A 72089-nucleotide genomic window follows, 5' to 3' on the forward strand; every position below is an offset into this window, starting at 1 on the left:
TAGGCCATACAACTTTAGAAGAGAAAGCCAACCCCTCATTCAAGCCTTAAGGTTGGTAGCCCCTTTTCCAGGCCCCCAGGCCATATAACCTTGAGGGACATTTCCAGGGGTCCTCCCTTCACCCAAAGTGGGCACCAAGTGAAAACCATTTGTTACTCCCCTTCCACCTCCCCCATTTCAGCCACCACCATCATACATTCCTTACTCCAACAGCAACGATATGGAGTAGGCATGAATACCCGTACTCTTTTATTTTTTTATTAAGGGGAAAAATCCTACTCAGCCCCTAAAGTAGCTTCAGCTGGGGTTGGGGGGGTGGGTAGTCTTATCTCAGCCTCAAAGATGCTACAAGATTTATTTGCATAGTCATTTCTGAAGCTTATGTAGATAGGTTCTCTCATCTGAGATTTCAAATTATGATTCTAATTTGAGTTTATGTTTTCATGCTATGGTGATGGGTTGTAGAAAAATATTCGAGGGTAAAGATGATCCATCCAAGACAAAGCAGCATTCTGCATTGCGACTGATGGATAGCAGTGCTCATTTAATCATTTTTTAAAATTATAGTCTTTATAGTGTTGATGATGTGATGAAAAAGGCACATTGAAATGGAAAACCAGTCTATAGAATAAAAAGTGTTTCCTATAGTCGGAACACCACAGCTGGGCACTTCATTATTATATAATAACAAAGGGTTTGCCATTATGACTGTCCATATTTCATCAAAACTAGGACTGTGTGCAGCTGTCATTGCTATAGCACTGGGATTTTGGAGAAGTTCCCTATGATCACATTGTCAGTGTCTCTGATAAGCAAAGGGGAAATGACACCATGCTTCAGACTTTTAGTATAAGAGCTGACTCTGCCCTTATCAAACTTGAACCTTACTGCAGTGGCTGGGTAATGTTCTCAAATAGTAAAATCACAATTCTCCATAGGAATAAAAGAGTTTTATTTTATTTTATCTATATCTCAACCTCCTCCCAATATGAGACCCAAGTAGCTCACAATATTAGTTTTAAAAAGAGCATAAATGAACCAAGACATACAATAGGAGTATAAAACAATTAAAAATTATATTACAAAATTAATTTGCAACACTTTAAGAGCAGATAAAGCATAATGATAAAAACAAAGTTCTTCCCAGTTAACAGCTTTTCTACAATGGCCCATTAACAATCTGAAGCGTGAGTAAACAGGAAGTTCTTTTTCAAAGGACAATCCATTCAGTGAAAAGAAGACACTGCATCTCCTGGGCCGAGTCTTTGCAGCTGGCACACTGGTTGAAAGGGTTCCAGGTCACACGTGGTCACCCACTGAACCATATATGGCTCTTAACTGACTGCAGTGTAGTTTACAGGCTTCCTTCTTCTTCTCCAACAAAATTATGGCCTTTTAAAATCCTGGTGAGCTACTATGTATGAGAAGGAGCTAAAGAGTATGCCAACTCTGCAGTCCTCAATTGCCTGCAGTCAAAATCAGAAGGGAAGAAGGAAGGTGAGTGGGATATGACATCCCATTATGTGTTTTCATCCTGGCACTGTTCCAATGTATGTCTGTATTCATGTCATGTTTGTCAGAAGGAATGAATGAGAAAAGACTGTGTGACCACAAGCCCCAGGTGCATCTCCTACATGCATGCAGCCCCTGACCCAAAGCTCTAAGCATTGACCCACATATGTTTAATACATGGAAAAGAGAGTCATATTGCACTGCTTCCAGTGGTTCCATGCTTTGCTGGGCCCATCTGAACATATACAAAGAGGTGCTTATAATACATGCAGTTATAGACAGGTAAATGCTCCATGCCAGGCAGAACCCTAACTTTTTTTTTTTCGTATCAGGAGCAACCTGAGTCACTTCTGGAGTGAGAGAATTGGCCGTCTGCAAGGACGTTGCCCAGGGGACACCCGGATGTGTTTGTTATTTTTACCATCCTTGTGGGAGGCTTCTCTCATGTTCCCGCATGGAGCTGGAGCTGATAGAGGGAGCTCATCCTTGCTCTCCCCGGGTGGGATTCAAACCTGGCAGCCTTCAGGTCAGCAACCCAACCTTCACGTCACAAGGCTTTAATCCACTATGCTACCGGGGGCTCCAGAACCCTAACTGATTGAGAATTACATATTTGATAGGCATATAGATGCACCTTTGCAAGTATCCTTCCTAATACATGAATTTTGGAAATATTGCCAACAAGGGCATAGCTGTACCAAGAGGAATAGCCAATGGGGTGCTGTCATACTTCCTCTCTGTATTTCACATATTCTGTAGGGAATATATGAAGACGCCTTAATAGGCTCTTTCCTGTACATTTTCTGGTGGTGAGGTGGTCTGAGAAGTGACAAATTCAGACTTTCTTTAATATTCTTGACCTCTTCAGGGTCAATGTGGTAATTTTAAAATATTCCTTGGAATAAGTGACAAAAATGTCCAGCTATAAAGGAAAATACACCGTCCAAATTTGATTAGGGGCCCTTCTTAGAGAGTATGCCGACTCAATTAATACTGAGGTGACAGAATAGGGAAAAGATAGTCATTAAATTCAGAAATGGAAATCCAATGGACAAAGTACTCAAATGCACCGAAAAGATATAGTTCAATTCTGAATACTATTAGCTGCACAAGTTTTAAAGCAGAAGCTTCTAATCATGCACTTAATTGGTATGCTATTAGTTGTATTTTCAAATACGTGCTTAGTCTGATAGCTCTCTTTTAATCTTTTGTAATAAGATGCTCCTGCTTTGTTCTCTCTGTTCCATGCAGCAAGCCATGGACAAACATTAAATATAAAATTGGGTCTAGAGAGGATTTTTTTCTACACTTTTTTAAAAACAACATAAAATGCAACAAAGAGGTGATTTTAGAGACTGAACTGAGAGCAGCTATTTCTCCTAGAGGTACTCAGGCCATGTTTTTAATGTCTTACAAACACATATTAAGTCAGTTTTTCAGCCCCCTTGTGGTCCATGTGTCAGAAGGATGCAAAGAAAATGGGATATGCAGGTATTCCATATAGTAAATACAGCTACATACAGGCAGTCCCCGAGTTACAAACATCGAACTTACAAATGACTCATAGTTAAGAATGGGGATGAGACAACAGGAAGTGGGGGAAATCTACCCCTCGGAAGGGAAATTCACTCCTGGAAGAGTTGTCATGGGGAAAAAGTGTCTCTACTGAAGTTTTCTCACCAATCCTTGTTTCTACATTTTTCAAAATCCAATTATGACAGGGATTATGACGTGAAATCTCACACAGATCTGTGTATCCCGCACAGGCCTGTGAGTCCAGGGCTGTCTTCCTCCACCATCCCCACAGTTCTTTTTTTGTCTCGGAATAAAATGGAGGGCAGACAGGGAGCATCCACCGGAAGTTCTTTTTTAATGCTTTGTTATGTGCTGATCTTTATAAAATATGAAGAGATTCCCATGTGCTTACTATGAGGATCAACGCATAATGGAGGAATTTTTAAAAATTTCCCCTGGATTTCTCTTTTTCCTCAATTGTGTTTTCAGACTCTGTTAAAGTTTAGAAATTTTAAAATAAAGATTTTTAAAGAGTTCCAATGGCTCTCCTTTCTGTTCTGTTTAAACCATGTGGAAATCAGTTGTGTCTCTGTGACAGCCTGAGGGGGGGGGGGGGGGTCTCACAAAAATGTGCATTTCCCAACCAGAACTGGGATGAAAGAAGACTTCTGTATTCTGTGTTTTGGCTGCATGCTCCCATTCAGAGCAGATTTACCAGTAACGTCATCTAGCCACCCACCCCCATTTTGATCCATTCTCTCCCGTTTCTTTTGTGCCATGTGGAGGGGTTCCTTGGTCTCCAAATCAAAGCACAAAAGGACACTGAATTTTATTCATTCATCAAAATATTTATATCTTGCACTATACTTAAAGATCTTTGGCATACAATAAAATCAATGTAACCTGTTTAAAACAATGTATAGTAATGGAAATACAGTGTTCCCTCGCTACTTCACTACTTCGCGGTTCACTTTTTGTGGATTCGCTGTTTCGCGGTTTTCAATCTATTTATAAATCATAAAAAATACAATTTACAGCCTAAGGAAGGGAGGAAGGAGAAGCCAAAGGGAGAGAAAAGGAGCACAAGCGGCAACAGGAGGAGGAGGAGGAGATTTATCAACACATGATTGGTTGATAAAGACTTAAAATAGTGTATAACTACTAAAATAATGTATAAATATTAAAATAAATATAATGTTCCTACTTCGTGGATTTTCACTTATTGCGGGTGGTCCTGGAACCTAACTCCAGCGATAAGTGAGGGAACACTGTAACATCTATTGGTGGGTCACAGAAGAGAGATCCTACAGTAGAGCTCAATCTCAGGAAACACACATAGGGGGAAATGCTTCCTCATGTCTCAAGGATTCAAGCTATTTAGAAGTTTGAATTGAGATCAGAACTGCATTGATTCCATCTAACTGAATCTTATTCAAGACTGAAGTGTTCTCCAGTATATTGAGGATACAACAGGCTAGTTAAAGGGGTACAGGACAGACAGCATTGCACCAGCAGCTCAGTCCGGCATCTGATGCCTTAGGCAGCTGCCTCATAATCCCTAAAATTATAGTCACTCTAGTGATAACCATGTTTGGAAGCCTCCTTCAATCATTTGTACCTATGCATTATCTGAAGGAAAAAGCAGGCTATCTCATTCTATGTGAAGAAAGGAGTCATATTGTGCTTGGGATGAGAACCATGGCTCATTGATGTTTTCCCACCCATGTTAGACTGGATGTACTGAACATGTTGCAGGTGTTGTTCTTCTAAATGGAGTTAACATTTAAGAATTCACTGGGAGAGCAATGAGGGGGAAAATACAGGGGGATGCATAGAAGATTGATGACAAAATTCAAAGACCGCTTCTTGCAAATGACAAAATTACTAACAATTATTACATCACAGGAAATCTTTTAAGTATATCCACTGACTATTTTTGTTCAGGACTGGAACTAGGAATCCAGATTTCCAGAGGAATATATCACATATAATTGAATTAAAGTGGAGTAATATCTTTCTTTTCATTCCTCAATGAGAGTGGTAAACAGTTATCTATTTTACTTTTTACTGTTACATTTACTTAATAGAAGTCCCATTCAAAAGTCTGGGTAAAGCAAAGAGTAGGTCACCAAAGGATTACCCCCCTCCCACATCAGTTAAGGCAGTGTGACCCACCAAAAACACCCCAAAATTCCTGGACCCACCCTCATTTAATAATTGAGCAAAAATGCTCCCCAACAATATCAAGAGTAGCAGTTTCCTTATAAACACGTGTACAAACCCAGCCAAAATCAGCTGAAAACAAAATACAAAAAGAACTTCAAAAATGAAAAACAGATATCAAATTGTGGCTACTTTCCAAGGAACATTTTTGGTTGAAAGCATAATCATGACACCAATACCTGGGACTGCCAGGTGCTTGCTCCAGCTTTAGATGCTTCCTTTCTACCTTGCCATTTTTCAGGATATTTTCATAATGTAATATATTAAATGCAATTATCATATGCTATATTTTAGAATGAATACATACTGGTCATATATGGAAAGAATCTCCTATTTGTGCTTCATTTTAATGCCTGTGTAAGACAGTTACACGGCTCTGTAAAAACTCCCCCCAAAGCCCCATATCCTGAAGAGATGAACTGCAGCCGTTAGCAACTACTAATGGAGATTAGAGTCCAATTCTCACAGCTACTTTCTGACAGGAAATCGAGAGTGAAATGGACCCAGACTAGGAGGGCAGTTTGGCAGAAAAGATTACTGTAAATTTGAAAAGATGGAGGAAGCCACTGAGCATTTACACAATCAGCAAGGCACTGGAAGAAATACGCTAATTATTCTCTCCTTGGAAACAGCTGCTATTCCTTTACACTGTATGGTGCTTAAGTTAAAATGTTTGAGCCCAGAGAGATGTCCCAATGTTAACAGAACAATTTTGGCAAGATCATGTGGGGCAAGCCTGCAGTCATAGCCCGATATTAGCAGTACTATGGCATCTTAAAGAAAATGTTCTACTTACCTATCATCCAAAACGAAAACTGCATTATCATGATAATCATAGTGTTGTTATATACAGTAGAGTCTCACTTATCCAAGCTAAACAGGCCGGCAGAAGCTTGGATAAGTAAATATCTTGGATAATAAGGAGGGATTAAGGAAAAGCCTATTAAACATTAAATTAAGTTATGATTTTACAAATTAAGCACCAAAACATCATGTTATACAACAAATTTGACAGAAAAAGTAGTTCAATACGCAGTAATGTTATGTTGTAATTACTGTATTTATAAATTTAGCACCAAAATATCACGATATATTGAAAACATTGACTACAAAAATGGCTTGGATAATCCAGAACCTTGGATAAGCGAGGCTTGTATAAGTGAGACTCTACTGTAACTTCAAGTTGATTCCAGCTTATGACAATCCTATCCAAGGGTATTCTTTGCAAGATTTCTTTAGAGGAGAGTGTTGCCTTCATTTAAGAGTGAGAGAGCATGACTTGCCCAAAGTCCCCAGGGACTCTTATTGGGAATTTGAATCCTGGCGTCTCAGAGTCTTAGTTCAATATTTAAACCAATATTTAATATTTCAATATTTAAACCAGTGGTTCTCAGCCTGTATGTCCCCAGGTGTTTTGGCCTACAACTCCCAGAAATCCCAGCCAGTTGTTAAGATTTATGGGAGTTGAAGGCCACATTTGGGGACACACAAGTTGAGAACCACTGCTCTAAGGGCTCATCTGCACGTACACTCCACTGGTTGCCAATTAGTTTCTGGGCAAATTATAAGGTGTTGGTATTGACCTTTAAAGACCTACATGGTTTGGGTCCAAGTTACCTACAGGATCACTTTCTCCCACACAATCCTCCCTGAATACTTAGGTTTTCTGTGGGGAGGCATCTGGTCCAGCCTGCCAAAACCTGACTGGCAACCATCATCCAGAGGACCTTTTCATCAGCCATCCCACAACTGTGGGATGACCTACCGGTAGAGCTCTGACAGCTAAATCAGCTGTGGGAATTTAAGACACGAGTGAAGATCTATCTCTTCCGGCTGGCCCACCCAGTTTTAATGATGAATTTTAAACTTCCACTCTATGTCTAATTTTTGTTTTGTGTATTTTAATATGTATTTTATGGAAATATGTTTTAATATGTGCATTCTACTGGGTGTTTTACAATGATTATGTATTTTGATTATTTTAGCAGTGTTGTAACTCACCTCAAGTTATGAGGAGAGGCAGGTAAGTAATACAATTATTAATAATAATAATAATAATAATAATAATAATAATAATAATAATAATAAATTCAAAGATAGTCCAGAATAGCAATACTCTGGACTAGCCTCAGGGGTGACTATACTGCCTATCTCCATCTCAAGACAGGGCAAAGTCCAGACCATCTAGCAGAGCTAAAACCAGTTTGGCCCCACTGGATGGCCACCTTATCTTAGATGTCCACATCACTGTAGTCAGATAGTTATGAAACCAATTTAGCCTCTCTGGACTGTCACCTGATCTTAGGTATATATAGTGTTCCCTCACTACTTCGCGGTTCACTTTTCATGGATTTGCTGTTTCACAGTTTTTCAATAAATTCTAAAAGAATATTATAAATCATAAAAATTTACAATTTACAGCCTAAGGAAGGGAGGAAGGAGAAGCTGAAGGGAGAGAAAAGGAGCCCAAGCAGCAACAGGAGGAGAAGGAGGCAATTTATCAACACATGATTGGTTGATAAAGACTTAAAATAGTGTATAACTACTAAAATAATGTATAAATATTAAAACAAATAAATAAATAAAAACAGGGAGCTCTGGCATGGACTGGTCCATGAGGTCACAAAGAGTCAGAATCAACTGGGCGACTGAGCAGCAGCATTAAAATAAATATAGTGTCCCTACTTTGCGGATTTTCACTTATTGCGGGTGGTCCTCGAACCTAAGTCCTGCGATAAGTGAGGGAACACTGTACATCACTGCTGCTGGACAGCCATGGAGCTCTGGGAATGCTATTAACCATCACTGGGTGTCTTTACTGACATCAACAAAGGCACCCATATGACCAGGGAGAAAAAGGGAGGAAGAGCCAGTTCAGCTATTCATACTCACCACGAAGTGTTGGACTGTCCAGAGTTTCAGGGAAACTCTAGCATATTCCCCAACTTTCCATTGCACTGGATTAAATTGGGTAAACACATTTTACCCTGAGTTACAGACCAGAAGTCCCTGGACATAATTTAGACATCCGGGAGTGACTTCTGGCCTGGTGCAGGGTCAGTGTAGACAAGCCCTAAGAAAAAACTTACAGTACTAGTTTCTTCATATATTGCTGCAATCCTATACCCACTTCTCTACAGTTGCCTAAAGTGCACAACATGATTTATTTCTGAATAGATGCTTATGATTACAGTGTGTATTATAGTCTAGATATGGCTGGTGAGCCTACCCAGCTTCTACATGTGGTTCTTTCCATTCAGCATTGCAGGAAGATACAATTTTAATTGTCTTGCAGCATTGTTGGCTTTCTATCTTCACACTGTTGAGTCATTGCTGTTATTCTGTAAATGAATAGATGAAAGAAGAATTTCAGTCAATTCCCAAATCATTATCCCAAATACATCCCCTTAAATATGTGTCCATCTGCTATACTAAATCTGCATAACATCACTCACAATGGATGTGAGAACCAATTTTTTAATTTTCTTGTTAGGTATGATACACTGAGCTCTAACCATCAATTATGTACCCAATTTATGTACCCCCTTGTAACTTTTTTCACAACACCTTATCCCCAGCTGCACAATAGCAGATGAACAAGCCAATAAGCAGCTCCACCCTCAAACTAAATGACTACTGGTTAGCTGTAAGGAGGTGCATTCCTGCCTTCTGGCTTCCATTTTGCAGAAGAAAAGAAAAAGCATTCTTCTTCCTGTTGATCTGGAGTGTAACTAAAATAGCACATCTTTATTTTATCCCAGCACCTATTAAAACCTTAGCTCACAGATTCTGAGTGAGAGTCAAACTAGAGCCTGTTGCAGACTTTGTATCTCAGTCACTCTATACTGTGATTAGAAAGAGGGTTTGACCATCGCAGATTACTAGGGTAGAGGAAATGGCCAACCTATAAAGAAATTTTAAATTTACCAACTAACACCAGGGACCCCCCACAGCTAAAAGAATTGGATGAAATCCAATCAATTAACAAAAACGTATCTTGGTATCAATACTTCCAAATTAAGGAAACCTATAAAGATGACAAATCTGAAGGGTTTGAGTTAGTACAGGGCTTTTGGGATAAAATCTGCCAGGTGAACAAGAAAACCATATCCATATTATAGAGCAAATTATTAGAATGGGAAATAGAATCAGGGGGTACCACAAATGCTATGATTCGATGGGAAAAAAACATTGGCCGTTTAATTTATATACATGAATGGGAGTCAATTTGGAGAAAGAAAAGAAAATATACATATTCCACAGATATGAAAGAAAATTGGTTGAAAGTCCTACATAGGTGGTACTTAACGCCAAAAAAAAATTGGTCTAATGTATAAAAATGCCAACAATAAATGTTGGAGGTGCAAAACACAAATTGGATCTTATCATCACATGTGGTGGAACTGTAGGAAACTAGAGAAATTCTGGACAACTGTCTTAGAGGAAAGCAACAAAATTTTAAAAACAAATTTCACAAAAACGCCAGAACTTCTCCTGCTGGGGTTGTATGATCAATCAGCTATTGTAGACAAAAATACAGATAAATTATTTACCTTCTTTATTACTGCAGCTAGAATGGCGATCGCAAAACAGTGGAAAAGCGAAAGGGTGCCAACTAAAGAATCGTGGTTGGAAAAATTGATTGACATAAAGGACATGGACAAATTAACTTATTTGATGAGAAAGAGCAACGGAAGAATGCAGAAGACCACAAATTGGTCGTTTGAGGACTACCTTAAGAATGTAATTTCCAAGAAGTGATAATGTAATATGTAAAGGAAAAGGATAAAGACCGGAAGTAAACCCCTCCCTTATGTGTTTTTTCCTCACAACCTTTGACCCACTACACCCCCTTTTTCTCCCTATCCCCTCCCCTTACATCAATCCTTACCCCTCCCCCCCTTCCCAAATGTAAATGTGTTTGTGTTTATTGTTATTACTGTGAATATTTGTAAACCTTCAATAAAAATATTTTTAAAAAAGAAAAAAAAGAAAGAGGGTTTGAATGTTCACATACATATATAAAATATACAAATAATTATTATAATTAAACTATAATTCTGAAAATAAAATATTTGAGGTGAGGAATATTCTCCAATCCCACTTCTAGATAGTTTTGCTGCCAGTAGTGCAGTTTGATCTCTATTCATTCTTAATGAGACCTTGTACAGTTAGCATTCAGCCAGACCAGACTGCTATATAGTCATGGAAACTATATACTAAAATATTGATCTTGCTTTATGAAACTCCCATTGATCATGTGAAACAATAATCTTTTTAGGCAACTGCAACTTGGCACTGAAAGAATGGAAGAAGAAACTATGGCTGTTGGGAATACTGAAGTCTTAGCCAATTTATAATTGTGCAGTTTATAATTGCAGCATCACACAATGGTTGTATTCCTAAGAAGGGAGCATTATCAGAGCTACTTCATCAAGACAGAATTAACAACATGATCAATATCAGAATAGCCAATGGTTCCCAATGCAGTCACAGTTCACAATCCAGATTGGAGCTCAGTGAAATGTCATAGTATCTTGTGGCCAGCCAGAAAAATGTGGTGCTCACTTGTGTGGTGAGACTTCTCGCTGTATTATGGAACATTTTATGTATCTTGAACCTGTGTTTTTCAATAGGATATCTTACTTAGTTCCTCATTGTGCCACAATAGAATTCTTTAACCTGGCTGCACATTGTGTCAGCAACAAGGCTCTTATCAACATGGTTACATCTTGTAGTCTGCAATAGAGAATGCTGGCCTGTGCTTTGGATATTGGAGTTACATGCTTTGCAGGAGCAAATGCTTGTGATAAGTACACATGACCAATATTATAAACCAGATGAGAACTCTTGAGAAATGGGTGAGTGTTTCTAAAATAGTATCCAAGGAAGCTCGCAGATGTCAAACCAGTTCAAAAATAACCACAAAGAGTTTGTCTGTCATTAGTTATTTTTGCTGTAATATTTCAAGCTGATTCAGTGCTTGTCCACATTGAGTGTTTAAGAACATCACATTTGCACAAATGAGTTTTTCCCCTTTATTATATTTTTCCACTTGAAGTTGGTATTTCAGGAAACTATTTTTTTTTCAAGTACCAAAAAAACTTTTCTTAAAATCCTCCATAAATCTGTACAAGTGTTCAGCTGAGCCCACACAGAATGAGATTGAGTCCTGAATCACACTCCTTTTCAGAAGGAAGGTCATAGTGACATCTGGTGGCCTAATAAATTTGTCCCAGCCAATTGCGCTAGGAAGCAAATTAAGAGACAATGACAATCCCATCCAAGCAGAAAAGTTATCCTTTCATTCATGTTTTCTTATATGTTCAGTAAGGATTAATCAAAGAAGTCAGTAATGAATATGCTATCCCAAAGTCTTGCTGAAATAGTGTAGCTTAATTAGCCATCATGTTAATGCATACTGTTGCTGACATAAGATGCACAGCTCAGAAGGATTTTTTAATTCACAAGCTTTCATAAATAGCAATTAACGTTGATCCAGCTGGCAGGGTAATTGCACCATTACCAAGGGAGAGAGCATGCACATGCCTGAGTTAAAAGTGTCAATGGGGAATTGCTTTAAAGACGTCATCTGGGATGGTATCATCCCATTGAGCAATGGGGAAAGGTGCACTTATTTGCCCAGAATGGAGGGCCATCCTGTAGTCAATGTGAGATTCACCCAAATATAAAATGACCCCCTCCCCTTGGGAAAAAATCTGACTTTGTTCAGTTAACAAAAGGCTAATGAATGCATGTAAAGGTTTATATGGGAAGGGGCGTAATTTAAACCATATGGGCTTCTTAAAAGCACCTCCATATAAATAATAAAATATATAAATCAATTTTATTTGTATATCGCTCTATCTCCCCGAAGGGACTCGGGGAGGTTTCCAACGTAAGTAAAACATTCAGTTACCAGCATAGAACATACAACATAGCCATACTAAAAACATCAACATATTACTAATAAAAACAATAAACCAAACATGTTTAAAATTCAGTTCCAGTACTACTCCATTGGGTGAAATTCAACTACCAATGGTGAGAATTTCACGGTGGGCCCAAGCAACTATTTGAAGTAGCATAGGGCCGGGAAGTGGGTAAAGTGCAAACTGGTGGCCAGGATAGGGTCAGGGCTACTCAATTCCAAGGACTACTGAGCATTTATAGGAGAACTAGGGTAGTATGTATGTTGTCTCATAAAGATGGGGAAGGCAGTAAAATGTAAAGCAGGGTCCTATCTGGTGGCCAGGGCAAGGTCTGAGATTAATCATTTTCAAAGGCAGGTTGAAACCCTATGTTTTAAGGTCCCTGCAGAAGGAGGATGGTGATGGGACCTGTCTTATCTCTCTGGGGAGTGTGTTCCAAAGGCGGGGGGGGGGCACCATTAAGGCCCTCTCTCTCGTCCCCACCAACCATGTTTGAGATGGAGGTGGGAGCAAGAGAAGGGCCTCTAAGGTAGATCTAAGAGTCCATGCCGGATTGTAAGGGGAAGATGCAACCTTCATTAACTGGGTTTGGAAATAAAAAGGTAGCCAATGTAATTCTTTCAGGATTGCGGTAATACAGCTTCATTAACTAGCCAGAATGCAAGCTATCAGATTCTGCTATAACAGAAGCTCCTGGACTCTGGTATCCATCATCCATCTTGTCAAGATTCAGTTTCAGTTTCTTAGTCTTCATTCAGCCCATTAATCCAAATAGCATGAGTTACAACAGTGCATGGATATACAAAACCATTCCAGATACAACCAACTTTTTGAATCAAGTTTTTGGATTAGACCAAAGATGTGTTTAGGTTTAAACAAACAAACCTCGCTTTTGTGGAGTTTTATACTGTAATGTATTTAAAACTTTTTAATTTTATAGATTGCTACATTGTTTTATAACACATCAGTCCTTTGGTAACTCTAGGATTTGTTTATAGACCCCCGTGATATCAAAATTTGTAAATACTGTAGTTCGATCATATGCAATGATGTAGTAAAATGATATCACTTATATTAAATGGCTAAGAAATAAAAAAAAGTAACAGAGAGAGCTTGTGAAATGGCAGGAGGATACAGCAAGGTAAGATTAAACATGACTGTAGTACTTAGCATGTTGAAAAATCAAGGTTTGCTTTCTGGGGGTTTTTCCCCAAAATATTTTCAAGTTGGTTGAATCTATGAATGCAGAATCTCTGGATATGAAGGGCCCACTGTAACTTTAATGTGTCTGATTTTTTTGCATTTTTGATATCTGCATTATTGTGAATGCCTTGAAAGATGCTTTGAGTTAGGATACAGATAAATAAAATCAAATAAATAAATCTCTCATACATAATCTTATTTTCCCCACCCCATCCTTCATTTATTATTCCTCAACCCCCGAATTCACTTTTGAATGTGCTCTGAATAAATCCTGTTGATGAAGAATGGCACAGAGAATGACTTTCTTAATCCCAGAAGAGAAAAGCAAAGCAAAGCAAACTCAGAAGTCTACAGATTTAGCATTCCGGTGGGTATGTCAAAGAAAATCCCACTTATCATGCACATTGAAAGAAAGCCTTTTCTATTTAGTTTGTGTTTATTTATGAGTAAAAATCTGCATAAAAGGCCTCACATAACCAGTCTGGAGACATAGATCTGTCTATCTTGTGGGGTTTTAAAAGTGTAAAATAAAACATATGATAATTATTAAGTGAAGGAATTGTCAGCGGGGATGATGGGTAGCAGAGTGAAATCCAAAAATTCACCATCCCGGTTCACCTCCTTCTCTCCAGACTGTTTCCCCGTGTGGAAAACAGCACTGGACAAACTCACTCCAGCAGACGAAGTCCAACTGTTGATTATCTTTATTTACATGATCTATTTACAGAACAGAGCAAATTCAGTCCTTTCCTCCATGAGTGCTTGCCGAAAGCACCATGCACACACACACAGCTCATCTCTCATCGCTGTTCTCCGCTCGACACAGGAAAACTAACTCCCTTGCATTCCACAGGAACTAGATAGTAAGTCCCGGTCAATACACACTTGACCCCATTGGTCCTGTGATACATCAATCATAGCAGACTCTCATTAACTCCATAATTGCTGAATCCAGATTGATTTTAACATTTCACAATACACAATACCCTGACAATTCCCCTCCGAAATGTTCAAATCAATTCTCTACATATACTTTAACACTCTACACACTTGATCAATCTTTCTAGAACTTCCACAAGATAATACATGTATACATACAGTCTTTTTCAATCACATGTAAATTGTTTTGATCACAATACATCAACTCTCTTCTTGAATCTTTATGAACACAATTGATGCCAGAACCATAACTTAATACACTGATGCTTCACTTCATTAATCAATAGTTTTCCCAACCTCTGAAAACTTAATTCATTGTGCCACATAGATTAATTTGATGCTGCCAGACTATATTACAACTCACTGCTGGCTTAACCATGGATTTCAAATTTCTCTTAAAATCCAATTTCTTAAAACCAATTCATTACATAATCATACTTTTCCATCACAATTATTCACAAAAATGATTTAACTCTCTCTGAACATATATACATATTTCAATTTTCCATTCAGACTAATAAACAGGCACAATGTTTTTGCATCTCTGGCGCTTTGGCAACACCTGTGCCAATTGACAAGTTGGAGACCACTGATCAACTGATTCAATCTCGGTCTCAAGAAGAGATATATCTTCACTTTTTTCTGTCACCTGCTCTTCACTCTCAAGCTTAGGTGATTTTTTCCCTTTACCCCCTCTCTTCTGACTCTTCTGGGGAGTCTGTACTTCCCCATGTTTCACTGGAGCAACCATCTCCTCCTTAATGGTTCGTTGCATATCCTTTTCAACAACAGAACCCCCTCCACCTGAAGCTTTCTGTACCTCCGCTTCCTTGGTGGAATTGTTATGAAACAACATCTCTTTGTTCAAATGCAACCTGTCCCAGCCTTCATCCCTCTCAAAGTATGCCCTCTTTGAGAAAATAAGCCTCCCAAGACCACTGTGAAATTTAAGCTTGTCTTGGTAGTAGCCTAAGAATTGCATTCTTCTCCACTTAGGCTCTCCCTTTTTTCTCTGATTGGTTGGAACTTGTACCTGGGCGAATTGACCATAAATTCTCAGGTGTTTTAATTGTGGACATCTTTTATACATTCTCCGAAATGGGATGTCATCCAATTCCTCATCCCATAACCTGTTAAAAATATAATTACTTGTGTGTGAACACTCTGGCCAATTCTTAGTTGAGCTTTTGGAATCTCTAATTAAACACTCATTCATGTGAAGAATTTGCTTCATCCTATTTTGAGCCACGCCTTCTTCATGTGACTTATTTGATTTTACATTTTTAAAACCTATATTCCTTTCACTCAACATTTTCTTCATCTCTTTATTACACACATTAATTCCTTTGTCAAAAACTATTTGACCTACTTCTGTTCATAGACCCTTTGAATCATGTTTATCCAATTAGACACCTTTACAACAGCTTCTTTCAAATCCTTAAGGAAGTAAATATAACCAAATCTCATGTGTCTATCTACTAACAGCAAAGTAAATTGAGAACCTCCCTGGCTTTTTACATCAGATTCTGTTACATATAGTCTGTTACATATAGATGGACCATTTCAAACATTTCCTGGGTCTTAATTCCAGATCTTTTAGGATGCTCTTTTGATTCAATTCCCATCTCTGAACAAACTGCACAGTCTAATAAATTTTCACATTTCTCACACTCAAAATCTGTGCATATTTCTAAAGTTTTTCTGAGCACCTCTACACGTGCATGACCCATTGCTCTGTGAAGATGATGGATACACCTGTCATGCATAATCTTCTGTTTCACACAATAACTTGTGCCCAATCTGGAAAGTTATTTTTGTCAAACATCATATACATTTTGTTTCTTTTTACACCTTTTCCCACTACTCGTCCATCTTTTTGAATATAGCAATAGATTCTGCTAAAAATTACTCTATATCCGTTCTCTGTTAAGGTAGCCACACTTAACAAATTAGAACTTAATTCTGGGATGTAGAGTACATTTTCCCAATCCACATTCAAGCAAGGGATGAACACAGTGCCACATTTGTTGAACTTCCTCTCAGTTCCATCAGCCAAAGTCACTGCTGTTCCAGACACATCCCTTCTGGTTTTCAAAAGTTTAAGATTTGTAACAACATGGTGTGTACAACCTGAGTCCAAATACCACTTGTTCTTTTCGGTGATCCTTCCATTCACCGCAGCCATAAACACTTGGGGCTTAGTTGTTGTTGACAAATTCCTTGCCCCTCTGTTCCCACGAGAACTTCTAGCCTTGTTGTTTGGGCAACTCCTGGCAAAATGCCCCGGCCTGTTGCAGACAAAACAACGGCGTGTTTTGACCTGATGTACTGCAACTTCCTCACGATTCCCAGGAACACCATCTGGACCAAAGCCAGCCACTTGCACCCCCTCCTGGTCGCACTGCGCCATCGTCTGCTTCTGGGCATGTTCAAATGCCCTCCGGTCCACTTCTTGTTGGATTCTCCCACACACTGAATCCAAAGTTAAATCCTGGACTCTCACATTCTGGAAAGAATGTACCAGAAAGTCCCAGTCCTCGGACAAGCTGCACAGCACCAGATAACACTTCTGTGCTTCAGAATATTGTAGGCCTCTTTCCTCAGCTCCAATCAATAATTGCTTTAGATTGTCCAAATGCATTCTGACATCTTGGCCCTGAACAAGCTTTGCTGAAAACAGCCTCTTGGTCCAAATCATCTGAGACATGCAAGTCTCCCATTGGTGGACATCTCTTAAAGCTTGCCATATCTCCTCAGGAGTGTCCTTATTTCTCACATGGACAAGTTGGTTTGGTTGAAGGCACAGTATCAAATATGCTTTGGCTTTCCTCCTGTGCTCAGCATTTTGATCTGTTCCATCAAGTGTATTATGCAAGTCCTGTGCTTCGAGTAAAGACCGCATCATTACTGACCACGATGCATAATTTTCGTCAGATAGCTTTTCCATGCTGGAAATGAAGCTTTTTCCAGCCATCTCAGCCATCAAGATTCAACACCCCAAGCTCCCGGTGAATCAGCTGTCTCCGTGACCCTCGGTCCCCGAGATTAAGCCGTACTGCCACTTACTCAAGTGCAGACTCAGGTGGTCACAATCTTCTCCTGCAGCTTCACTGGAGCTCTCTTTCGGGTCCCCTCCGTCTCTGGAATCCCTCTCACGGCCGCACAGTTGCTGAAAGCTCACCAGCCATCAGCATCCCCATCCACTGCGCAGCGGAAGCGTGGAGGCCTGGGCCCATAACCCACTGTCAGCGGGGATGATGGGTAGCAGAGTGAAATCCAAAAATTCACCATCCCCGTTCACCTCCTTCTCTCCAGACTGTTTCCCCGTGTGGAAAACAGCACTGGACAAACTCACTCCAGCAGACGAAGTCCAACTGTTGATTATCTTTATTTACATGATCTATTTACAGAACAGAGCAAATTCAGTCCTTTCCTCCATGAGTGCTTGCCGAAAGCACCATGCACACACACACACAGCTCATCTCTCATCGCTGTTCTCCGCTCGACACAGGAAAACTAACTCCCTCGCATTCCACAGGAACTAGATAGTAAGTACCGGTCAATACACACTTGACCCCATTGATCCTGTGATACATCAATCATAGCAGACTCTCATTAACTCCATAATTGCTGAATCCAGATTGATTTTAACATTTCACAATACACAATACCCTGACAGGAATGCCTAACAGAGCAAAAGAAATGTCTTAGGAAATTAAGCACAAGTCACAAAAATGGAATTCTGAGTGATATTTATTTATTTATTTATTTATTTATTTATTTATTTCCATCATTTATATGCCGCCCTTCTCACCTGAAGGGACTCAGGGTGGCTATTTATGCATCAAATTCTGACTCCACTATCTATTTTTGTAATGAGGTATCTTTTTTTTGTGTATCAGGAGCGACTTGAGAAACTAGAAGTCGCTTCTGTGTGAGAGAATTGGTCATCTGCAAGGACATTATCCAGGGGATGCCCGGATGCTTTTGATGTTTTTACTATCCTTGTGGGAGGCTTCTCTCATGTCCCCATAGAGCTGGAGCTGATAGAGAAAGCTCATCTGTGCTTTCCCCGGGTTGGATTCAAACCAGCAACCTTCAGGTCAGCAACCCAACCTTCAAGTCATCAGTCCTGCTGGCACAAGGATTTAATCCACTGTGCCACTGGGAGCTCCATCACAAACTGAAGGATTTCATAAAATTAGTTCCTTAATATTCTACGGCTTGGATCCTAATTATCCTTATCTTACAAATATGTAGAAGATGAGCAGGAGGTGTATGATTCTAGATGGACCTTGCTGAAAAATTGTGTTTATGTCTTCTGCATACTCAAGTCTTATTTCACGGAGAAACACATTTATGCTCTTCTTCTTCATCAAAGAAGGTACAGAAGGCAACTCATATTTAAAATATAAATCACTGTGAAACCATAGATGAGCAACAACAATAAAATAAAAGTAGTATCAAACTATATCTGTTTACAAAAACAGATCACAATCTTCAAGCTGCTCCTATTTGTTATTGCCACCCACCACACTTTGGAAAGATGTGGTGCAGTGAACAAGACTTCTAACAGAAACACTAAAGGTTGTGGGCTCATATGGGATCAAACACGCCTTCAGGTTTTCCTTGTCTCATGCCATTTATTTATTTATTTCATATATTTTTATCTCATCCTTCTCACCCTTAAAAAAGGGACTCAGGGCAGCCGTACAGCAGGCAGCAATTTGGTGCCGATACATATAAATATAAAATAAACAGATACAATTAAAACCATGCGATTAAACATTAATTAAAACATCAGTTAAAATTACGCATTTGAGCTGTAAAAAGTTATGAAAAGAGGTAATTTGCATGATGCCCATAAAAATAGTAACAAATATCCTATATACTATATTTCATTGATTTAAAAACACCATTGATTTTAAGATGCACACTAATTTCAGTATCACCAACAGAAAATAGACAGACAAATAGAGATATAGGCATACATGATTACAAAATACACCCCATTTTTCAAGATGTTTATATGGAGGGAAAGTGTGTCTTAGAACTGATGAAATACAATATATTGTATATGCACAAAATCTTCTATGTGTTTTGAGTATGTGTGTGTCAGGGAGCCACCTAAACTAATGTTTTATATCAATTGCAGGTTTGGTTAATTACCCATTCCATCCAATTGCTGAATCAGCATTTCTGTGGTGCTTCCTGATCCAGAATGAAAGATGATTTAAAGTTTTGTGTCATTAGAGCACTGGTGATATTTGGCACTAAATCTTCCAGAGGTTTTATATAGATTTTAAATGAAAATAAAGGAAAATTGATCCCAGAAGAACTATATAGCAAAAATAATTTGAGAAAGAGCAGTATTCTACCACAACATCTTCTAGAGCAGTGGTTCTCAACCTGGGGTCTCCAGTTGTTTTTGCCCTACCACTCCCAGAAATCCCAGCCAGTTTACCAGCTGTTAGGGTTTCTGGGAGTTGAAAGCCAAAAACACCTGGGGATCCCAGGTTAAGAACCACTGTTCTAGAGCCATCCAATCAGACAGCACCTAAAGCATGGCACCCTCAATTCCAATCTTGTAATATCAAAAATTGCTGAGGAAATTATGAAAATACAAGAAGAGGGGCACATTCCCTCTCTCAGTGTGTTGGTAAAGATTTTACCTATAGATAATTAAAATGTTTGGGTTTTTTTTTTCAATTTGACAACTATGGATTTCATCACAAAGGTCCTTGGATTCACCACACATTGTGGCAAATCCATGGGGTCCTGGTAGGGGGTGTGGATAACATGTCACTCCATGCCCCACATTACATTACTTACCTGAAACCCATCATCCAGCTTCCTCCCATTGTCCTGAAGGCAACATAGGAAGCCTCCCATGTTGCCGAAAATGGCAGCATGTGACGCTTGCTCTCCCCTTTCTCGACAGAGCCCGGCCAGACGTACATGTGCATCGTGTAATGGCCTCCACCAGGAAAGGGGAGAGTAAGCAGTGTACAATGGGGAAAGGAGCCCATCTGATGAGATAGTAGGTGTAAAATCACACTGAAAGTGGTATGTATAATCTATTTGTTGGACCAGTCAACACCAGCTCAAACACTTTACCTAAAATGGTATTCTGGACACCATAGTTTCACAATCATTCAGCTTCACAAACTGAGGTCATGGCTGAGGTCAGGTTCTTTCATCCAAGCAGACAATGCCATCTCTTCTTTCCAGAAAACCTGAACTAACTTTTGCATCCATAGCCATATTATTTTCATGCTGCCCATTCCTGATAACATGAAGCTTGGAAGGCAAAGGCTGAACCACAGAATGTGTTGCTGAAAGAGCTTCTAATACCCTAAATGCATCCTTAGGCTATAATAACTGAAAACCATCCAAGTAGTACTGATAGGTCCATTTCCAGAATACATTTTGCATCTCTACTGCTTATGTCAGGACATATGAGAGTGACCTTATCTAAAAAATGCATTATGAGCAATTTACAGCAGGCTTCTGATAACAAACATTGATACATGGACATACATTTTCACTCTTGACAGTAAAATACAGTTATAGAATCAAACTATTCCAAAGTTTTTTTAAAAAAAGAAATGGCTGAATTCTACTGAAATGCTTCTAAATGGTCCAGTAACTGAAGTGGCACAGTGCGTTAAAGCGCTGAGCTGCTGAACTTGCGGACCAAAAGGTGCCAGGTTCAAATCCCAGGAGCGGAATGAGCACCCACTGTTAGCCCCAGCTCTTGCCAACCTAGCAGTTCGAAAACATGCAAATGTGAGTAGATCAATAGGTATCGCTCCGGCGGGAAGGTAACGGTGCTCCATGCAGTCATGCCGGCCACATGACCTTAAAGGTGTCTATGGACAACGCCGGCTCTTCGGCTTAGAAATGGAGATGAGCACCAACCCCCAGAGTCGGTCACGACTGGACTTTACGTCAGGGGAAAACCTTTACCTTTTACTAACTGAAGTTCATATATTTTTCAGCAATGATCACTAAATAATTGATTTTTCTCACTTTTCGGGGATTCAGATGGTGTTCAGAGGTCTTGTTCCTCTACCAACCAGCCCAACAAGACTGTGTTCAGTTAGAAGTAGGCAGTCTTTCTATGTCCACAATTGTCAAAGACAGTATATGTTCTTGAATAGATTGAATCTGCTATAAACTGTGACTTTAACAAACACGCTCCAATAAATTATGAGATTTTAACATTCAGTAAGGCCTTTCACATTGTCCCCAGCTCAAGATGTCCATATGAGATTCCCATATGTGGCAGAGAGCACTTACATAATGCAATTCATTTCTTTCTCAACATTACTAATGTAATAAACAGGTTTCAGTTTATGTCTTCAGGCTCTGTATTGTGAGACAGCTGGATAATTCCCCCTGGTTAAATACTTTTTTGTTTGTTTGGCTATGTTTAAAAATTGATAGTATTATCTTTCATTTCGAGCACTGACACATCAAAATAACACTGAAGTTAATGAATCATACAACAATAAAGGAGCGTCCTTTTATTTTCTAAGTGTAGGTTATAGTAAAAATTGTGGCCACCATAAGCAATTGTTACAACAATTATTTAAAGGCCATACCCTGTTCCTTGTGCACTAAATCTGACAGGCCTAGTACAGTGTCTACCGTCTAGTGAAACTTGACATCCAAAAATGACACATATTTGTTCTTGTTGTTCTGTGCTGTCAAGTCAGCTTCAGCTTATGGTGACCTTATAAATGAGAGGTGTCCAAGATCTCCAGCTGCCAACTGCACTGTTCATTCCTTGCAAACTCGAGGCTGTGGCTTCCTTGATTAAGTCAATCCATCTTTAGTGTGGTCTTCCTCTTTTCCTATTGCCTTACATTTTACAATGTATTTTATTATATCTTTATTTGTATTTTTAGCAGTCCATAGTATCGGTAAAACTCAGCACAACATATAACAGGTCAATTTTCTACCTGTCAGTGCTCTTTGCTGTACAGCGTTGACAACCAAGATCGATATATATGGTAGGGGTGTGCACAACTCTCCCAAACTGTACCATTTTCAGTTCCATTTTTAGTTCCCTTCCCCCCATTCTGTTTTCCAGGAAATTCCCGAAATCATGCCGGTGAAATTCCGTTCCAGTTAAGACTTCAACTGGGTTCTGTCTGGCCCATTTTTGGTGATCTGGCTGCTGAATTGCAGAATTTCCCCAAATCCCGAATCACCAAACAGAATTCTGCACACCTCTAATCTATACTCCACAAGAGTGACCCTTCAGATTATAACTTCACAAAAGACTGTATATTTCCATCCACAATGCTAATCTTCAATACTTATTTGTTTAGTGGTCACCCAATAAATGAGCGAGCGAGTGAGGCTTCCCTCCATTTCAACCCTTTGGCAAACTGGTTTAAAGAGCCCCATAGCAAGAGCAACCAACCACTCCAGGACGCCCTTTGCAAACGCTTGCAACTCGGTTTAAGAGCCCCAACAAAAAACATACGAAGCCATTCAAAAAATTGGCTATTGCGGTTTGATATCGCGGGATACACACGACGGGGTAACCCACTTCGAAACACAATTCAAAAGTGACAAAACAAACAAATTAGATTCGACATTAGAAGAATTCAACTTTTTTTCCCTACTCTAATATCTATCTGTTTGCTCCCTTGCTGGTTTTGGAGTGTGTTGCATTAAAAATATTTTAAACCTTTCAGAATGTTTGTTGTTGTTTCCAACTGAAGTTCAGCTGAGACTTTACTGCAGGTTTCTAGTGTAAAGGGGATTTGTTTTAAAATCGCAGCTGGAAGGAGGAGTGTTCCCCAAAGAAATCAAATCTTTATAGTTTTTATTCTAAGAAGTTTACTTTCAATTTACATTGAAAACCAGCAGGGCTTCTGGCATGGAAAAATTATGTAGATATAAAATGCATTGATTTTCCTAATGCTCCAGATACCTTTGAATTTAATGCCAGCATTAATAATTTACACTGATACTATAACATATACATATATTGCAACCAACGGGCTGATATATTATTTAACAAGTAGATAGCATTCTATCAAAGTCAAAGGAATTGGTAATCTACCCTCACCACTGCATTTACAGAAGGTCAAGGTGGGCTTTTAAATTGGCTTAAAAATATAAATAGCCAGGGGAGGTTACTCCTAACTTCTTGTTTCAACAAATTCTATCATAAAAATATTTTTACTGAGTCATTTTCTCTGAAGGGAAAAATCCCCATTTTCCAATTCTTCTAGTAAAATGTTACCATCATACTATGTTTTTCCTGTTCCAGATTCCTGTAACTTAATTCTTATTAGCTCACTAGTGTTTAGATTTATCCAGTGCCCTTTAACATTGCCAAAATGGATGTGACCCAAGTGCCTTGAAATTATGTTGCTATAAACATAACACACTAAAGGCCTTCAATCCTGTTTTGATTTTGGAAGCTAAGCAAGATAGTACTTGGATGGCAGGTTGACAATAAATACCAGGAACTAGTCGAACTACCTCTGAGTATTCCGTCCCTAGGAACACCCTATGAAATTCATGGGACCAGCATAAATCAATTGATACCTTTATGTAGGGATGGTTGGAAATACTCAAGGAATCGCTGACCATACTAAGATTTTTGATTCCCGTTTCTTGGCCCCAAAATGATGGAGGGTGGCAAAAATTCTAAAATTGAGTTCTTTCAATCCAAGAACAGCTTGCTCACAACCATTTATTGAATGCATTTTCATTTTAAAAAGGTAAAGGTTTCCCCTGACGTTAAGTCCAGTCATGTCTGACTCTGGGGGTTGGTGCTCATCTCCATTTCTAAGCCGAAGAGCCGGCATTGTCCGTAGACACCTCCAAGGTCATGTGGCCGGCATGACTGCATGGAGCGCCATTACCTTCCCGCCGAAGTGGTACCTATTGATCTACTCACATTGGCATATTTTCGAACTGCTAGGTTGGCAGAAGCTGGAGCTAACAGCGGCTGCTCACGCCGCTCCCGGGGTTTGAACGTGGGACCTTTCGATCTGCAAGTTCAGCAGCTCAGTGCTTTAACACACTTCGCCACCGGGGCTCCTTCATTTTACTCACTGGTAAAATCTATTTAAAAATGAATAATGTTTTGAGATATAAAAATAACAAGAACCTGGTAGAGTAGGTTTCTAGGTAGCCAGGCTTCAAAACTTGATCAGCCATGGAAACCCACTAGGCAATCTGAAGCTAGTCTCATCCTCAGAGGAAGGCAAAGACTGTTTCAGAGGAAGGCAAAGAAAAACCTACTCTAACTAAATCTTACCAAGAAAACCCTAAATTGGAGCCACCTTGAGGGCACAATGCAATGAAACAATGATTGAGGAAGTTGAATACAAAATACACACAGAGAGACACTCTGAAGAGTCTTCAAATAATTTGTATATAGATTTTCTTGCACTCTGCCAGAAAGGATGTCATCCAGAGTAGTAACTCTCACTGATTTTAGTACATTGGAGCTTAGAACTGCAGTCCAAATTTCCACACGCACATTTCACTGGAGGTCACATTATACAGTAATGTATACACAACCAAAACTATAGATTGCATGCACAGTTTATAACAATATTTCATAATTATATACTGGTTTGGATCCCATGATCTTTTCCAGGCAAATGGCAGAGTATCTGGAAAAGTATGACCGGGTGCACAGGGGAACAACTGAAAATATATTTTAGTTTATTTATTTTCTTCTCTGCCTTTCTTTCAAATGGAAGCCAAACTAGGAAAACTGTCTAATACCTATTCTATTAGCAAAAGGGCGTGAGAAATTGTGATGTAGTAGATGGGGATGAAACTTCTATCAGCCCTAGACAACATAGCCCAGAGTGTCAGCTCATGGAAGTTGCAAATCCAACAACATAGGGAGGCCTACAACTTGTCTACATCTGCATTCCAAAGAACATTTTCTGGCTCTGAGATCCTTCCATCTGTGTATTAATGACTGTGAGTTGGATCAAAAGACCACCTTCTTTCTGTGAACCAAAGGAGTCCTTTTGATCCAACTCACTGTCATTAATTTGTCATTCGTCTACACCTGCCCTCTTTTGTCATTCTAAAGATTTTGAGATTCCCTTTAAGTTTTAATATATGAATTTCTTGTCTGAGGCAGCAAAAGGACAAGAAACTGTAAGGAGCTCAGTATTGTCCTTCAGCTTTCATTTTATTCTTTTGAAAAAGTTCTTACCTCCTTGTTGCCAAGAAAATCTTGAAAGCAAGTCTCCAGCATAAACGAAGGGCCCTGGGAATCAAAAGTAAAACAATAGCCAACATGCAGAAACCGGGATCTGTCTTGTTTTTTGTTAAATGTGTGAAGCTCATAATTCTACTTATCTTTATTTCCATACATATGTCTGTATTTACTGAACTGTTTTCCTACTTGACGGCATAATCCAGTATCTGGCATAGAACTTACAATTTAAGACTTTTATCCCTTTTCTCTTTCTCTTTCTACAAACAAGTTTTCAATCCCTAATGTTTGAAAAAAGGTTGGCTCTGCCTTTTCTCAGAAGCTCAAAAACATACAGGTAACAGTTCCTCCATATTTTCAGGAATTTCTTCTTTCATCTTCCATTCCCTACAAAGAGACATCCATGAAACAGCCTATCCTTTGTTTAATATTTGAGGAAGGAGACAGGGGAGCTGCAGTCAGGATCTGAAGAAGTCTGCTTTTTCAAATATAGATCCAACCCAATGTGTATACCTAAAATTGTGAAATGTATATGTGCAGGCATTGTGGAAATATCACGAACCAGGATAACTGAATGACAGCAGCTGTTTCTTTAGTATATAGTTGGTGGTAATCTTATCTTTGTCTCAGAATAAAGACTGAAAAGATCCTGAGTGTCTGTAAGATCAGCTGCAGGTCATCTGAAGAATAAAGCCTCTTCTCTGGGATTCAGGGATTGATAGATCTTCTTGCAGTGATTCTCAACCTGTGGGACCCCAGATGCTTTGGCCTTCACCTCCCAAAAGCCCAAACACCTGGTAAACTGGCTGGGATTTCTGGGAGTTGTAGGCCAAAAAACCTTGAGACCCACAGGTTGATAACCACTACGGTATTGGATTATATTTTAACACCTTATTTTGAGAAAATGTAACATTTCTTAAATTTCTTAATTAATTTGGCAAACATTTAGAAATCTGTTAATCAGTTTAAAAGTGTTAAACTGATAGTTAATGAGGCCAGTAAAAGCAGCTATCATCAATGTTTTCTTGACGTTGATCCTTTTTGCCTATTTTAAAAATGCACGATAACTATTTAGAAGGAAATGTTGCAGATTTTGAATCCAATGCAGACTCACAAATTGAAATATGAAAAAAGAAATCCTTGCTATTGTCTCAATTTATACCAACGACCTCATTTGGGGGGGGGGGGGGGGTTGAAAATGTGTAAAATGAAAACAATTAACAATTTCAACCCCACCTTTTGACCATTTCTAAAGAAATCATCTATGTTTTGAGCTATCACATAGGCAAGTATAATCCCGACCCATTCTGCATTCTTTCTTTTTGAAAAAAAAGAAAAGAAACTTTGCACTTGTGGAAGTCTGAAAACTCACAGTACTGGCCATAATGTTAAATAATGTATTGCTCTACTCATGTCTACACATAACATTATAATATTTAAAGTACAGTGTTCCCTCACTACTTCGCCGTTCACTTTTTGCGAATTCGCTGTTTTGAGGTTTTTCAATAAGCTCTAAAAGACTTTATAAATCCTAAAAAATTACAATTTACAGCCTAAGGAAGGGAGGAAGGAGAAGCTAAAGGGAAAGAAAAGGAGCCCAAGCAGCAACGGGAGGAGGAGGCGATTTATCAACACACGATTGGTTGATAAAGACTTAAAATAGTGTATAACTACTAAAATAATATATAAATATTAAAATAAATATTGCATCCCTACTTCGCGGATTTTCACTTATTGCGGGTGGTCCTGGAACCTAACCTTAGCGATAAGTGAGGGAACACTGTATATTATTACCATGACAATTCATTATTCTACTGTCAATCCTACAATTCTGATCTTTGCCAGAAATCTGATATTAAAGTTAAAGTTAAAGCAGGACAACATACTTAAAACTTTTACTAAATCTTTCTGGAAGACCACCACTAGTATTTGCAGTTATTTGTAATATAAAAGGGAAATAAAATGATTAGCATGTCATATCGAAATTTGTAAATCCAAGATTTTAAGGAAGGAGAAAATATAGCAACAACTAAGTGATGCTAGATCAAAATTGTGCAATTGCTGAAGAAAAATTACTAAAATAACAATTATCATGCAAGAATCATGGAAGATGATAACAAGTGAGAAAAGAAGCATCAATGTTTATTTGGAGACCGGCCACAGGAACACCCACTCTTCAACATCTTTAAAGTGATTTAATATGGGCGAATCTGACAGATCCCATCACATATTTAAGTAAGTGCATTCAGCCGTTTCTGTGAGAATTTGGGGCTCTTAACACAATTGATCCCTGACTCCAAAATCCTCCATTTCGACACACTTCTGACACAGTTTACAGATAGATTCCCAAGGATGCCAGGTGGAAGTCGTTTTACTTCATACGATGGGCTCCATGGGGCTATCTGCAAATAGTGTCAGAAGTGTGTAGAAATTGGAGGGGGGGGGGAGAGAGATCCCACATCTTATGAGGTCCTGTATCAACACTACTCATCAATGATCCAATGACCCCGAGAAAAACTCTTTTCTTTCAGGCACTGAGTATTATTTTTTCTGCAAAACATCTCTGAGTAAAACAAATGTAATTTCCTTTTGCAAAACAAAGTACAGACAGTCCCCGAGTTACAAACATCCGACTTACCAATGACTCATCATTAAGAATGGGATGAGACAATAGGAAGGGAGAGAAATCTACCCCTAGGAAGGGAAATTCACATCTGAAAGAGTTATCATGGGGAACAGGGACCTCCACTGAAGCTTTATCACCATTCCTTGTTTTCACAACAAGCCAATTTTTTCAAAATCCAATTCTCACAGGGACAGAAAGTGAGGTGAAATCTTCTGAACAGGGGCACAGACAGCAAAACAAAAACACTTCCCTATGCTATCCAAATATATGCTGGAGTTACACTTAAATAATGTAACTATTCTAACCTATATACAAATTCATCTTATGAACAAACCTAAAGAACTTATCTTGTTCATAACATGGTTTATGTAATAGCCTGTATTACATAAACCAAGCACAAAAGGACAAAATGGCTTCTCACAAAGACACAAACTAGTCTTCTAGTATTACATTTTCTCATAATCCATGCAAACTTTTCACTTTTCTCTTTTTCCAATTTTACAGCCTGGAAATGGGGCAGAGTAAAATGTTGCCTTCATTGACTGGGGGAAGGAGGGGGAAGGGAGAGAAATTGGTGCATTGCTTCATCCAATAAGTGTGAATGAATGAACCAAATCAAGATATACAATATGATCCCATATCCAAAACAGGGAATAATAGCAAACCCTCTTGAACTGGCCCAAGAATATTATAGAGTTGTACTGGATGGCCTAGAAAATACCCAGAGAGGTCAAATTTATCTGATTTTGTCTGATGTGGATAAATGAAACAGTAGATACCAATCATGTGAAAGGGGCCGGGGGGCATTTTGTGCATCCTTACTTTCAATCAAAGGCTTTCCCCAACTCCAGGGACACAAACTAATTCCTTGCAAAGCCAATACACCAATCACCCCATTCTCCTCTCTGATCTAATAAGTAAATAGTTAAAAGTATTACAACAACAAGAATCAACACAAAGCTTTCCGATCCTCTGGGGAAGGAAGAGGCTTGGTGCCTAGCATATTTAGAAAACCTCAATGTAACAACCTGTTAAGCAAGAGAGAGGAAGATTTTGAATGATACTAACCTTATCTATTTCAAGCAGTTTTAGACAGTAATTGCTTCCTCTGTGCCATTTTCTGAGTCACTCAAAATCTGTTCTTCGAAATAGAAAGATTTTGGTGTAAACTTGTGCAAGGTTAATTTTTAAAAAAAGAGCTCCATTTGCATAAGGCAAAATTGGTATCCAAATATTCTAATGCTGGTCGTCATAATCTATAGGCCCTTTCATACTACTCCAAAGAACCAGAAAGGTTTGTGTTTAATGCTATGCTTCCACTTAATTACTATTGTTGCATCCAATGCAATCTTGGGGTTCATAATTTGAAGTTCTTTGACAAAGAATATTTTCCCCAATTATGAATACCATATAGAACTTGCACTGTAAGCTTAAAGAATATGTAGCTCTTCAGATGTTACACAGTTCCCATCATCCCTGAGCATACTAACAGGAGCTGATGAGACCTGAGGCTGAATAAGCTTGTACTATTTTCATTTTCATACCTCGGCTTTTAAATATTAAACAATATATATTAATGAAATTTTTCCAATAAGTAGACTGGAGTATGGACAATGAACAAAGAACACCAACGGGGGGATCCTATTAAATATGGTGCCAAAGGCAAGTTCTGTGCATACAGTGGTCCGCAAACAAAGACAAAGGGGGGAGTAAACTCTCCCTAGAAGCCGAAATGAGCACTTGGAACATATCATGAAAAAGCACAACTCTCTGGATAATATTTGATACAGTGAAAGGTTATAAAAAAGAGGAAGGCCATTTTACAGATGGATTGAGTCCATCAAGAAAGCCACAACCCTGAGTTGACAAGAAATCAGCAGGGATGTTCATGGCCAAGTTTATGAAGGTCTGTTGCTCATAAGTTGAAGCAGACATGATGACACATGAGAATAACAGCAAAGACTCCACTGCATTAACATGCAGTTTGACCAATTTTAATTCATACAGTAGAACCCCTGTATCCACAGTTTCATTTATCCAAGTCCAATGAAATATGTCCTCTCTAGGTCCTCCGGCACAACTCTATGTAATTCCTGTGCCAGAAGGCCTTCATTTCATTTGCATGTATCCACATGAAGTCTATCAAGGTATCCTCCATGGATACTGGGGATCATAAGGGTACAGGTTACTGAAATGTTTCTGACCTTCTCTTGCCTGTATAAGGCTCTGACAGTCTTCAGCACCAGTTTAATGTATCAGTGCTTTCTTTACTCCATCAATGGTATTTTGCCTCCTTGCACTGCTTTCCTCAACAACTAAAATAATAATTGTCTTATTAAATTAAAGTGTCCTTCCAGACTGGGTACTCTTGCCCTTTTCTTTACATGTTGCTCTTTTAAGAAGACTGTCTTCAGAATGCTTTCTTTTGCAGTAGAGTGTGAGCTCTTGATCACATGTTGACAAAAAGCCCTATTGAAAGATGAACTAATGAATCACTAACAAGCATTCTTGGAGTTACAAGTGAAAAAAAAGTAAGGTATTTTAGCTTTCCGGAAGTGTAGGGTAGCATTCAAGTCTGGATAATTACTGTCTTCAATATAACCAGTCTTTTTCTTGGAAACTAAGGAAGTCTGGCATCTTAGAACAATTCATATTGTTCCAGGGTTTGTGATTGTTCAACAAAGACTGTAATAAAGCAACTTACCAGAAAAACAAAATGGGTTTTGGTGTATAGTCAGAGTTACCATAGCAATTCTCATTAGCTATGCCATGCTTAAACTCATAGTGCTATGAGTGACTTTGAAACGGGAACAAGTGAGAGATCTTGTCCTAATTCTGTCACCACAAAGATGATGCACTTCTGAATTGCGTCTAATGTTTGTAGGTAAAAGTTGCCAGCCACAAAATTTCTTCAAAATTAGGCATTCACAGCTAGCTAGCCCTGTCTTTAGGTAGAGTGGGAAGGCTATTTCAGGTGACAGATTTTCAATATCTTGAAACAGCAGCAAATAGCAAGCTATTTATTATTGTTGTGTTTCTATTGTCAAAGAAGTGGAAAGGCAGTCATGGGAATTTCTGTCTCAGAAAGCAAAATAATTTGATCAACCTCGGGTACTATGTAGGTTTAGTTTCCAAGAGGTGCATATCAGTTAATACTTTGCCTCATGCAGGAAAATATCCCGGGTTGACCTCAAATTACAAAGTCCAGAAAGGCAACAATACTGATCAGAGAGTCTCAGCAAACAGGTTTTCAAGTGCTGCTAAGTCAGGAAATACTAGCAATATTTCATAGAAATGAAAAACGAAATGAAAAAATTGAATTTGGAAATGCTTTTAATCCTAAGACCAGCATGGTCTCTGGGAAATCATATATAATACCGTTACACTGCATTATATGAACCTACACTGACCATATAATGCAGTCCTAAACTGCTGTATATGGTAATAAAGTTGAGCTTTAGTCCTAACCATCATATTTCAACCAATTTTTTTTTTCATGTCAGGAGCGACTTGAGAAACTTCAAGTCACTTCTGGAGTGAGAGAATTGGCCGTCTGCAAGGACATTGCCCAGGGGATGCCTGGATGTTTTCATGTTTTTACCATCCTTGTGGGAGGCTTTTCTCATGTCCCCGCATGGAACTGGAGCTGATAGAGGGAGCTCATCCACGCTCTCCCCGGGTTGGATTTGAACCTGGCAGCCTTCAGGTCAGCAACCCAACCTTCAAGTCATAAGGCTTTAAACCACTACACCACCGGGGGCTCCTACCAAATATAATTGCAAGCAAGAACAACACAGTCTCACTGTTATTACTATAGCAGTATGAGGTAGCATTTTGAAAATGCTGATCACTTTATTCAGAATGTCTCTGGACATTTAGCAATAAACTTACTCAATGCATTTATTACTGAATGACCTTCACCCTAATGCATCTCTTTGTTCTTGGAATAAATGAGCAAAAATCACTCCATTAGCGGAATATAGCAACTATGATAGTAATGAGTAACACTAAAATTATTAGTAGTATTTTTGTATTATATTTATTTATACTCCGCTTTATTTCCCAAAGGGGAGTCAAAGTGGCTTGACATAAAGCATTAGTATACAATTTAAAATATACAAATGTACAAACATTAAAACAGAATTAAACACAAACAGCACTAAAAAAAACTCACATTTAAAATCCATCGAAACGGTTAAAAACCACAACACCCCCTGACTAGATCTTAAACACCTTCATCCTTAAAAGCCTGTCTGAATAGGAAAGTTTTAGCCTGCTGCTGGAAGGACAACACAGAGAGGGCATTCTGGCTTCCCTGAGCAGGAAGTTCCAAAGTGAAAATACTTAAACAAAGATAACGAAGACATCAGAATTGTTGAAGTTTTCTATACCTTGGCTCAGAAGTACAGTGGAGTCCCGGTTAACCGAGCTCCAGTTAACCGAGCCTCCGTATCATCCGAGGCGCCGCCGGGGGCACCCCTCCCCCTCTCTCTCCTTCTTTCAAGCGAAGGGAGCTTGAGAGAAGGAGAGGGAGAGGGAGGAGGAAGCGCCCGGGAAGCACCCCGCAATCGCTGCTGCATACTCGCTTGTGGGCTGCTTCCCTGGGCCGAGCCCTCGCCGATTAGGAAGCACCCCACAAGCGCTGGTAGGCCGCAGCGCTCACGGGCTGCTTCCCAAGGGGCAAGGGATCGCCGAGGGACGTCTCTCCGGATTTCCCTTGGCCAGGCTCTTGCTGGCTCCTTCCTCCAGCAATGGCCTGGCTGAGGGAGATCCAGGGGGCGCTCCGCTTTTCTCAGAGGGACAGGCTCTTGCTCCAGCAAGGGCCTGTACTCGGAGAAACGAGGAGCATGCCGTGGGTTTTCCTCTTTTCTCCAGCAAGGGCCTGGCTGATGGAGATCCTGGGAGACATCCCTCAGCGAGCCCTTGCCCTATCCGAGCCCTATCCGAGTTCAGTTATCTGAGATTGAGCCCGCCCCTTTATCTCGGATAATCGGGGCTCTACTGTAATCATACCGGTGACTGTAATCAAGAAATCAGAAGACAGGCTGGATCTACACTGCAAAATAATGGCATATAATGCAGTTCAAACTGCTTTACTTGGCAGATAGGTCCAGCTTAAGACTTGGAAGGGCAGCTCTGAAGGAATCAGGGAAGACCCTCAATATAAAGCTATATCATTAAATACTCTCAGCAAGTGAGAGACTAAAAGTGGCAGGTTAAAACCCAGAACCTCAATCAGTGGCTAATGCCGGATGAGAAACTCCCTCCTGGACACACAGAAGACTGGGTGACTTGGAAGGCGCTGAACTGATTGTGCTCTGGCCCCACAAGATGCAGAGCTAACCTTAAGAAACAGGGCTACAAAGTGGAGTCCACAACATGTGAGTATAGAGAAGAGCAAACCACAGACCACTTACTATAATGCACTCTGAGCGCTGGCACATGCACAATGGAGGACCTTCTTACAGTGACACCAGATGTACTCGAAGTGGCCAGAAGGTCAAAGGAAATTTAGTATAATGCCAAGTTTTCAACTTTATTTGTGGTTTTCCTATACATTATTACTGTATTCCCAATTTGCTTCTGAAACAACAAATAAATAACTTAAATTCCAAAGTCAGAATCATCCATACCATGGTATTTCCAATGTCTATATTTGGTTATGAAAGCTGGACTGGAAGAAAATCAGCTCATCTTAAAAGTGGTGTTACAGAAAAATTCTGCAGATACCACAGATTGTTTTAAAAAACAAAACAAATAAATGTGTTATAGAGGAAAACATTTTCCAGAGTGAGGTAGAGGTTTGAGCATGGAACAATGACTCTGGAAATCAGGGTTCAATCCATGGAAGATAAAAAAATATCATATTACAAATAGATGGACACTATTAAGGTAGCCACAGATCATTTGAGTTTGCAAACCCTGGACAGGACAGCTGATGACAGGTCGCTGTAATTGGAAGTCTACTTGATAGCGAACATCAATAAATCTCTAGAAATGGTCTTCTGAATAGGATCTCAAAGGGTTGAATCAGATTTAAGAAATCAACTTCTGTAGGAGAAACTTAGTTCATATCTTCCAGATAGTGGGTGAAAATCTTATTTGGATATTTGTTAAGAACCATTTTACAACCAATGGTCAATTCTTGTCAGGGACATCTTGGAGATAGTTTCAAAAAATCAACTTTGTCTTAACTGGTAATGACAACGTCCAACAAATCACCTTGTGAAATATTTGATTAAACTGCATCCCTATACAAATTACATATTTGCTAATAAAAGTTCAAAAAAATCATTGCTAATTTTATTGCAAAGTCACTATGTAGGGATGCTTCCTCCTCCCTCTCTCCTTTTCTTGAGCTCCCTTTGCTCGAGAGAAGGAGAGGGAGAAGCGAGGCGCTTCCGGGGTGTTTGCTCCTCCCTCTCCCTCTCCTCCCTTCACTCAAGAGAAGGAGAGGGAGGGGCTCCCCCGGCAGCACCTCAGATGATACGGATGCTCGGTTAACCGGAGCTCGGTTAACCGGGGTTCTACTGTAGTAGTAAAGTATTTGTGTGGTGTGGTGGTTTGAACATGTATTATGTATATTTTTAATGTATATTCTTAATTTTATTGTAATTTTTAATTTTGATGGATTTTTAAATTTGATGAAAACTGTTTTTTGATGTGTATGTTTATATTGTAAGCCGCCCTGAGTCCCCTGATGGGTGAGAAGGGCGGGGTAGAAGTGATGTAATAAATAAATAAATAAACACTGGACCACTACAGAGCTCAAATCCACATTCAGCAATGACACCAACTAGGTGACCTTGGGCAAGGCACACCCTCTGAGACTCAGTCAATGGTAAATCTCTTATGAAGAAATCTTGCCCAGAAAAACTTCGCCTCAGAAACAACTTGAAGGCGCACAACAGCAACAACAAAATAGTAAAGTTTCATAAAGCACCTGACTGAACTAACTCAGAGGAACCAAAAAGGATTCATAATTTCCTGCTAGGCTGGTAACTTTTGATGGGTAAGGAAAATAGGCGATCTACAGTCCAATAAGTTTTCTGTTGTGTATCACTATACATTTCCCTTCTTTAAAAAGGAGAAAATACAATAGGAAACTAATATTCTATGGAAAACAAATGTTACCAGCTATGTATAAATTCATATACTCTGCTGGAATTCTATACTGCTTAGCAGCAGAGCAGCTGCACTAGTATGGCAAAGTACAGATGGATGATGACAGCTGGGAGTAAAGAGATTTTGTACCGTATGTTTTCAAAAAGATAAGTGAGGCTATAGGGAGGGAAACAGGGCATGGGAAGCCCTTGAGTGGAATTATAAATCTATAGAGCAAGCAGGAAAGGAGGTAATGGAGTGTTACATTTTATTTTGCGTCCAGCTCCTAAATGGGGCAATTTATTCAAGGATGTATAATAAGATATTAAAACCAAATAGAAAAGTAGAAAGGAAAACTGAAAAACAGTTACTTAAAGCCACATCTCCCAAAATTGAAACTATTCATCAAGTCATTTTCATCATGTTCCTTTTTCATTGCTGATTTTACATGGTAAGGTCACTCCGTTGCCATGGATTTGAATGTGCTAAATTGCATATGTGAATTCTTCTCCATGTTTGCAAATAAATCATGATATCCTGGTGAAATGGGATGTTTGGACATCTTTCTCATCAATGGTATGATGAATCACAACCTGAATGTGTTGAATGACAGAATAATGTCAACACAAGGAGACCTTCAACTCAACAAAAACAAATGCCAGCACTATTCAGACATTACTCACCATACCTTTTTTGACACTCAAGATGGGCTGTGCCTTGTTTGACCCTCATCTATCATTGCTTGTCACACATGACAAGCAAAACACCTGAGAATAAAATATCTTATTTGTATCGACAAAAGTAGGTTCCTTGTTTTCTTTTTTTAGGGTTGTCTCTTGCAAGGAGGCCTGCCATAGGAACAAGCATTTCAGATGCATCATTTACCACATTGAAAAAGCGACAACACAGCATAGAAGTCTTTGAAGTCTTTCATGGCATTTTTGTCTCCTCCAGACCCCTTAGGTCCAGGAAAGGTTGTTCAATAGGAAACAAACACAAAGTGTCTTTCAGCTTTTGTTAATAAAAATATTATGTCTAAAATGGCCCATGGACATTCTTAAAACACACACAACATTGTGAACTCTAGTTGACTCTGTAGATGTGGATGTTTGTACAGACTCTAAGTCAGGGGTCCCCAAACTAAGGCCCATGGGCTGGATGCGGACCTCCAAGGTCATTTATCTGGCCCTGCCCTCAGTTTTAGACTTAGGTTCGTCCTAAATCTGAAATGACTTGAAGGCACACAACAACAACAATCCTAATTAACTTGACTATTTCGTTGGCCAGAAACAGGCCCACACTTCCCATTGAAATCCTGATAGGTTTATGTTGGTTAAAACTGTTCTTATTTTTAAATATTGTATTGTTCTTTTGTGAGGGGGGGTTGCACTACAAATAAGACATGTGCAGGGTGAATAGGAATTTGTATTTTTTTTCTTCAAACTATAGTCTGCCCCCCTCAACACTCTGAGGGACTGTGGACCGGCCCTCTGCTTAAAAAGTTTGAGGACCCCTGCTCTAAGTCATCATATAATTTTTGTTTGATTACGTTTTGTTCAATTTATTGATGTTAGGTTTAATTCATTGATGTTAGGTTTAATCTGATGTGAGGTTTTAACGTTATTTTTATATGTGGGGTTTTTCATGTATGAATTTTTCTGGGATTTTATGTCAGTATTTGTTTGTTTTTATAGAGGCATTGAATGTTTGCTGTTGTATGTTGGAATCTGCCTTGAGTCCCCTGGAAAGATAGGGCGGAATACAAATAAAGTTTTATATTATTATTATTATTATTACTACTACTACTACTACTACTACTGGTGGCACAATGTGTTAAAGCGCTGAGCTGCTGAACTTGTGGATCAAAAGGTCCCAGGTTCAAATCCCAGGAGCGGAATGAGCACCCGCTGTTAGCCCCAGCTCCTGCCAACCTAGCAGTTCGAAAACATGCAAATGTGAGTAGATCAATAGGTACCACTCCGGCGGGAACATAACAGCACTCCATGCAGTCATGCCGGCCACATGAACTGGAGATGTCTTTGGACAATGCCGGCTCTTCGGCTTAGAAATGGAGATAAGCACCAACCCCCAGAGTCGGTCATGACTGGACTTAACGTCAGGGGAAACCTTTACTACTACTACATGGCAGACATATTCCTAAACCTCCCAGAGTGTGTTTGGGAGCATTTTAGGGTAGAGATGTGCATATTGCAGTGGTATGAAACCTTCCTATTCTTCAATGAGATGACATTCGGAGCCTGATAATCGTTTTGCCTTCTGTTTGGTAATTACTAAGTGCAGCATATGAAATAACACATTTCTCAGTTCGGCTTAAACGTGATATTGTTAGGAAGGTTCAACTACCAGGGTTTACAGTGGGGAAATTAGAAAATTGTTGTCAGTATGTCAGCCTATCAGTTTGAGAACTTTTCTTGAAAGAAGGATTTATCTTTGAAGCTACCTACTCTGGTTCATTTCATTTTACATAACTCCTGTTTATTGCCGCTTCACGGTGTGGGTGAAATGCAGCAGTTATGCTTGTGACTAATTTCAACCCTTTTTGGAAAAACAACATTCCTGCTGCTGTGCCTTGGCACCACTACACACACACTTCTTACCATCAAAATTACATGGCTAATTGTTCCTATTAGTATGTTTTCCCTGTGTATTCTGCTATGCCAAATGCACCATCCAAACCTATTAGCTTAGATCCATAATTAATAACTTCAAGTTATTAAAAAGGCAATGAATGGCAATTGAAAGAAGTTGCAAGTTACTTTGAAAAGCAAATATTTATTCATATAAATGAAACACCATTGTTTCAATAGAAAAACACCTTTAAGAAAGCCTGTCTCTTTGGTGCCTGCTTTTCTGCTCCATATTCCCACTATCTCTGCTTTTCGTAGAGGAAAGTTCCCCTGCAACTTCACAATTTCACCCCTCCATACATACTCCATTTATTCACACGCACCTCTGATAACAAGGTATCCAGATGCAAAAGTAGAAAGATCTCAAACATTATAGCTGTTTAGATGATGAAATTTCATCATATCTGGCCTCAGATGTACCTTCTGAAAGTCCCTCTTCTGTAGAACTAGAAAATACAGTGTGACTAGTACTCATGGTTTTATTTATCTATATCCAATTAAATATGTCTTCTCTAAACATTTTCTAGGTCCCTGCTATTATTGGGCTGAAGGTCTTTCATTTCAATAAGGTTTGCTATTATTCATAGTTTTGGGTGTCCACATGTAAAACACATATCCAAAAACATATCTCCATGATGTTGTAGAAGTAGAAACTTTTATTACGGTCAATGACCAGCTCGTAACAGGGGTACCCAGTTCTGTACATCCATGTCAGACTTCATTAATAATAATAAAATTATAATAAAAAATTTAAAAACCATTATAAAATTGAATTATTTACCAATTTAAAATCTAGGCTAAAGACCACACACAAGTAACTATTGAAGCCCAACTAATCCCACAGGATCCTCTGGGGCAGTCTCAAGGGAGGGAGTGGGGATGACACCGGTGGGAGGGGGGAGTAACCATAACTGTAAATAACAGTCTAGAACTATAATTATCAGTCTATTTCTGATTCCCCATCTATACTCTGTAGGACATGCTTAAGTCTTTTGGCTCTCAATCAGTGCTGCTCCATGATGTTGTAATGTTGCAGTGACAGAGGGCCCTTCCAGACCAGCCCAAAAATGCGGGCCTGTCACCCTTTTACCAGAAGTCTCCAAATGACGCCTCAGGTAAAAGCGAATTAATTCTGAACAAAACAGGGTTTCCCTGCTTTGTTCCAAATTAATTAGATACTCCATTAGATCCGAGTCTTCCTGAAAGGCCCAGGTCTAATGGGGTATTGGGCCTGTGGGGACTCACCCCCAGGTAGTCCTGGGCCTACCTGGGGGTGAGTCCCCATTTGCCATTTTGCACCTTTTGGGCTCCTGGAGCCAAAAGGTTGAAATGGTGCCTGTTCTGTCTCCCAGGAGTTTGATTTGCATTGTCCCATAGTTGTAGGAAATAGCACACTTTCTGCATTTCTTCCAGGGTTGCTACAGACTCAGCAACACCCTGATAGTTAACCATTAACAGAGGTTTGTAGCCAGCCTGCAAAGCTTTTGCTGTTGTCAGCTTGCAAAAGTATCTTTTTGATCTTGAGGGCCACCCCTTTTTCCTGGGGATAAAATCTCCATTTTGAAAAGCCCTTTTGCCTTCTTCAAAATAGAGAAAAGAACTCAGATCTGCTTGTGTGGTCAAGCCAGGCCAGCTCAGACAAGCCATCGTAAGTACTAACCTCTTGCCTTTAAAACTAGTTCAGAGTTCAGATAGGGAAAGACCTGCTCTTTCTAAAAAAGTAACTCAGCACTAGGGTAAAGAATATCCCAGGATTTATCTGCCATTGGAAGAAGCTCTAACCACTTCGCCTCCAAGCTAGCTTTGAGTTTAGATAGGGAAAGACCTGCTCTTTCTGATATAGCAACTCAGGGTTAGGGTAAAGAGCATCCCAGGATCTCTCCATCTTTGGAAGAAGTTAACCCAGCAGCTAAAGGGAAAGGTAAAAAAAGAAAGAAAAGGGAAACATCTGCATGATTTAGAAGTTGACTGTTTGTATTTGTAACCTCAACAACCTGTGCCAAGCCTATCAAGAACTTTGAGAAAATAAAAGTCTTGTTTGATGTTCAATTTGGAGTGGCCTTAGTTGCTGGGACTCCTGAGCTTCAAAGTAAGGCCCTCGCGGTCCACCCGGCAAAGAAAGGAGCACATCTTAATTTCAACCAAAGGTGCCTGGATGTGACGGCACTGTGCCCACCCCCTCCCTCCAAGCATTAATTTTAAAAAAACATACCAGGCCACTATTATGGTGATTCTTTTCTCTTTCTGATGTATACAAATGACACACCAGGAGACTGAGGGGAGAGCAAATTAGGGGTGAGTAACTACTGGGATGGCATCTAAACACCCCCTCCTCCTCCAGGAAAGTCCAGTTTTTGTGTGTGTGTGTGTGTGTGTGTGTGTGTGAACTTAAACTTATGCCAGAGTCAGGTTTTTAACCTGCTTCTGTGCAGGTTTAAGTTATGTCTGGAAGTATTCAGAGACTCAAGAAAGGGGCTGGATCTTCCATGATCACCACATTTTCTCAACCAAAGCATATGCTCACTGAATACCCCTTAGCACGCAAAATCATAAAAAAAATAGTGATACTTTGCTTTGGAAATCATAGTGCCACAGAAGCAGTAAAGGAAGTAACTGTGGGTTTTTCCTTTTTGCAAATGAAATCACTCTTGAAATAGTCTCCCATGCAACACCAATTGAAGATCAACAATGTCATGTAGCTGGCCTCAACTGACAGCATGATTATCTTGGGGCTATTGCACTTTACTGGCTTCTTGCAACAAGGCTCCAAGTGAATACAAATTTGTTTCACTTACTACAAAATTGTGCTAAATATGCTATTTGCAGAGTATTTGTTATTAATAAAAGTTTTATGTGTGACTGACTGCATGTATATACGTTTTTGCAACTGGCAAAAACATGATATAAAAGAACTCTCTTGAAGTTGGCAACAAATTACAGTGATAAAGGAAGACTCAAATTTGACTAGCCTGTTATATAGGAGAGTTAAGGAAGTGTCTTGAAGTAAATGGAATTCATTCATAAAAATGTAGCAGCATTGCTGAGTAATATACAGTCTTATAGACTATCAGATCTCCAGAGAAACCTAAAAGAAATAGTGCAAATAGTTCAGCCAAATTTATCCAAACCCCTGGCCATAACAGAAGATTTTCAAATGTGCACATCTGAGGTTTCAGATGAATCTGCTTCCATATTTGCAGCAAAATTACAAAGGCTGTGACTGGAAGGAAAATATTAATATTTCATTAAGAGACAAATTATATGTAGACCTCACAGTGAGGGGGTAGAAAAGAGATTTAATGATTGGAACCCCTATTTTCAGATATGCTTTAGAAATCATAATGGTAATGGAAACATAAGCTAGAAATTCAATTGAATGCCAAAACAGAGTTAAATAAGAAGTTGAGGTGTACAAAATGAATGCCTAATAAAACAACAGAGGCATGAACAGCCATCGTGGAGCATACAATTTATTTATTTATTTATTTCCAACATTTATATCCCGCCCTTCTCACATGAAGGGACTCAGGACGGCTTACAACAAACAACCTATCTTGTCAAACTCCTTGTTCCCACAGTGGTTAACTAGAAGCCTTTGCTTGCTTGCTCCAAAACCCGAGAATTACTTAAGATAATTCATTATGAAGCTATTCTCATGTAAGTATGGTTGTTTGGTTTATAGATTTAATCAGTAGCTTGTATAGAGTTTATATTACCTTTCAAATCACACTACCAAGGAATCATAACCAATTACACAGCCCAACAACAATATACTATTGGTGTTTTGTTTTTAGGACTATTCCTGGGGTTATTTGGGGCACTAATTCAGAAAATTGGATTGGATGGATTACATCAGCATTATTTTCTTAGGACTTCATCACACTAGAGCATATAAGGTAAAGGTTTTCCCCTGACGTTAAGTCCAGTCGTGACCGACTCTGGGGGTTGGTGCTCATCTCCATTTCTAAGCCAAAGAGCCGGCGTTGTCTGTAGACACCTCCAAGGTCATGTGGCTGGCATGACTGCATGGAGCGCCGTTACCTTCCCGCCAGAGTGGTACCTATTTATCTACTCACATTTGCATGTTTTCAAACTGCTAGGTTGGCAGGAGACTAGAGCATATATCCACCCTAAATTCAGTTGTTGCCTCCTGCTGAATTCTGGGGTTTGTATTTTAGGGAGGGACCTTTAAAATGCTTGGAGAGGTATTTGGCCTCACTAAACTACAAACTCCAGAATTCTGCAGGACGCAGCAACCAATTTTAAAATGGATAGATGCTTTAGTGTGATGAGGTCCTCAGATATGGTTATCATGATTTCCTATGGGCCAGCAGATAGTGACTGGTAGGTGGCATATGTTCTGTATCTCTGGAACTAGAACTGATAGAGGAAAACCGGTGCCATTATTGAAATCAGCAGATCAAATATATCCAGAAACAGAGCTAACATATGAGGCCCCAGAAGGTGTTGGCCAGTATTATGAATTCTGCTGTTTTTACAGATTAGTGACTTCATACCTGATTATTCCCAGGCTGTGTTGATGTCTTCTAACAATGTAAGTCTTGTGAAGCCATAGAATAAACCTGGGATAAATCAGTTTCCATTTCAGATAACTACATCCCTATTCATATATGCTGAAACCTAAATAAGGTAACTATATGAGAAGGGAGAGTAAATTTGTACTGTTCCCACCATTGTCATTTCTGTCGTTCCCCAATCATATGGAGAACCTGAATGTATAGAGGATGTGGAGATGACAATGGAGGGGACAGAGCTACTGCTCTACCATCTCATGCATCGGCTTCCTTCAGAGTTTGAAACTGATGGAATAGCATTTTTTTCAAGACTTTCTATAGTACTACATTCCATAGTGTGGTTAAAAAAAGGCAATTTGAAAACAATCTTTGCAAGGCATATTTTCCATCTGTCAATCATAACATGAAAAATAGCTCAGTGCACAACAGATTTTCTATTATGTGAGTAGTAACAGTGTCTCTCAAGATGAGGCAACATCTCAGTAAGGATTTCAAATGTTTTAAAATCTTTTTTTAGAAGGGAGGGGTTCTTCTAGAAAAAAAACTCAGATTTCTGGCATTAGAACAGATTACTGTATATACTCGAGTATAAGCCTAGTTTTTCAGCCTTTTTTTTAAGACTGAAAAAGCCCCCCTCGGCTTATACTCGGGTGAGGGTGCTGGTTGGCTTATATTTGGGTCAGCTTATACTCGAGAATATATGGTACATTTATTATTTTTCTGTATTATTGTTTCTACTATTACATTTATTTTACTCTATTTTTCTTATTATTATTATTAATACATTTATTATTTCACTCTATTATTATTATTATTATTATTATTATTATTATTATTGTATTTATTATTTTACTCTATTTATTATTACATGTATTATTTTCCTGTATTTATTATTATTATTACATGCATTATTTTACTCTATTATTATTAAAAGGATACATAAGCACATTTACATTGAAGAAGATGAGAATAATTATTTGATCAGAGTTGGACAGTCTTATCTTAAATTTGAGCTTTATGTAATTATTCAAAAACATTTAACCTACTGATGCCTCAATTAATGTAATTTTATTGGTATCTATTTTTATTTCTGAAATTTACCACCCTTGGCTTATACTGGAGTCAATGTTTTCCCAGTTTTTTTGTGGTAAAATTAGGTGCCTCGGCTTGTATTCGGGTCGGCTTATACTCGAGTATATACGGCATATCTAGTTAATATTTTCTGTCACAGAGGTATAAAAAGGATCCAGCCAATTTTTAGGATTTACAGAATATTTTTAAAAGGAACTACTGGTTAACCACATTTGAAACTCATGCAAAGAGAAGTCTGGCCAATTTAAATTAGTAACATTGATAGTTTTAATGGATTTGTACAAATCCAAAATATCAATGTAATCCTAATAACTGTGAGCTATGTGTCTTTTAAATATGACCCTAGATCTACATAAAATAGAGGACTTGAGTGCATTTTCTTAAGTTCTGTGTTTTGACAAAATATATTTCTGAAAGATAACACCAGATTCATTTATATAATATTATGTTGTATATATTCCATGTCTTGGTTATATCACAGAGCTTGTTTAATAAGTTTATTAAGCAACATCTAAGACAGGGGTCCCCAAACTAAGGCCCGGGGGCCAGATGCGGCCCTCCAAGGCCATTTACCTGGCCCCCGCCCTCAGTTTTAGACATAGGCTCGCCCAAAGTCTGAAATGACTTGAAGGCACAACAACAACAATCCTACTTGATTATCTCATTGGCCAGAAGCAGGCCCACAATTCCCACTGTAATCCTGATAAGTTTACAGTATGTTGGTTAAAATTATTTTTATTTTTAAATATTGTATTGTTTTTTCATTTACCAATATGGTAAATGAAATATAATAATAATAATAATAATAATAATAATAATAATAATAATATAATATACTAGCTGTGCCCGGCCACGCGTTGCTGTGGCGAAGTCTGGTGGTATGGGAAATAAAGTATTGAGGAATTGGTGGTAGTTAAGGTCAAGGGTAAAGGTTTTCCCCAGACATTAAGTCCAGTCGTGTCTTACTCTGGAGGTTGGTGCTCATCTCCATTTCTAAGCCGAAGAGCCGGCGTTGTCCGTAGACTCCTCCAAGGTCATGTGGGATGACTACATGGAGCGGCGTTACCTTCCCGCCGGAGCAGTACCTATTGATGCACTCACATTTGCATGTTTTCGAACTTCTGGGTTGGCAGAAGCTGGGGCTAACAGTGGGGGCTCTCTCCGCTCCCCCAATTCAAACCTGTGGCCTTTCGGTCCAGAAGTTCAGCAGCTCAGCGCTTTAACATGCTGCGCCATCAGGGGATATTATTTCCTAAAGGTTGTGAATATACAATATTTCTGATTGTTTTTTTTTTTGTCTGTTGGAGGGAAGTATGAATGCTGCAATTAGGAAAAATGATTAGGATGTAATGGCCTTGCAGCTTTAAAGCCTGGCTGTTTCCTCCCTGAGTGAATTTTTTGTTGGGAGGTGTTAGCTGGCCCTGATTGTTTCATGTCTGGAATTCCCTTGTTTTCAGAGTGGTGTTGTTTGCAATATTTTATGTGCTTCTACTGTCTGTGGCCCTGAGAAAACAGAGGATTTTCCAGACTTTGATAATGGGAATACTTTGTCGGGAGGTGTTAGCTGGCCCTGATTCTTTCCTGTTTGGAATTCCCTTGTTTTCAGAGTGGTATTGTTTGCAATATTTTATGTGCTTCTACTGTCTGTGGCCCTGAGAAAACAGGATTTGCCAGACTTTGACGATGGGAATACTTTGTTGGGAGGTGTTAGCTGGCCCTGATTGTTTCCTGTGTGGAATTCCCCTGTTTATTTACTGTCCTGGTTTTAGAGATTATATTGTTCTGCATTATTCTATCCCAGTAATTATTTCATATTAAAGTAGAATCTCACTTATCCAAGATTTGCTTATACAATGTTCTGGATTATCCAACGCAGTCTGCCTTTTCATAATCAATGTTTTTGTAGTCAGTGTTTTAAATTCATTGTGATATTTTAGTGGTAAATTTGCAAATACAGTACAGTAGAGTCTCACTTATCCAACATAAACGGGCCGGCAGAACGTTGGATAAGCGAATATGTTGGATAATGAGGAATTAAGGATAACCCTATTAAACATCAAATTAAGTTATGATTTTACAAATTAAGCACCAAAACATCATGTTAGACAACAAATTTGTCAGAAAAAGTAGTTCAGTACACAGTAATGCTATATAGTAATTACTGTATTTATGAATTTAGCACCAAAATATCACGATATATTGAAAGCATTGACTACAAAAATGCGTTGGATAATCCAGAACGTTGGATAAGCGAGTGTTGGATAAGTGAGACTCTACTGTAAATACTACATAGCATTACTGCGCATGGAACTACTTTTTCTGTCAAATTTGTTGTATAATATGATGTTTTGGTGCTTAATTTGTATGTTTAATTTGATGTTTAATTGGCTTTTCCTGAATCCCTTCTTATTATCCAACATATTCACTTATCCTGCCGGCCTGTTTACGTTGGATAAGTGAGAGTCTACTGTATATTTCTAATCTTATATTATCTGCTCAGAACTGGATTATATGAGGCTCCTTCTTCACAGCTGTATAAAATGCACACTGAAGTGGATTATATGGTAGTGTGGAGTCAAGATAATCCAGTGCAAAGCAGATAATATAAGATTATAAATGGGTTATATAGCTGTGTTGAAGGGCCTTGAGTCTACACTGCCATATAATCCAGTGCAAATTAGATAATCTGTGGAAGAAGTCTAAGTGAGGCCTGAATTGGCCTGTCCCCTAACTGAAACCTGGCTGTCCCTTGGTTGCTAGGAGACCAAGTGGGCAGAGATTAGCCCTCTAACCTGGCAGCAATTGGATAAATAAAATTATTGCTCTCCCTCTAATTAGGACTTTATTTTTCTTTTCTTTTTGTTGTATCAACCTTGAGGCGTGGATGATGGGTTGTGTTGTCAAATTTTGAGGTTGGGGGGCCTGTACTTTTGTTGTTTTGTGAATTGCCGTGATGCCATCACTCTTTTATATATATAGATTGTATGTACATACAACTTGTAAGCCACTCTGAGTCCCCTTCGGGTTGAGAGAGGGTGGGGTATAAATGTAGCAAATAAATAAATGATTGTTGTTGGGGGGGGGGGTTTGCACTACAAATAAGACATGTGCAGTGAGCATAGGAATTTGTTTGTTTTTTTCTTCAAATGATAATTTGGCCCCTCAACAATCTGAGGGACCATGAATCGGCCCTCCACTTAAAAAGTTTGAGGACCCCTGATCTAAGATGCTAACCTAGCAGTTTGGAAACATGCAAATGTGAGTAAATCAATAGGTACTGCTTCTGCGGGAAGGTAACAGCGCTCTATGCAGTCATGCTGGCCACATGACCTACGAGGTGTCTATGGACAACGCTGACTCTTCAGCTTAGAAATGGACATGAGCACCAACCCCCAGAGTTGGACAAGACTAGACTTAATGTCAGGGGAAAACCTTTACCTTTACCTAAGATGCCACGTGAAATGAATGTCTTTCGTTAAAATTAAACTTTCAAAGGAACACTGAATGTGGCAGTGCATAAGCTCAAGTCTTTGCATGCCTATTAAGGAGTAAAGCCCACTGTCTTTAATGGAACTTTCTCCCTCATAATTCTGCAGATGATTGCAGACTTAAAACAATTAACCTTAACCCTGAAGCGAAACAGGTATTCCTCAATCAGTTAAAGGTGAAAGTTGGAGTAAACATTTTGCAGTTGTGGAAATGAAGGATCAGTAAACTATTTTAAAAACATCGACTTAAATTTTAATCTCTGGGGACACCAACTAAGAAAGCAGAACATATGCAGCCGTCTCCCACTAATGTCATTTTCTGTTGCCTGACTGAAACTCTCCACATGTCTTCAGGTGAAAGAGGTATCATCCATCAACTGTAAAACTCATCTCCAGCATTGCTCCTTGGAGAATACGTTTGGACAGACACCAATAATAATTCCTTACCTTTAAAATACTGTCTGCATTCTGAACAGGTAGAGCCTGTCTGCCAATTTGGGCACCATTGATTGCTTCGGCGTCTAAAATGTTTTAATTATTCACATGGCTAAAACCCATGGGAGTTTCAAGAGTTGCCTCCGATATACCAATCAATAATAACGTGAAGTGGGGGGAAAACCCAGAAAACCTACTAAAAATCTGCAATTGAAGCATTGACATATTTCAGATCATATTTTTGGACATTCTTGGTCCACATCACTCCAGTTGAGAGCTTAACATCCCTCCAAACCTTTCTGTCAGATTTTCCTATGGTGCATCTACACAGTAGAATTAATGTAGTTTCACACCATTTTAACTGCCATGGTGCAATCCTATGAAAGCATGGCATTGGGAGCTGGAGTTTTACAAGTTATTGAGCCTTCTCTGCCACAGAGTGCTAATATATCACTAAACTACAATTCCCACTTTTGATAGCTTTGAACAATGGAAATTAAAATGGTGTCAAAATGTAGCTAGTTACACCCTTACGCTTGATTCTTTTTATAATTTCTTTATGTTCTTCATGCTTTCTGTGGCCTTTAAACCTGATTAACTACATAATGGTTGTCGACTAGAATCCCATTGACTTGAATTCCATTTTATAGGACAACAGATATAGTAAAGAGAGGGCCGGGCTGTGGCGCAGCTGGCTAGTAACCAGCTGCAATAAATCACTACTGACCAAGAGGTCATGAGTTCGAAGCCTGGGTCGGGTTAAGCCCCCGACCATTAAATAGCCCAGCTTGCTCTTGACCTATGCAGCCCCGAAAGACAGTTGCATCTGTCAAGTCGGGAAATTTAGGTAAGCTTTATGCGGGAGGCTAATTTAACTAATTTACAACGTCATAAAACTGCCAGCAAAACACGAGGAAAGGAATGAGGAAGTACAGCCACTAGTGAACAGTGAAGCAACAGCTCCCCCTGTGGCCGGAATCGTGAAGCTGGAAAAAAATGTTAAATGCCTCTGTGTCTGTCTATACTGTATATTGTTTGTCTGTTGGCATTGAATGTTTGCCATATATGTGTTCATTGTAATCCGCCCTGAGTCCCCTTCGGGGTGAGAAGGGCGGAATATAAATACTGTAAATAAATAAATAAATAAATTTCCTCCCACTGAAATGTCGTCCCCACTATATCCCTTTACTCTCTCTCAGACAAGTGACTAGCTGGTATTCATTCTGTTAGTGAAGCAAGCATCAGTGAAACACATAGTTAATTTATATTATACTGGACTGTGAAAGTGGAGTCGTTTTTACAATGCACAAGCACAACACAAATGGAGACCCTGGTGGCGCAGTGGGTTAAACCCTTGTGCCGGCAGGACTGATCACTTGAAGGTTGACCTGAAGGTTGCTGGTTCGAATTCAACCCAGGGAGAGCACGGATGAGCTCCCTCTGTCAGCTCTAGCTCCATGCAAGGACATGAGAGAAGCCTCCCACAAAGATGGGCATCAAAACATCTAGGCATCCTCTGGGCAACGTCCTTGAAGATGGTCAATTCTCTAACACCAGAAGTTTCTCAAGTAACTCCTGACAGAGAAAAAAAGCACAATGATGCCACTTTAACTGCTATGGTTCCATCCTATGGAATCTTAGGATCTATAGTTTTATGTGGTTTTTCTCTGTCAAAGATCCCACGCCAGCAGATTGCAAGTCCTAGAATCCTATAGGATGAAGCCACGGAAAATAAATGATTGAAGTGCTTTTATTATATAGTGTAAGCTGACATCTACTGGCAAGAATCCTGCAGTAGAATCAAATGTCTATATGTTGAAGGAGCAGAGATGAATTAAATTACTGTGTGCCTAAATAAGTATTTCATTAGTTAGAAGAGAGAGAAAAGAAATGAAATAATCTGTCGCTTTTAGATGATTCTCTTCCAGAGTCTTGTGTTATTTAAATAGCTGTTAATGTGTCTGGAATGGAAACTACAAATCTCTGTGCCAGATGACCCTTTCACCCCATGTGCCTTCCTCCATGATTTCTGCTAAAATAACTGGAAGTTAAGTAGAGATTTATGTCAGGAGAGGTGAGGACCCTGCAGCTGGGACAGCTCTCTACATCTTCTGAGCTTTGACCTGTCATTGCCATGACTAACATTTGTATGTCTGAGAAGATGAATGACAGGGTTCCATGAATGACAAGCATATGGCGGTATGTCTAGAAGTCACCTCAACCCTCTGAAGCAAGCGCTTGACTTGATCTGCCCGTGACAGTTTCCAGCTTTACTGTCTGCCTTTGGATATATTTGATAGAAGTGAATGATTTAGTTGTCTAAGTAGATTAGATGATGTGCAATCAAAGTAGTTGTCAACTACAGAAAGGATGTGGCTCTCCATGGGAAAATGACATACCGAACAAAAGCTAGGCTAAAAAAAGTAACTGAGAAAATACTTTTGCCCCTAATCACTAAACTGAATACATCTCAATGAACACACCACCAAATTTCAGTTTTGCCTGTGATGCTACATATGTAGTTCCCATAGGAAAATATCAAATGAAGGCACCTTCCCAAGCAACACCGGTTTCAATGTGTGGTAAAGATGGGGATGCTTCTTAATAAATAATAAGCTAGGAGAGGAGGAAACAAGTTACTTTTGCCTGAGGACGTCTAAATGCACTAAAAAAAAACTACCTTGTAGACACTACAATCCTGCCACATGATGTTCTTGATTATTCAGTTGCAACATGGTTGTTTGGGTTTTAATCTGGTTTAAAATATCTTACTTTTTATCCTGCAGTTTTATAGAAAATCGAGAATTTTTGGCATGTAGTCGGCCAGGTTGTATCTGTTGTAGTTCAGCCTGTAATTGTGTCTGATGTCAATGATGTCAATGGGGATGATGGGTATGCTGGGCCTGTGCCTGATGGCAATGGGAATGATGGTTTTTGGATTTCTATGCTGCCTTGTTCTTTTGGATTTTGCTACCTTGTTTCTTATATTTTCGGCTTTGTACCTTGACGTTCATGGATTGTTACCTATTGAAGATACTGTTTTTGGACTATAATGTTTGCATCATTTTTACTGTTTGCTTCATTTTTATTGCTTGTCTTTCATATATTCTTCAATAAATGGCTTGCTGATTATACTCAACTGGTGTGGTATTTCAGAGGTATTCCTGCTCTGGGATACAACAGTATCATTTTGTTGTGGAGTTGCAGGAAGGAGTTAGTGGAAGGCAGAGAAGTTAATATTCTTGTTGGTAAATCATTCTTTCTTGGATTGAATTTTATTTTATTTTTAAAGCTGCATATCTACAAATACTTGCATATCAGTGCATTAGTGTAGCACACCCCTGCTTACCAGAAAATAGTAATACAGTAGAGTCTCACTTATCCAACATAAACGGGCTGGCAGAATGTTGGATAAGTGAATATGTTGGATAATAAGGAGGGATTAAGGAAAAGCCTATTAAACATCAAATTAGGTTATAATTTTACAAATTATTTATTTATTTATTTATTATTTACAGTACAGTAGAGTCTCACTTATCCAAGCCTCGTTTATCCAAGCTTCTGGATTATCCAAGCCATTTTTGTACTCAATGTTTTCAATATATCGTGATATTTTGGTGCTAAATTCATAAATACAGTAATTACAACATAACATTACTGCGTATTGAACCACTTTTTCTGTCAAATTTGTTGTAAAACATGATGTTTTGGTGCTTAATTTGTAAAATCATAACCTAATTTGATGTTTAATAGGCTTTTCCTTAATCCCTCCTTATTATCCAAGATATTTGCTTATCCAAGCTTCTGCCAGCCCGTTTAGCTTGGATAAGTGAGACTTTACTGTATTTATATTTCGCCCTTCTCACCCCAAAGGGGACTCAGGTTGGATCCCATTATATACATATAGGGAAAACATTCAATGCCCATATACACATAGAACCGAGACAGAGACAGACAGATGCAGAGGCAATTTAACCTTCTCCTGAGGGGATGTTCGATTCTGGCCACAGGGGGGAGCAGCTGCTTCATCATCCACTCTGACCACACTTCCTCATTCCAACGTCGTAAATTAGTTACATTTGCCTCCCCACTTTTTATAAGTGGTAACTTATCTCCTACTTGATAGATGCAACTATCTTTCAGATTGCTAGGTCAGCAATGAGCAGGGGCTATTTTTTATTTTTAATTGACGGGTGCTCACCCCACCACAGGCTGGCCTCGAACTCATGACCTCATGGTCAGAGTGATTTATTGCAGCAGGCTGCTCACCAGCCTGCGCCACAGCCCGGCGCCAAAACATCATGTTATACAACAAATTTGACAGAAAAAGTAGTTCAATATGCAGTAATGCTATGTAGTAATTACTGTATTTACGAATTTAGCACCAAAATATCACGATGTTTTGAAAACATTGACTACAAAAATGCGTTGGATAATCCAGAACGTTGGATAAGTGAGTGTTGGATAAGTGAGACTCTACTGTACTTCACTTGCATGATGGCAGAGCTGTGTGACTGAAAATAATTCAAAGGAGTAGAAATATGGACAGTGACCTTATAGTGAGTTGAGTTTACCAGGGAAAATGTGTGGCCAATTGTGACAATCTCACTAGGTTGCGCATGATGTGTGTAGCATTAATGGGGCCACTGCAGAGTCAATGTGAACCAGGAAAATGTGGTATGAAAGAGAACTTTTTTTCATCAGTGTAGACAAATCTACTGAGAAGGTCAAATTTCTGTTCCCCTCTTTCCTCTCCCTCCTGCTGACAAACCACCTCATCACATAGGCTGATTTGCCCGTTGTACGTTGCTTCCCCTCCACTTTCAGCATGGAGCACTTCCCACAATGCACATCAACTTTTGTCTAGGCTCCATGCTGAAAGAGGAAAGATCATTGTGCACACATGGCCACCGTAGCAAAACAGGAGCTGGGCAGCAACACTTCCCTCCATGGGATAGGGGACATAGTAAGTAGAGTGATGTGGGGCATGGAGCAATGGGTTCTCCACACCTGCCGTCAGGAGCCCATGAATTTGAGGTGAATCCATGAGCCTTTATGATGAGGTCATTAAACTAATTTTACATATTGAACTAGCTTGCAAGCATTGCAAGCATTGAATTATTCTCAAATGGCATAAAAGAACTTAAACAGATACAGGCATACTAATATTTATATTCATGGGTCACTACATGCTGCACAATCTTTAGCTCCTTGAATCTTTAGCTCCTTGAATATTAATCAAGGAATTCTTTTGAAGGGCACTTTATAGCAGTATGAATTCAGATTTATAAAATAAGTTTTCTAAATCAGAATATGAGAAAATGAGTTGAGTTTTCTCACTATTTTTCCTTGCAGCCATGTAGTTCTACCATGATTTATTGCCAGAAATTCCATATGGTCGTGAAAAATAGTATGGGTGGTATCTACAGCAGTAGCGTCAAATCCTTCTAATTTTATGATTAAGGTAGATATAATAATCCAATTTTTATCTCAATTTCATATAAAATAGTCTACAGACTATTTTATAATTTGTTGACTATATCAGCAAATTCACAAGGCTGATCTATACTACCTTACAAAAGCAACAATTGCCCTTAATACATGAAATAATACTCTATATTTTGAATCAATCTTTCATTTAATCAAGTATAGAAGATAGAATACAAAGTGAACAATAAAGTTTATTTTTAGAACAGGCATTTCTGGGTCCCAGTTATTTAATTGTTAATAGCTGTTAGTGCTATTACAATGTAATTTTGTAGGTGAAACAATTTCCTGTAATACCCATTTATCCAACATATGTTGTTGTATATCGGATGGCAATGAACAAAATATAATTTTATTATGCAAAATACAATCAAGAAATTATGTTTTCATACCTAAAAGTAATTCTTTAAAATCTAATTAGCATCTCTTTAATTAATGTTGATAAAATTGCTGAACCATCAAGGAATATCTTGTTCTCTACCTCCAGCATAAATGCTGAAGTAATTTTGCAATTTATATGCACTGTTATTTCTGCAGACCAGTGTCTTCTTCATTAATGTGTACATTAGAAATGGATATTTAAAGCTTTCATTGTCAAGTGCGCTTTGACTACCGTAATCCCTTTGATCTGGTACAAAAGACATTAAAACAGCCAGTTAAAAGATTTGGAGCTTTGTGCATAGATAGTCATACTTTTAAAAAAAATATGAATAACAAAGATACAATTCCAATGTAATCACAATTTCCTAGACAACTAAAGATTACAAACTTATTTAAGTATATTCATGATTCAGTAGTAATGTTGGAAATCTTTTATATGTAAGAAAATATCAACAGACCAATATATTATTATTATTATTATTATTATTATTATTATTATTATTATTATTAGTATTATTATTTTTATTATGACACAGCAAACAAGATAGATATGCTGGATTTCATATCACAAAATCACAAGTCAGACACTTCCGAAGTGTCTAGGACTGTGTGATGTATTTTCGGATGATGTGTGCAGATCCCAGCAGGGTGGCCTTTTGCAGCTGGCAGACTGTGATTTTGTCAATGTCTATTGTTTCCAAATGCTGGCTGAGATCTTTTGGTACGGCCCCCAATGTGCCCATCACCACCGGGACCACCTGTACTGATTTCTGCCAGAGTCTTTGAAGTTCAATCTTGAGGTCCTGATAGCGGATGAGTTGTTGTTGTTGTTGTTGTTGTTGTTGTTGTTGTTGTTGTTGTTATGTTATGTTATGTTATGTTTATTTATATGTTGGTTGGTTTTTCTCTCCACAAGGAGACTCAAAAAGGAGACAGAATATATGCCTCCAAATACAGTAAAACAGTTCAAGTCTTCTCTCCAACACAAAGTCCAGAGTTGGGGACAAGAAGTATTTAAATGCCTGATCAGTAAACCTATCTTTGGATTATATATCTTTATATATAATTATATAATGACAGAATAATCTTTTCATTTGAATTTTTCTTTTCATTACAGTTGGAATTTGGGGGTTAGGTGGGAATCATATTCTTACTGTGTTTTACTTACATGTCTTTTTCTCTCTCCTTTCTCTACTTTTCTTCTCTCTATTTCTTTATTTTCTTAACGTATCTTACTTTGTAAATCAGATTGTTAATGCTAAAAAATACCCCAATAATTGGGAAAGCTTCACTCCCCTCTCTTCATACAAGACAAATTGTGTGACTTAAGAATGCTAAAACAGGACTAACAAGAAAGGAAATTTTGATATCTTGTTCCTCCTATCAAGAAAATTAAACTATAATTCATACAGAGGAGAAAAATCAGATACTATTCACTGTCAGTGCCATACTTGTGAAATAGTTTAGGTGTTTTGCACTGTTAATACTGTAATCAAAATTAAGCAGTCAAAATCAAGAGGAGATTGTCAATATTGGAGCAATAGACATTGAAACTTGCAGAAGTTGATTTTAAAAAGGAACAACGCCTCCAGAAGTTAGTCCAATGCGGACTCCGCATACTCCAGTGCCACAGACTGAAGTGAGAATTGAAAAAGAGTAACAGGACATGGGACAGTGCAGGGACTGATATCCTTTGTTGTAAGACAAGGCTGAATGGAAGCCAGTTGGACTGGCAGGCTCATGTGGTCTCTTCTAATGGGAGAACTTCTATCAAAGGGAATACACTGCATTGTGTTACCCATTTATTAATCTATCTGTCATTGTGGTTCTATCATCCGTATTAGCCATGAGACTAATATTCTATAATCTCTGGATTCCCATTTCTAACATTAGTGGTAGAACTATGTGGAAAATATCCATTTAAAGCCCTGTGTTCTTGAACCATTCTTAACAGAAAAGTTCCAGTCTTTTCCATTTGTCATAAACTCCAGCAAAATGTTGTAAGCCAGTCGATAGCAATGATTAGTAACATGTGCTGTGAACTGAATCACCTCAACTCAATTCCAATTTTCTTCGTTCCTGTGGGTAATGGTAACTGATCCAGAAAGTGAAAGAATTTGCTATGTACACACATACTCCAAGGTTGGCTGAACTGAAACATTTGACAAACAGTTCTCTGCTTTGAAAGCTGCAGGACCCCTCCACTCATAGCCAGGAAGTCAGATGTTGTCAGAAGAATTGCCAGTTAATGAGGTGCAAGCTAGATAGCCTTTACCCTCAGAACAGCAGCCAGCAGCATGTATGGCATAATAGCATGAATCTACAGACACACAAACATCTTGTACAAAAAGAAAGGTCCCAAGGTTCAAATCAGCTTGGAAAACAAGAAATATAGTCTGAAATCTCTGTTCTCTAATCCTGGAGGTTTGCGGGCTACAATGATGATGATGATGATGATGATGATGATGATGATGATGATGATGATGATGGTGGTGGTGATGATATCGTCATTGTTTATTTATATTGCATTCCAGACTCTTTAAAAGTGCAACTTTAGAGACATGGCCAGCAAAATAACCAGGTGTTTGTTGCTCTTAGATAACAAGTTTTATTTTGCAAACTGGAGCTCCAATGGTGCCCTCAAAATGGAGTGATCCCAGGCATTTACAGTGCATTTACTTTTATAGTTTCACAGTAACATGTTACCCTTTGCGGGCATCACTCAATCATTATCAGGCTCAATTGATTAAAAGACGATCAGACAATTTCATATCACGGTCCATATCCCCTGTCCTGTACCCTCCTTTTGTCCAGTTCTTATCAGTAGGAACCCTTTGCCCCAAACCCACAAAGTACACAACTAGTGTTGATGGCAGTGACACAGGGTAGGGTCCAGAAAGCTTCTGGCTCATCAAGGCTATCTGTGTCCAAAACAGCGGGTTATGGGGTGCTCTCAGTCCCTCAGTTATGGTGAACTCATGATTTTAACATTTTCATAGTCACCTTCTTCAGGGCCAAGAAGATTTTAGTACTCTTAACTTCGTAGTTCACTTAAAGCAGGACTGAAGAATTTATAATATTCCAAATATTATGACCAATGGCAGAAGTCAGAAATGGAAAATAAATGGTCCTGAATATATCATTAGACCACCACACATAATACCTCCCCATGGCTATACGAGCTACATCATTCATCTCAAGGAGGAGACTATAGTCCACGAAAGTTTGTGCAGTGATCCAACTGTTAGCCTTACAGGTACTCTTTTATGTATTGGATACAAGAGACAAACTACTTTATAAATCTATATGTATCTGTCTATATATGTCGTATGTCTAATGGCATTGAATGTTTTCCATATATATGTGCATTGTGATCTGTCCTGAGTCCCCTTCGGGGTGAGAAGGGCGGAATATAAATACTGTAAGTAAATAAATAAATAAATCTATAGAGAGGCATTTATCTTTTTTTTTTTTTTTTGCCTTGCAGAACTTGTTACCTGAGGTAGCTTTGGGGGAAGTTGTAATTATACTTCCCAATGTACCCCTCATCATACCCTCTAAAATTCCAGATTCGTAGGTAAATACATTATTTCTATAGGAAACTGAAATGAATTTGGCAAAATAATTATTTAGATTATTTAGATGAAAATCCCAATAAAAATAGTAGAGCATAGTCGCTTAACACAAACTACTAATAAAAGTAACAACAAAAGTAATTGAAGTAGTTGAAAGGCCTTTTTTGCACATCTGATATATTGAAAAATCCTTGGTCATTTCTACACTGTATATTCAATTTTTAAAGAGAATAAAAATATACATTGACATTTGGATGCCTTTACATACTTGATTGAAGTAAATACTTTATAGTAACACAGTGCAGCTGTAAAAATGAAATGATGGAAAGAAAGCCATTAAAAATCTTTCACATATAGTTCCTAGCTGCAACTTCTACACCACTCAAATGAGAAAAATAGCATCTGTTGAAATGTGGACTTCAGTGCCATGATCAGGGTCTCTTCAATTAGGCAATGTGTATGAGGATAAATACTTGAAACAACTATAAACAAAAGCAATGATGCAAAAAGACAAATTTTATCACAATAATTAGATTTTTCTTTAAAAGGCTAGTTTATGTACAAGCGAAAAATTAGTGTGCTTGGGAATGGGAAAGTCTCTAAAAAGAAAGAAATGCATACGCATGTTAATAGCCTACAAATTAGCTAGAAGCAATGTGATCTTTGGCAATATGAACTTTGTGGCTCCCCCATACAGACTGCAGCTGTCACATCGTTCCAAAGTCATCCCATATGCTCACCTTTAAATTAAATGTGCCACAAAATTCCCATGCTCTCCCGACTTCACCTGAGCTATTATTCTTAGATGTCAGATGCTCATCCAATTTAATACTGAGAACCTCTACAGAGACTCAAGCAGGAGGTGGAAGCATTGCTCTGACTTGCCCTGCTTCATTTTTTATTGATGGGGAAAATGAACCTATGGTTCATAGACTCTTCACACTTCCTGCTCATTCCTCGGTAGATCCATATTGTATTAGAGAAGCTAGATAGCCAGTTTGATGCAATTTGATGTTTCTTGGTAGGCTTGAGCCTGTAAGGATCAAATCTTTTTACAAGAAAGAGGGTACAGTAGAGTCTCACTTATCTAACATAAATGGGCCAGCGGAACGTTGGATAAGTGAATATGTTGGATAATAAAGAGGGATTAAGGAAAAGCCTATTAAACATCAAATTAGGTTATGATTTCACAAATTAAGCACCAAAACATTATGTTATACAACAAATTTGACAGAAAAAGTAGTTCAATACGCTATGCTATGTAGTAATTACTGTATTTACGAATTTAGCACCAAAATATCACAATGTATTGAAAACACTGACTACAAAATGTGTTGGATAATCCAGAACGTTGGATAAGCGAGTGTTGGATACTGTATTTCAAATTAGTATTGCAGTTTCCTGAAAACACAGCCAGGTGAGTTAATATTTCCTGTGCATTTCTGATGTTCATGTCTTTTAATTATTTTCTCTGAAACACAAGCTGAGAGGAAAACATGGAAACAAATGCTACACCAAAATGCATAGAAATAGCGAAAGGAGAGGAGGAGTGGTCAGGAGGGAGCTAATCCATATTATTCCCCTTGGAATGGGAACCCACTTTTCTGTATTCTTCTCTATAATCGATCATGAGCAACCTCAGGATTTTCCAGGCTTCCTGTTTCCTAATTTCGCAAACAAATACAAAAAAAAACACCTTCATGCAGAACGTTCCCTTAGAAAACAAGAATATACAAGAGAACTAGTGTTCTTCAAAGGAGTAATTGAAGGTGCTGAATCCTAGTCCTAAAGCCAGTTCCCTACCATTGATAGCTCTATCAGATTAAAATTGAGAGTGGTTTCCATGTCTCAAAGGCATGAAAGCTGCTATTTTTGCATGAAGAAATAAAATTCCCAGAGAGAAATTCACCAAACAGGCTGCATGGAGCATTGGAGAGATACTTAAAGTAAGAGCCTAAATTAGTCTCCATGGAACAAGCTTTATTATAGTTAACCTATCAAGGTCAATCCTAAGGCAAAGTCTGAATGAATTTACTCCCAAATAATTGAGCATTGAGGTAGCAGTGCTCTGGCACTTTTAATAGCAGGGAAGGAGCAAGAATTTAGCAAGGTTAAATTGAATGTCAACACATGCCTACTGAAATTCCCTCTTTAACATTTCAGATGGAGGTGCCTTGTGCTTTTTTGCATGTGGCCACTTCAGCAGGCACCAGATTGCTGCCTGAATGTATAAACTGTACTCTGTGGGCCGCAAGAAACTGCCTTCATTAAGTATCTGAGTTACCTGACATCTGACTTTCTACCTACAGTTTTGTGAACTCTGTAATTTAATCCATAGTGAAATAACGATATAATATAATATAACTGAATGATAATGATGACCATTACTACTATGCCAGTAGTAATTTTGTTCAGGGCAGAGACCACCCAAACTACACTATTGGTGAAAGGAGCCCTTCACTTTTCATGCTTTTATTGGAACTTGAAAATTTATTTCCCTGACACTGACTGAGACCATTAGTCCACCTAAACTAAAGGGATGCTTTGCTAACCACACTTAGAGAGACCTGGTATCACATGGAGATTTGGAATCCAAGTTCTAACTAGGGCCATCCAGTACTGGATTTAGGACAAATGAGGCCCTGTGCTAGTTAAGGTATGAAAGAACTAGGCCCAGTAGAACTACACTGCCTGCTTTGTGGCACACTCCCATAGACTATCAACTCTATCATTATGTCTGGAATCGCTCCAAAACAGAACGCCTTCAATTTTAGAATTCCACCTCATAAGCAAAATCCATCATTTAAAAAATTGGCAGAATGATCACCCCCCCCCCAACCAACCAACGGAGCCCTGTGCTTAAGTACACCTAAGCACAATGGTAAATCCAGCACTGGGGCCAACCCTATTACGTTTTTTAAATTAGAAGAGATTAGACGTGTTTGTGATAGCAACAAAGCTGGGGAAACTATTGTTTGCCTCCTGTTCAGTAGTTATGAGATCACAAACCAGATATATGCTATCACAATTTTTGTGATTCACATTTCAGGTCATTCACAATTGAATATTGTAGTGAACCTTACCTATTAGGCTGGAAATCAAGCCTGGGTAACAGTGAGTGAGGCAGGCCTCCATTTTGTAGAGGAATGCCAGGCAGCCATCTTGAGTGTGGTTAGAAAGAGGAAGGAGTTTAGAGAGAGAATCCTAGGATTGGCCAGAGCAGATGGGAGGAGCCAAGTCTTAGAGTGAAGAGAAAAAAGAGCTCCAGGCAGTTTGGTTTTGGGTTTTGGAGAGGAAAGTGCAATTTGGAGTTTTGGTTGTGTGTGAGAGAACTGAGAGCTGTGAAACTAACAGGATAGGTCAGGCAGTTTGGATCTCTTGGGGGGAGATAATTCAAGAGATTGACTCTCACTAGTGGGCTGGTTAATAGAAGGACTCTAGGTTAGAGTTAATTAACAACCCAGGGGGCTATCTAGATTAGGTTAGTCGAACTCGTGACTATTCTCAGCAAATAGAGCGAGGATTTCTTGACCAATAGATAGTTTGGTTTGATTGGAACTGTTTGAAACTAAGTGAAGTAATCTGAAACATACAACTAAGTTAAGCTGAAGAACTTCTGTAACCGTTTACGCTTATGTACCTCTCTGAAGTAATTATTTGCCTGTTTTAACAAAATAAAATTTTATTCTATTTTCAACTTTCCAAAGCCTCTACAGTATATCTTTCTATTAAGAAGCCTTTATAATAGTTCCAGCAATACAACAATTAAATACCACAGAAAAGCCTCATGGTAAACATCAGTTTGGGAGCCAGGGGTGGAAACAGTGTGGGCAGGGAATGGGAGAAACGTATATCAAGTACATTTAACAACAAAAATCCTAAAAACATTTTAGGTTGGTGGCAGCTACCATTTTAAAAGAAAATCTAAAATCAAACTGTGTTTCCTCACCTCTCACATACGTGTGCTTGCGTGTGTGAAGAGTGTAGAGTGAGGGGTATCCGTTATAATTATGATCCCCAAAAGGCTATCTTTTCAGCCAGACAGTGCCCCTAGTCAAAGGATTTCCCAAGGTATTGCAGGTAATGTACTGGCAAATGATGACTGCCACACTCTTCTGGCTGTGGGATTCATTGAGAACAGACAGATGGAGAGAGAACTATCTTCTCATTAGTTACATTTTGTGTTTGGGAGTGTTTTTTTGAATGACACACAGTGAGCAATTGTTGTTGATACGTAATATGTCAGACTTAATTACTTTACAAGGTGATGGCTCTATAACTTTATTGCAACCTTGTCACTAAGCTATCACCAAGAGTTGTCACTTGGTCTCTGGTTTTGGCTCTGATCTGTCAAGACCTGGATGTTCATCTGGCAGTCTTATGTAAATCACACTTCATATGATCAATGTCTTTTAAGCAGTTGCTTTGCAGAAAATATGTGGTTCCCCGGTCTCGTCTCTTCTTCCTCTTTGCTCAGCTAAGTCTGTACCATTTGTTTATTGTGTGATGTTATTCGTTTTTTGTGTGATGTTATTCATTTTTCTGAATTTTTAATAGCTATTTTTCAGTGATATCAGTTTGCCAAAATCCGTTCCAGAAAATATAGGGTAATTCTCCAGAACATTTTCCAGCCAAGTTATTTCAGTTTCTCACCAAACAGATTTTAAAGCATTTCATATAGAGCTACTTCATCAGCATAGAACAGAAAACATATCTCGCCTTTTCAGTATCAGTTCAGTTCTCAGTTTCAAACAGAAAAAAGAGAAGCTTTACTACTGTTGAACAACCATTTTGAATATATCAAACATCATTAACATAGTTCACAGAAAATTGGGTACTGGAGCCAAATCTGAATGTGGAAGCAGCTTGATTCAAGCTGATGTACGTTTTGTCCATTGAGACCATTCATAAAGGCTTTAATATCTAATTACGTTGAACTGTCAGTTACCACTAGGAACAATTTTTGAGAACTGCATATATACATGTTATGACATACGCTGTTATACATATTAAACTCAATTTCATGAGATACATGAAGCAAAATTTTAAACTGGCAGGCATATAGTCTGGGGAATAGAGGGTGGAATGGGGTGAATTCAGGGAGAAATTAGACACCGAAAGATATAACAGTGGCTAATTGCATGAAGACATAAAAACCACTAAGAACATAGTGTTGGTAAATCTTTAACAATTCAGGTAATATCTATCAACTTAGAAGTTTTCACATATAACTGAGCGATCCTATATGTATCTGGACAAATGGTGCTGTAGAGGAAGGTACACAGTAGATGGCCTCCAGAGATAGAGGCCAGAGATTGTTACATGTAGCATTGTGTACCAAGACACTTCATGTGATAGGGCCAGAACAAGAGGCTATTCAAGGCCATTCTTTCACATGTTCTCTTTGGATCTTTTCGTCAGGTTCCACCTTCACACTGCTAATACAGTGTGTGTTTTGGCTCATGGTTTCGGGGCCGGGTAGAATTTTTCTCCCCATTACCTGGGGTATTTAGGATACCCCATACTGTATCTGGAGGCTCTGACAATTGGCTAAAGGTCCTTCCTGTAAATAGGTTGTCACTAGCAGGTAGAAGGGCAAGAACATATGACTTTAGTGTACATCTTGTCCTCAGTTTTGCTTTTTATTTAACCCATATTTCTCTGTGTGTGGTCCCGTTATTCCATGGTAGACCATCAACTGGGGTTGGGAAGAGTCACTGGGGCAAAATCTGCCATTCCCCCAGCCATCACACAAACACTGGGGTTCAAAGGACCATGCCTCACTATTTTGTCTTTCACTGAAACCCCAAGGATTCACAGCACGCCACCAAAAGGAGTATTTTGTTTCATCACTCCTGGTGACTTTGAGAGGTGTTGTTGCCCTTTCAGTACAGATGGGATGAAGAAGTACATGTGCGCGTATATTCACGTACTAGTGTCCCCTTTCTCCCTCCTTCCATTCTTCCTTCCCATCCTCCCTCCCAGACATAGAAGTGAGTAAGCAAGCAAGGGAATGTGAATGCCACCCCAAACGTACTTTTGTGTGTATGTTAAATATGGTTTGGGGGTCTAGAAATATTGGTGGCTTATCCACTTTTGCGAAGGTCCTGAGTCTATAACTCCTACAAAAGTGAAGATTTGATTGTACAGGCAGTCACTGAGTTACAAACATCCAACTTACAAAGGACTCATAGTTAAAAATGGGGGCGAGACAACAGGAAGGGACATTCAGTCCTGCAAGAATTATCATTATCACTGAAGCTTTATCACCAATCCTTGTTTCTACAACAAGCCAAATATTTCCAAATCCAATTATCACAGGGACAGAAAATGAAGTGAAATCTTTTGAAAGGGGCACAGACAGCAAACAAACACCAAAGTGGTTTTAACCCTTACCTATGCTATCCAAAATGATATATATATGATTGGAGTTCAAAAATGTAATAATAATAATAATAATAATAATAATAATAATAATAATACTACGAACGGAGCTGGCACACAAGCTTTAATTGTGCAAAGGCACTCCTGGTCACCGCTGAAACCTGGGCCTCCAAGCTCAACAATGAATCCAGGATCAACCCCAAGCTGCGTACCTGTGTCTTCAGGGGAAGTGTTACCCCATCCAACACAAGTTGAATCCCTATACCCTGATTGGCCTCAGTCTTGTCAGGATTTAATTTCAACTTATTGCCTTCATCCAGTCCATTACTGATGACAGGCACCGGTTCAGGATCAAGATGGCATCCATGGCTTTTGGTGCATATATGTGACACTGAATTCCAAAACTCCGGATGATCTCTCCCAGCCATTTCATGTAGATATTAAACAGCATGGGGAACAGAATAGAGCCCTGAGGGACCCCACAAACCACAGGCCAAGGGGTCAAACAGGAGTCCCCCAGCAGCACCTTTTGGGTCTGATCTCCAGTGCCTCCAAGCCCCTTCCTGAAGAGATGGCCCAGAAGGATACCATGGTTGATGATACTGAACCCTGCTAGGAGGTCCAGGAGAACCAACAGAGACACACTCCCCCTGTCTAGCTCTCTTCATAGATCATCTACCAAGGTGACCAATACCTTCTCCGTTCCATAGCCAGCACTGAATCAGACTGAAATGGATGCAGAAAATTGGTTTCTTTCAAGAAACTTTGGAACCGAGAGGCCACCACCTTCTCCAGAACTTTGCCCAAGAAGGGGAGATTTGAAACTGGCCAGTAGTTGTCTAATTGAATTGGATCTGGTGTCAGTTTCTTTAAAAAAGGTTTTACTACAGCCTCAAGGCTAATTGACATTAAGCCTTATGCCAAGGAGGTGTTCACTAGCACCTTCACCCACTCTGCCAGTCCCCCTCAGCCAGGAAGGCCAAGAGTCCAGAGAACAGGTGGTTGCCCTCATTTCTCTCAAGATCTTGTCCATGTCACCAGGCTGTATGAGTTGAAAAGAATCCATTAAAACAAGACAAGACAATGCCTGAGTTATATCTACAGAGACTGCATCAATACTGGCATCCAAGTCAGAATTCATTGCAATGAGCTGCCGAATGGTCAGGGATCCCTGTCTGAACAGGGTTTAAAAGTCCTCTGACTACTCAGAACAGCTCTTTTGGGAGGTTTATTGCAGATGCAATGTTGGGGGCAGCGAAGGATTTATGTGCCCCTTCATTGCCATGGAGTCGGTTCTTAAATATGCTCTGTCAGATTCGCTGCCAGTTCTCCACCAATGCTACTATAGTCTCTGTTTCACTTGCTTCATTGCCGCCAGCTCCCTGGAATACTGGGGAGCTGAATTGGCTCTGCTCTGTGAAAGGAGATGTTCAGGAGCAATTGTGTCAATTGCCCTAGCAACTTCCTTATTCCAGAGATCTGCCAGAGGTTCCACAGAATCACCTACCGAAGTGGCAGGAAAATCCCCAAGAGCCGTCAGGAATCAACCCAGATCCATAAGTCTCCTGGGGCAAACCATCCTAATCAGTCCTCCACCCCTGCGGAGGTTTAGAGTCACAGAAAGTCTAAACCTGGACAGGCAGTGATCGGTCCAAGAAACTGTAGACAGTTCCTCCGCAATATCTTCACTATCACCTTGCCCTGAACAGAAGACCAGGTCTAATATGTGTCCCGCAGTATGGGTGAGGCAAGTAACCATTTGAGGCAGTCCATGGTTGCCATGGTGGCCATGAATTCCTGAGCCGCTCCTGACAGGGTGGACTCGAAGTGGATGTTAAAGTCCCCAGCATAATTTGTCATTGGGACTCCAACACCAGGCCCAAAACCACCCCGGCTAGCTCAGGCAGGGAGACTATTGAGCAGTGAGGTGGATGGTGCACCAACAGAATCCCCGTTTTGCCCCAGCCACTCGCCCTTAGGTAGACCCATTCAAATGTGGCTGATTATGGGATGGGGCACCTAGACAGGTGGATGGAATCCCAATAGACTACTGCTCCTCCCTACCCCCCCAGGTCTCGCTTGTTACTGCACATAGAAACCTGATGGAGAGAGCTGGGAGAGGTTTACGCCCCCTCTCTTATCCAACCAGGTTTCTGTGATATAAACCAGAATCAAATCCTGCATGGTAGCTGTTTTTCCATTCACTGATCTGGCATTGAGCAGCAGCATTTTCAGCCCATGGGGCCTGCTACTTTGGTTACCTAGACTATTTGCAATCAGAGACTGAGTGAGGAGCAAGAAACCTCTCACATTCCTTTGGCCATCTCCTCCTCTTTCATCTCTTTCTGTCCTGTAGCACTGGGTTAGGAGCCTCCCAACCCGTGAAACCCCTTCCTGACCCTCATGGTGTATCTCCCGACTTCCTATTTTAAAACCTTCTAAAGTGGTATTAATTGCAAAATCTAGATGTTTGTCTTAGGGCATATCTAACTTCGGTATAGGGTAATTTACTCACTGGGATGACCCCCCCCCCACCACCATCTCCCTCACACTATTCCTCCCATCCCTTTTGTACCCTCCCAATGGGGATGTGGGAACAAGTGGTGGTGCCATCTTAGGCCAGATGGAACAGGCGACATGCCAGCAAGGACACAGGAACAAACAGTGTCACTGGCCCAGGCAAGATGGAACAGGCAGTCGGTTGCACCAGAAAACAAGCAGCTGGTGGCGCCTGCAGAGCCAACAGTTCTCCCTCCAATGGACTGAAGGAAATGGCCAACCCACAGCAATCACAATGACAAAGCAGCAAGGATATGCAGGGATAGATGGCAGCACTGACACAGACCCAACCAGACGGAACAAGCGAGCCAGGGCAGCAACAAAGCCAACAATCTTGCCACTCCCACCCCTGATGTGGCCGCTAGCAGCAGCGAGGGCAACAGGGGCAAGTGAGGATGGGTGCCAACACAAGCCAGGTGGACCAAAATGGCCAGCGACACCAACGGTCCTCCCCGGAACAGCCAGTCCCCCGAGGCACAGCAGCTGAAGCCGAGTATAGAAAAGCTCTGGATTCAGGTAGGTCCTTAAGTTTCCGATTTCCAACATGGAATGGCATCCTGAAAAAAGCTCTGGCAGTCTTGCACCAAGACTCCCCTTTCGCACTGAGTTGGGGCAAGGGATTTTGGCCCCCGGGTCCTCTGACACCTGGTGGAACTAGATTGAGAGTGTCCTTCGATGGAAAGCACACCAAGACTGCGGATTTGGGTGGAGAGAAAAACTATGGCGTGGAGCGCTTTCAATGCTCCTCTGCCATCGGCGCCATCTTGATTTAACTTAACCTACAGAATCTATCTTGTTTGTAACTTGGGGACCGGCTATAATGTCAAACATTGTGTGGCTATCCTCACCCAACTCCCCCATTTTTCCAAACTAATGGTACATGAATTATTTAAAATGTCCTTCAGATCTCGAAATGATATAGTAAATATAGTAAATGCTTTTTGATCATTTTGTAATGACTCTGTAAGATTTACAATATACAAAATGCAGATATATTTCAATTTAGTACTCTTTTCTCCATTTTCCTTCCCTTCAATATATACCAGGAAAACAAAATTAGCATGATTTGTAACCAATGTAATGCTTTTCTTCTACATTTCTGTACATTTTTCTTTTTTTTAAAATCAATTTCAAAGAATTAAAAATATTATTGAGTACTCATTCATTTTTCCTTGAGACTGAAGGAAAGACTGCTTCAGAATGAGTGCTAATTACAAAGCATTCGTTCTTATAAAAGTCATAGTAACAATGTAAGGTTTTATTTCAATAAGATCAACGTTTGTGTTACTTTTTAACAAATTTTCCTTAGTAGCTCGTTGTACTATCAGCTCGCTGCTCCTGTGGAGAACCATGGCAGACTATTGATGACAAAGAAGAACTGTCTAATTAGTCTACATTTTTTCAAAGAATAATTGCCTGTCAAGCAGTTAAACCATCTTTCTGGAAACACATTTCCCAAAGCTGCAATTGAAATTACAGGTATGCTCATGTGGATCCTTGATAATATAAATCTTTCGAAAGAAGCTGTCCCAATTCTATTGTTTTATACAAAAATATATTTCCATTGTTATTTTATGTTGAAACTACAGACTGTAAAATTAAGGGGGGGACACATTTAAAGGGCTTTCAGGTTTTCAGAAGCAAGCAGTGTACAGTAGCTCATTCCAAATAACAAGGCCAATGACTTTTTTATGGCAAATGGCAAATGTTCCCCATTTAGAATGGTATAAAACACAACTATTAGAGGCTTTCCCTTGCAGTAGATGCTGTTGGCATGAATACAATATAGTCAGGTTGAAGAGTAAGGCACTGAATATTAATGTTGACACCCAAGGTAAAATAGAAGCTATTTTTAGTGCCTTCCTTTCTGTTGTGCTCAAAGCAATAATTTATTCATTATCAGACTCCATAGGGAGTTTTACTCAGTAAAACTTATTCAATCTGCTGTGTAACAGGGGTAAAAAGACTACCCTGAAAATCATAAAGCATATTTCAATAAATATTAGTATCCTTAGCAAAACTCAAAGGAGTTATTTTCCAATACCTCATTATGTCTTGTGCCTGCTGGTTCTAATGGTAATGAGACACGAGGGAAGGGCCAGATCTGAAACAAGAATAAACAACTAAATTAAAGAAGTCATTTGCCTATTTGGTCCACCTGTATCAGTGCTCCAGAAATTGAATCTGGGACGATACAAAGAAAGAAAGAAAAGAAACCCTGAACACTTCACAGTAAAGTGCTCTGTAGAAATTTCTGGTATTTTTCCTGTTCTTTTTTCACATTTCAGAAAAGAGGGAGAAGAGTTTACAATATTAACAATCAAAAATATTCATTGATGTTCTCAACCAATGGTAGGTTTTTAATAAAGAGAAAGTAAAACACAAGATGCAGGTATGTTGTTCAGTATGTTCTATATTAGAGACAAAAAAAAGCATAATCGGCATCTAGAATAATTACATATCTAGGAATGAATGAAATATATGAACATTGCTCCTGTTTATAGGAAATTGATTTTTCCAGTTTCAACACCTCATAACTTTGCCAAGCATCAATAACAATTACTCTTGTCATTTGGATTATATTTCTCATCCCTCATTTGGAGCTCGTGTGTGTGTGTGTGTGTGTAATGACTTTGATGTAAAACTATTCATGAAGCCTTGCAAAGGCATTTGTCTGAAGTGGGAAGTAGTTTCATCTGAAAGGAGTTGAAGCCAAGTATTCACTCATTGTTCCTTGATGAAGCTCTGGTTAAAAATAACCATCAAATCCTAAACAAAGGACAATCTCTCTGGTCAGAAAGAAGAAAGAAATTCCTGTCTATCTATCTTTCCCTGATTTCACAATTCAGGCTACAAACAGCTTTCCACACAAGATGAGGACACTGCATCCAGCAACAAAAATATTATAAGCCCTCACTCGGTTAAGAACTACTATTGCACTAAAAAGTATTACTACATGAAGGTTATTTAAGAGGAAAAGAACTATCACAATTGATAAGATTCAAAACAACTCCAAGAACTCCCAGATAGCATGATAACTTGTCGTGTTGACTGGTGGATTTTGGGAACATTTTGTTTAAAAATGTAATATTTTCAGACTGTGCTTTATATGTGACCTGTACAAAACCCACGGGTCTACATATCAAACATACATGCTGCCCCCCTCCCCCATTTTAGTTATCATCATGAGACTACAGAAAGAAATGCATTGTCAAATATTTGGAAAATTGCTTGTACCTTGTGTTTATCTATGATAGGTAATATGTATTCAGAGGAATACTGCCTGCTGATTCCATATGGGAAGACAGAAAATAAAGCTTGTAAATATTTCTGTCTTAATGCCCTAGTTCTAAAGCTGATGCACATCCTTGTTGAATTCACATATCTAAAGTTCCTTTCAAACAACCACTGAAGGAGAAGAAGAGGTGTCCATTTTTATAAACCACTCCTAAACAAGATATTGAAGAAGGCAAAGTACACTGGGGGAAAAGAAACCACCCTTTTGCGCCAAATGAGACCTCCAAATGAGATTTTTACAGAGGGTCCATTGCTATGGCAGGTGATTACTTCCATTTCAGTGGAGCTGTGAATCAATTCCATGATTTAGCCTGAACTTTAATAAAATCTTCAATATATTTGGGATAGAGAGTTCACTGCCTTGGATCACTCCTTCGAAGTTCATACTAAATTAGGAGCAGATTTATTGCTCACTGATATGGAAAGCACCAGTTCCTACTGATCTGCTACTGATCCTCTTCCAGCTGTAACTCTCTACAATTTTCTGACTTCTTTTTTTCCTTTGTCTTTTTTTTTTTACACCATAAAACCCCATTAAGGAGCTAAGGATAATAGCGGCATAAGAAAATTTGAGTGATAACCCAAGGAGCTGTATGTCTGGAAGTGTTCTGAGCGGCTAAACATGGAATTCTAAATGATTACTGAAAGCTGGTTCACTCTTTTGCCCATCTTTTCATCTGAAAGTGTCAAGGATACTTGAAAATTATTATTCTTGCATTTGACCCCAAGAGTCAAGACCTTGACCATCTGGAAGTGGATTGTTTCTTGAAGACTCTCCATCTGAACCTGGACTATCACCTCATTAGGAAGATTAATTCCAGCAGGATACACCATGGAACCCAATTTATACTTGGATTATGTGAGTTATACCAACCCTAGCAATACTGTCATATCAAGTGATTTTACACTACACAAACTAAAATAGTATACATGGCATTCCTGTTCTCTCACAGCATGTTGCTGATAAATAATTCAGTTTCTGCATGTTTTGACATATTTACAATATTCAGCTGCCAATGAAAGCAAATGCAATTCAACAGAAGCACCGGCCCTTCTCGTTCTTTACATTTTAATGTGTCCTTGAAGAATAAAATTCTCTACCACAAATTAGCTGCAGGAGCCCACTCAAAATCCCCTGCCTGAAAAAAATCAACCCATTATTTTGCATAAAATAAAATCATGGTCCTCAACATGTCACAGAAGTTGTGATGGTGCTGGTATCAATCATGATAATAAAATAAATATTGTTTTCCCCATTTCTGTGCTTTTCTTTTATCAAATAAAACAGCTTAATGTGTCTTCACATGAAGCAAAGGGAGCAGGGATACAGACTATTTAACGCTTTATTTTTTGGCTATTTTTAATGTTATTTTTAGTTAGAGAAGAGAAACATGTTGTGTAGCTGTTTGAGCACTGGACTGTGGAATCTAAATTAACACAGTTAAAGTCACAGTTAACATGGAATCAAAGTGCTATATGTGTGAAAGTATCCCAGAAGTCTAAAAACCTGTGTTATGTTGTTCTTTGTAACTTTTATTGACCAGGAAAAAATTCATTCTATTAGTCTATTCAACCTTCCTTTACCTCTCTAGCCACTTGTTCCCCAAAAGATAAAAAAGCAATTACTATGATCCCTCCAGAAGACAGGGGAGAATGACTTTCAGGAGATACTTTGAAGAAAGAACCTTCCACTCTCACTACTCCTATACCTAGTTTGGGTTTTAATGCTTTGGGAAACAGGAGGGTAATAACAGCATTTAATAAATCGGAGTTTTTCTCTTACCCTTTTAATTTTGGTAAGGATAGGTTTGAAACCAGCATGGTATAGTGGTTTGAGCATTGGACTATTGGACCAGGATTTTTGATATGGAAGCTCACTGACTGACCTTGGGTGAGTCACACACTCTCAGAAAACCCTATGATAGGGTTACCTAAGGGTCACCATAAGTTGAAATGACTTGAAGGTACATATCAACAATAACAATAGGTTCAAACGAGTTAAATTTTAGTTGTTTAAGTATTTTATCTTAGTGCCATAAAATCCATTCTTGCCTTCTTTTTCTTCATGACTATGATTACTCATGCCTGACTTTTCCTAGTTGTATATAAACTCAGGTTCCCATTTGTATTTCTACAAGTGCATAGAATGAAAAACTGACACATTGGGGGGCTCTCTTCCACTGACTATATTAGGACAATATCATATCAAGCCACTATTCTGCTACAGTTAAGTTTTCATACATAATGAATACATTCCAGGTTGAACACCTTTGATAGCACACCTCTGTTTAATAATGCAATTACATTGATATCCCATTCTATGGTCTCACAATCATACTTCTGCACACCCTCCTAACCCCACCATCCTGCACTACTGCAGTTAAATTATTATCAATAATAATAATAATAATAATAATAATAATGAACTCCACTATTTCACTTGACAACCAAAAATGACAAAGATATGAGTAAAAGAAAAGAAAACAGCTTGATAATAACAAAGAAGTGAATCCTATTACCTGTCATGTTCCAGAGCAGAGTTTAACCACAATAACACCCAATAACTTAAACATTAAGGATGTTATCATATGGAGGTCCTTAAGCCGGGTGACAGCGAGGGAATCTATTTGGCAATGGGGCAAATCCGTCAGGCAGCCGAGGAAACCAGTGTTAAGTGCCTCACATTGCTCACTCTCTTCCCCATCACACAGGGAAAACCCTCACTGCCCGCCCACCCCCTGCACTGTCTGTCCCCTGGCTTAGGTAATGCGAACACAGGTAGCCATGGTTCCAGCATGGAGCCCCGACAGAAGTAGCCCTGTGTCATGTGGTGGGTTCCGGTGGGCTCCATCCTGGCTCCATACTGGAAGCATTGTAGGACCGGGCAAAAGCCTCATGTCTTAAATGTCCAACAACAAAACATAAAGATAGCACACTGC

General features: G+C 39.1%; 1 long non-coding RNA gene across 1 annotated transcript; it reads right to left on the reverse strand.

Moving 5' to 3' along the window:
- Nucleotides 1–8395: 8395 nt before the first annotated feature.
- LOC134299467 (uncharacterized) lies at nucleotides 8396–60409 on the reverse strand. Its single transcript, XR_010006684.1, has 2 exons — nucleotides 59994–60409; nucleotides 8396–8591 (listed from the first exon to the last, which is right to left on the reverse strand). It is a non-coding gene; the product is annotated as an uncharacterized LOC134299467 (long non-coding RNA).
- Between the last annotated feature and the right edge of the window lie 11680 nt (nucleotides 60410–72089).

The sequence above is a fragment of the Anolis carolinensis genome, chromosome 5, assembly GCF_035594765.1.
Source record: "Anolis carolinensis isolate JA03-04 chromosome 5, rAnoCar3.1.pri, whole genome shotgun sequence".
In the NCBI taxonomy this organism is placed as follows: domain Eukaryota; kingdom Metazoa; phylum Chordata; class Lepidosauria; order Squamata; family Dactyloidae; genus Anolis; species Anolis carolinensis.